The sequence below is a fragment of the Melanostigma gelatinosum genome (assembly GCF_949748355.1).
Source record: "Melanostigma gelatinosum genome assembly, chromosome: 22".
NCBI classification, from domain to species: Eukaryota; Metazoa; Chordata; class Actinopteri; order Perciformes; family Zoarcidae; genus Melanostigma; species Melanostigma gelatinosum.
Window position 1 is genome coordinate 13538905 of NC_136655.1, and position 55986 is coordinate 13594890.

Here is a 55986-nt window from a genome sequence, read left to right on the forward strand (position 1 = left end):
ATATTTAGATTTGACCCTCTGACCTTATAAACCGACAACAAGTTTTGGGATAACTAAGCAGGAAATTGGAATGAAAAAAAAACATCAACGGCTCTAAAAAAAAGGAATAGTTTTGCAGGTTGGACAGCAGAATGTTGATACAAATCAATAGAAGTGCATACAAAATGTCAATAGAAGTTCATACAAAATGCCAACTCAAGGCTGGTGAAACAACTGAAACTGTCTCAAGGACGGACCTCATGTTCCCAACCTGGAATGCGAACATGACGACCTGCACAAAGCTACACCTTTCCTCATGGGCTGCTGCATGTGTGTGCGTGTGTCGAGGCGGGTTGTCTTTACAGTCATACAGTGATGATAGCACGATGTATGACGTGCCTAGCCCCTTTCACCTCCTACAGTTGTCACTGCAAGTGCACGTCTGTCAACACGGCGGCAAAGGAAAATTATCCCCGATGGGAAGGGCCACACACACACACACGCACACACACACACTATAGAGTGGTCTCACCGACGTCACGATCTCCTTAGATACGAGGTCTGTCCGCCATGTTGGAGTACATACAGATCCTACATGGCGGCGAGTAAACAAGGAAGTGCGGCGAAAATACCATACTTTGAATCACTGGATAGTGCATCAAAGGTTCGCTACCTGGCCAAATTGAAGGTTATTGGTAACTTGGATCCCTATACGATGAGTGCAGATCGTTTCAGTGCCGATCCTACTTATCTTCCATCGGTAAACTACGCCAACATCTACGCGTATCTCGTGAACACCCCCAGTCCTTACACAAAAGACGAGTTGGAGTGCTACAAAGGGCTCGACGCTTATAATCAGTTTGTCAGTGGATGGGTCCGAGACGTCAAAGCAACGGTCGTCGAGAATTCTCATCTCGTCATTGGGAGGGTAAATATATACAGATCTGGTCAGATATTTAGCAATATTCAATGTTTACTCAGTGCAAACAGACACGTGTGTTTGTGTACATTGTACATGCATGTCATTGTGTGCGTGTATGTCGGAATTAACTTTCAACTAACCCCTAACTTCATCCCCCCCCCCACACACATATATATATATATATATATATATATATATATATATATATATGATCTGACGTTAAACTCATATCAAGCAATGCTGAGGCTGCATCTCTGTGTTTCGCCTGTTGTACAAGCTCGACACGTCTCTGGTACCGACTGCTGTCACGGGCCGATGAAGCTTCGGTAACCTTCTCATGTCCAAGTGTAATTTATATTTCCTTTATTAAATACTGTTCACAAACGAATTAGTAAATAAAATCACTGACCACTTATAAAGTGATCCGCACATACTCTAGTGTACGCCAAATTCCATTCCTTTATATCTCGAGAGATGCATGCCAGTGGCTTTGTGTGTACTCCAACATGGCCGACAGCTAAAACTGTGACGTCACACGAGACCACTCTATACTTCCCCTTTAACAGCACGTCGCGGACAACGTGGCCGGGCGGAATGTAAACAAAGGATCCCCAGTCAGTAAACGGGCACACTATATAAGCAAACCTCTTTTTCCTTTTTTTTCATCTGAAACGTCACGCAAACAACCCCCCCCCCCCCACCCCCCACCCCCACCGGGGCCCCCGCCTCTGTGCATGTGCGCGACGATTATTATATCTCAAAATACAGTTTGACATTAACTCAAAAATCGTCATTTTGAAATCAATAAGACGTTTTCCCCGACTTGTAAGTGTATTGCCAAATGGGTACTACTTGGGGAGGGAGGGGAGGTACACGAGAGAGTAAGGAGCCCCCCCCCCCCCCCCCATCCCCCCGTCAGTGTTTGGCGGTGTAACACGACGCTCCAGGAGTTGCCATCATCACATGGCAGATGGAAATTTCCACTCAGTCTCTTCGCTTGTTAAATGGGAAGGGTCTCCAACTCTTGTCTCCACTAGTCCGCCGCCTCCTCTCCTCCGCCCGCTACAGCTGTCCGCCGCACCAAGACGTTAGGTAAGACCCTCCTCCTCCTCCCCCTCCCCCCCCCCCCCCAGCATTTAAACAGCTAATCCTTTACTTTTTATTTATTTACATCCTAACCCTGCATATCTGCGGGTTGATTGTGACCAACACCTTTTTCATGTTTTGCTTATTATTAGTATCGGATACCTCCGCTGAACTACCGCATGTTCAGAGAGACAGCAGCTCCGCGTGGAGCGCTTCCTGCAGGGTGTTGCCTGAAGTCTCTATAAAGCTGCGCTACTCGCCAAACACGCGTCTTCGTTTACCGTGCGTGATATCGCGCGGTGGCCATTTAGTGTCCGATTTCGCTCCAAAGCAGCACGCTTTCCCCGATTGGGTCCACCAGTTGAACCGTGCATGCTGCGGGGTGAAACTCCGCTGTGTTGTGCACGCTTGCTGCGCTGCTGTCCGCCTTTTTGTTTATGACAGAAAACACACAAAGGCGGACTGGTATTGTTGCCACTTTGAGTCACTTCTGCCGCTGCTTTGTGCTCCCGGCGTGTTTGCAAATCACATATTTCACAGATACGAAGTTTCCCCACCCCGAAGGAATCAACGTGGGACGGGGTATCGATATATGATATCGGTGTTAGTGATAGATCCTCCCGCTGCAGGCCGAGTGTGGCCTGCAGCGCTCACTGAAGGCGAATGAATGTGTTATGAACTGTTTGGCTTTCTTTTATGTCATCACTTATCGCATTCGTTTTTGCGTCATGTCTTCTGCTGCTTGGTAATAACTCGGAGGAAGAATTGGGTAAGACAGAGATGTAGGGCTTCAGGAGGATTTGTTTTGTTGTCACTTTGATACTTCATGTTCATCCTCCTATAAGCATTTTGAAGCAACTCGCCTTAATCCCAGCCACCAGCAGCAGAGCGGCTGCTCGTGGCTACAAACAAAGACTAGATCGAGCCGAGAGAATGCCTCAGTGAAGGCATGTGTTTCAGTGGTGAGTTCAGATTCTATCGTTACCCTTCTGACTGCTAAAAATACCCGGTTGCCACACAGTGACGGTCCACTTTCACTGCTCTGTTCTCGATGTGCACCGTACTTCCACGACAGGAAGAACTGGTCTGGTAAGGTCTTCTCTTTATGAAGCTCCACTTACATCTTTGTCAGATAGCTTTTACAAATACCTCCAGTGGTAATAATGCCCCAGTGGGTGTGTTTTATTGCCACCTTAAAGCTTTGAGGAGCCGCTGTAGTAAAAAGGCTGCATGCACACACGCACATTTGCAGAAGAAACCATCATTGCTCGACTGCAACCACAATTGAGCACGGAGTAAATAAAGTGTAATTAAGTTGATTCAAGTTTAAATGGTAGTCTGTAACATTACATTATTAATCCCTCTAGTTTAAAGGGTCACTCCGGCCATTTAGTATTGCACTTCCACAAAGATGGGGGCCATGCAAGAGACAAATTTAAACGAGAACGGTCAAAATTCAATGAGCAAAAGCTGAGAAATACTGACCATAAGTCTGTAGTATGGATCCTACATTTCCCTTAATGCACCTGGATGGTGTCTTTTATTAGACGCTCCCTGACCGGTAAACATCTACATCTTTAATACGTTTGTAACGCCGGCTTTCTGATAAAAAAAAAAAAAAAGCTCAAAAAGTCTTGAGACGAAGCTGAGGTGACCCCGGTGACATCACTATGACATCATTAGGGTTATTTTCTCAAACTTAAAAAAGGTCCTTCCAAAGCCACGGTAGATAATATACAGCTGTAGTCACAGGATGAATGGAAGTCCTTATGACAAATGAACCAAACTTCATGTGTAAAAATGGTGGTGACTCTGGAAAAGCTGCAGGTGAGGGGAAATGCCAGAACAGGTTTGAACACCTGGCAGCAGTGCAGAGCTTGGGTGGGGATTCTCGCTCCTCATTGGCTGTTTTGGGAGAGCTGAATGACACTTGCAAGGCCGGACCCCGGTTGAAGCGCCGCTGGTACTGGCTGATGTAACTTAGAGCGAGCGCGGATGAACAAATGAGCCGGAGGAGCCAGATGCCACGTCAGTTATCAAAATATGTACAAAATATGTGGCTATCACTCACACAAAGACGCAGGGAGGCAGTGCCACGTAGAACAGAAACATTTGGCAGTTTCCCAAAACACTTTCCACACATACAATTGAAATCTGAGAAGGTGGTACACGGTGTGGAGCTGTCTATTTTTAAACTGCTTGATTGCGTAAGTCAATGGAATGGAATGAGCATTAAGCACACTTGTGACGTTCACAAAGCAACGGCATGCGTCAAAGCTTTTTTAAAATGTATTTAAAATGTCAGACGTTGATCCTTGCAGGGAAAGTCCCTTATTTTCTAAAAATCCACATGGTGGTCAGGGGGGTCAGAGGTCAGCTACGGGGGTTCAGTGTCTTGCTGAAGATCTTATAAACATGAAGGGGCGTTCGCACACACAGCTGCTTGAGTTTCCAACTATCATATAGTGTGTCTAGTAAAGGTAAAAACCTGTTGCCAACATTCAACTTGTGCACATTTATACACTTTATCTACATCTTAACGAAAGAGAATCATAGAATCCAGCAGCCCAAACTGACTGGAGGTAAGGCTTGCCTTTGCTTTCAACATCTCTGACCGCTCTCTGCTCAGAATCTGAAGCGGGATCCAACATGAATCGGCACTGATGAGTAGAATTGCAATCAATACAGTCGTACCCAATCATAGGGAGGGATCAGGAAGTGGGAGGTGATGTCATTACTTTCTTTCAACACGTCAGCACTAACGTCCAACACCACGGGGCCTCTGAATGATCAGAGCATGGTCCACCAGGTTCATGGTCACTGATGCAACAGAACATGAGTTTTTGACACAGTGAAGCGCTCCACACTGTCCTGTAAACGGACACGCAGGAGGATGACATCTGTCAGAGAACAGTGTTTTCTTATTATGCATTTTGGATGACCAAATTGAGGCTTCGCTAAACCCCCGGCCCTTTGCAACATGCCAAGCTGTCAGAGCTACAATGGAGCCCACACTGTCACTAACTGCACACCCTGAAGCAATGTTGTCTAATATTTGGGGAAAATGGAAAAGCACAGAAGGATCTACAATATGCGTTTGAAGGATATATCCAGGATGTCAAACTGATTCAGCAGCGAAAACAGCTTAAACAGATGAAAGATAGAAGCTAAAGCTACAAATCACAGTGTTAAAGTGAACCACCACATCACCTGGAGATCGAGACATAAAACAAATAAATGAAGGGGCAACACTGTTCCTGTAAAGCCGGGTAGGTCTCTATTCACTGTTACAATCATTCAAAAGCTGAAGCAGCATGTGTTTACACTCAGTAGACCTTCAGTGGCTGGCGTAGCATAGACATGCTAACGATGTGCTAACGTGCTCTGCTAATGTTAGGTCCACAGGTTTTTCTTTCAACCTTTCAGGGTAACGAGTATCACTTTTACACGTTTGACCGTGACTTGCTCCAAAACCACACAACCAGGTTGAAGGGTCAGTTGACCTGCATTATGTATTCGCACTTGCGTAATGTCAACAAACATGCCATTCAGCTTCTGCTACACTTAATTTGACCTGCTAGTAGAGATTGCCGGTTGAATTGATGAGACGAATTCTGAATTTTGTAACCCACAAAATGTCAATATTAGTCTTTTTTTTATAGGCAGACACAATATGTTGGATATAGAAACGACAACTAGGGTGGGGACAGGACACGGTGACAGTCTTATATATAATATTTTAGTTATTGTGGATTTCTTTTTTACTGAGTTAATATTCCTTACTGATTTATTGCTTATTTACTTGTTTTGATCTTGTTTTTTACTACGTCTCTTGTTTGCACCATACTATATGCTGCCGTAATCCTGTAAATGTCCCCGCTGCGCAATGTTCTGTGCCGAGTGTTTGTCATGCTCTGTTTAAGTTGGCCAGCGTTCATCGTGGTGCAAAGGATTCTGTGACTGTCCCAGGTGCTCGGTGGACAGTGACGTCTCAGTGCAGGTGACTCAGATGTTTAGATAAAAGCAGCGGCTGTGTGCTCTCGAATTACACTGACGGTGGTGTTTTGCTTGTGGACACATGCCGGAAAAACACGGACGGAACTTTCCTTCAGTCAAACAGAAACTGAGGTCATCTAAACAGGTGCTTTTTAAATAACGGACAAAATGACCGTAGGGACATTTTAGTGTCCACCTCCTTAAGGGCTGCACACGAATCGGCCCTCACAATAGGGCCTACCACAATTTTGAAATGGCAGGAGGCACAATCATTTTTTCTGAATCGTCTGTTCAGCCCGTGAAGTCGAGGTTGAAATCTTGAGCTTGAAAAGTATTGAAGGATTGAAAAAATATTGTCACAAAGCAGGATGCCGTGACCGGGCAGATCAATTCTGACTGATAAGATGAACGGAGCGCAAGTCCGCACGAACGGGTTGACACACAAGGTCACGACACCAGGCTCATGTACAAAAGGCCAATATAGTGTTTACCAATGGCCCGCTGTTCACTGAAGTCTGGGTTTTTGACAATGTGTTTGGTTTGTCTTTGGCTCAGATCGCAGTGGGATTTGTTTCACGAAATTCTGCATAGAAACCCCTGATTCAGTCAAACACGAATGTTCTTCGCTCGTGAATTTCTTTTTTCTGCTTTCAACAGATTTTAAACATACAAAACCCTGTTAATTGAAGTTTTCCTCATTGGATCAGTCGGTGATAAGAAACTGTGTGAGCTTTTGTGCTGTACTTTATTGGATTTCAGTGAACCAGCCTGCACTGCAGCTCCCGTGGATTTATGGCCCTTAGTTGTCGATATGCCAAGAATGACAGTCGTGAATGCTTGGAACAGTTAGATGTCCATTCTCGTTCCAGGCCAGATATATAATACCCAGGTCCCGAGATAGAAGTGACCGGCATCCACCGCACCTCTTCAAATACTGCATTTGTGCGAGCTTGAAGATGTTGTCAAGAAGACAGAAAAGTGGTCCTACAATCTCAGCGATTCCTCGAGGGAGTACCGCAGTCGTATTCTGCTCATGTATCGTTCATCCATAACTTGTAGCTGTCAAAGCTCAGCAGAAAGGCATGTGCTACAACGCTTAGCTCCTATTGTGTGAAGAGGATACAACACTTGACATGGGCTCAGCTTTTTGGGACATGGTCGCACACTTGAGGGTTTTTAGCCATGCTAGCGGTGCAGCGCTTTAGTCCGGACTGAAATATCACAGCAACCGTTGGATGGAATGATATTTTGAATTTGGCGTCGCTTTCTGCCAATTCGTGCGGGCTCTTTAGTGTTTCGTTGGAGAGTCAGAAATATGCCGCTGATCATAAGTCAGTGGCCAGACATCAGAGTTCTCGGAGTACTTTATGACTATTGGCATCTCCTGATGTATCTTTTCTGACCTAAATCACTGTCAGTTATTTCTTTTGTGTTTCTGTTCATTCACTGGTTTTTATTTTATTATAGTTTGTTTTTTTAACTATGTTTTAACTGTGTTTTAACTATGCTTTTTACTATGTGTTTACTATGTACTGGCTCTGTGGAACTCTGAGATTGTTTTAAAATGAAAAGTGCGTTACAAATAAAATGCATTATTATTATTATTATCAGATTTCATAAGTTCCTGCATGGGAGGAACGTAGAGTCAAGCAAAACATAATGATTTCAAATGGAAATCTACAAGATATGTTATTGTTTTCCGACTTAAAACCTGAATAAAAAAAAAATGAGCACTTGATTTCTTGGAACCAGATGTCAATGGTGAACAATGGCATGGTCCACATCTGTCCAACAGGGGAGACGTGTGGAAAGGCTACAGAAAGACGAGGGAGTTGTCTCAGCTTGCCACAGATAACAAATTCCTCCCAAGTGAAAGCACTGACTGGCTCTTGTAGTTCAACACAGATGTGTGTGGTTCTCACTTCTAGTTTGATTTGGTTGTGTTTCTGCTGCTTCACCGTTTGTTGACCCCGGGACTCAAGTGTTGCATAATAACTAATGACTAAGCACAGCAGCCTCCTAAATTGCTTCACTTCACATAACTAACAGCTGTTAATCCGTCCTGCCGTACATGCGATGCTTCCGCAGTAGCGATGGTTGCTTTGGGTGGGCTTAAACATATTGGCCGATACAGATCGCTTTTGTTGTTTTGCTTTGTTGTAATAGCTGGTATGCGGAGCACTTTTTTTCCTCTCTTAGAAAGGGATGCAGGGTTTGAAGGGTCAGGACATCAAAGAGAAAGTGTGATTTTGAGCAACTCATCCCATTGACAGCACCATGATATTGGGGATATTTTACTGAGTTTAGTTTGCTAGTGGTGCTCATCCAACGTGAGCCAATTCAGCAATTAAGTTGTGTACTGTTTTGAATGTCAGTTTTCTTTTTTAATTGCTTTTATAAATGAGTTTAGCAGTTGGTGTCGTTTTTTTAAACAAACTCAGTGCGTCTTAATGTGTGTGTACCCCGAGGCTGCTCTTTACTGGAGGACAAAACAAGCGTTCGACACATTTCTACAAATAATCATGAGTAAATGTCATATGATGCAGATGCCTACTCTCAAACATTTGCATACTGCTGATAGATTCTACAAGCAGGGGACAAAAATACCTGTTGCCTTAATTAAACCTGTGAAATTCCTGAAGAGTCCACCTTTGTCCATAAAACTAAGATTTAAATATTATATTTGAATAAACACACGTTTTTACCTTTCCCCACTTCTTAACCTTTTTAGATATTCCAAGGTATGTTTGTGTTATATTTTATACTTGAGCAGATTTTGGTTGTCATCTGGCCGATGACTCACCGGCAAACTGTGTTGTATTTGCAGCCAATCACATGGGCCATAAGCTTAATTTAGCTTCAGCTCATAATGAAATCTAAGAGAGTCGTCGGGGCGGTCGGCTGCACAACAAAGATACAGGTTGATGTACTTTCAGATGTAAGTGTGTGTGGGGGACATTCATCCGTTCAAACAAGCAGAGGGTACAAGTTCTAGTCCCAAGTTGTCACGTCAGAGATGTTTTGGTCCCAAAAGTGGAGGTTAATAACCCCTGGATCCATGACGGAAACATCCCCGTTGGCCTTAGGTTGACCAGCTGACGTCAATACTTCTTGTTATGGTCCTGCTACAGAAATGACCAGACAAGTCAGGAAAACAGATAAAATGTTGATTAGCCAAAGAGCGGAACAGGCAAATAATGTTACCTCATCTCATATTGGAGCGATCACTTTAACAAGTCCTGCCCCAAAACCTATAAGCACTGTTCTTTGGAAAGTTAACTGAGCAATAAGTGAACTTTAAGTGAGCTGCAGTGGGTGGGACACTTTCTGCAAGATGACAAAGTAGGTTGGGTGAAAATTCATCAACATTTGCTGGAAAGCATCAGAAAGAAACTGAAAGAGGAGGAGACCTTAGAAACTCGTCCAAGTTGGACCGGAATGTTCAGATCGGTCTGTAAATGAGAGACGTTTTCAGGGTGCGTTCTGTTAAATACGACATACTTATTTACCTGGAAGACACAGCTGCATTAAGGTTGACAATTCATCGTGTCCCAATTCAACCAAACTAAACCTATTCATTTCAAAGAGCCAAAAGCCAATCAAGCTCATAAAATACTCAGTGATGCTCATTCTTGCATAAGATATTCCTGTCTTAAATATACAACTAACTAATCTGGCAATTATTCTGTCAAACTCTTTGTTTTCAGCTCTACATCTGATGCTACACAAAAATAACATGAACCAATATTTACATTGTAGACTATGAAATAGTGTTATCGAGGGAAATACAATTTTGCAAGTTGTACACACAAAAGATAGTCATTTGCACCCAAACAGGCAATTCAGTGTCCCCGTCTGGTAAATGCCCCCACTTTGTATCACAGACAAGTTTGAAGTCTCATTCCCAAACACAATGTAATAGTGACGTATCGTCGGGGCTTTGCTAAGTTTCCAACACAGCGACAAAATACTTCGATCAAGAGTTTTCCCCTCTGTGATTGTTTGCATAATAAGTTTGACCTCAAACACTGAGCTCAGTCACTTCTATAGGTAGCTTCAAGTGTGAAGCCCCACACACACTTGAAGAACTGTGTGCCATTTAAGGAATGTCCCTGCAGCTGCGGTGAGGACAGTGGCAAGTTCACTATTTTCTGGGAATTTGACTTTCACGGCCATTCACTCAGCTGTGTTGTTTTCCATAGTGATAACTGTATCAAGAAAGTGTCACCTTTCTTATGCCTTCACCTTTTCTCTTGATATACCAATACCCACATTACTAGACTGCTAGCTGCATTTCTTTTTTTGTTGTGCGGGTTTAAAGTCAGTTGAAAATCAGAAACGTAAACAGACTCCTTGTTTATTTTGGTTCAAACATTCTCTACGAGCAAGTTATTCTTTGGTTGGTTTGATTATTTGTTTAGGACTTTGTAGCTTAAATAGCTCTTACAAATGGAAAGTTGAATTCACGAACAAGAAAAGACACCTTTTCTCAGTTCGGTACACTCTGGAGCTTTTCAGCTACAGCCTTACTTGAGCCCCTTTCCCACTGGACAAGAAACCTACTCACACCCACTAACATCTGGCTTTTGTCTTTAGTGGGAAAGGCGACAATCGTCATTCATTCCAGGGACATATATAACTCTGCAGTAGTCTCAGGTATTTATCTGCTCCGGCTCTGATCAGCAGCGATGGAAACATGACACCTGGGTGGACATGCTTTTCGCCCCTCCCCCGGTGCGATGCAATGTGACGCGCGTTGAAGTGATTATGTAATGAATACAGTCAACAGGGATTTGGACAATTTATTATAAAACATAAAATGAATATGCTCTTGTAATGACACCTCGCTGGTCGTCGTGAAACACACTTCATTTAAATTCGACAGAAACAAAATATAATTCAACAAAACAGTCTTTGCTAGTCTTTTCACTGCTTCACAGTACAGTCACATATCAAATATTGTCTTAAATTTTTGTTCATGATGACGACAATGAAAGTTTTCACTCAATCGATATAGAGGTTTCTAAGCGCAACAAACTGTAATTCCTCCTGTTGAAGGGCATTACAAAGTGGACAGAGATAAAACCTCATCCCTGACATGAACATGACCTTGGGCATGGCGACATCCCCAACGCTGTCCCCCGATTGGTCGGCGGGTGGCACAGCCTACCCAGTCTGCGCAGCTGCGTGTGCAAATAGTTGTGTGTAGCGCTTTTTTTTGTGGGGAGGCAACATGTTGAGACAGTGACGACAAAATCAGTTGTTTCAAGCGGTGGGGTGTGTGTGTGTGTGTGTGTGTGTGTGTGTGTGTGTGTGTGTGTGTGTGTGTGTGTGTGTGTGTGTGTGTGTGTGTGTGTGTGTGTGTGTGTGTGTGATCAGTTCACCAGTTCATCTCTGGTCAGCCAGCAGCTCTCTGTGACCATGGCCTTGTCACTCCACTAGTCTGGGTCGTCATGTGGCGTGTCATGTGATCACGTCTTGAAACAACGTGGGTATCGCTGGTGCACTCTGTCTGTTTGTCAGTCTATCTATCAATAAGTGCAAATGCTCATTTCGGTTAAGGCAGACAAACGTATGTGTATGTGTGTACTTGTACAGCTATCTTCATGGGGACCGCTTAAAGTTTTAGTCCCTCAGATTGAGGATATATTTGGAAAGTGAGGATATTTTGTCCAGTCCTTCGTGGAAGTCACCTCTAAAGGCCAGTTTAAGGGTTCATAATTGGATTCAAGGTTCAGGGTAGGTTTAGGTTGGGGTTAGGGAATGCATTATGTCAGTAAGTGTCCTCACAAAGATAGAAGCACACGGTTGTGTGTTTGTGTGTGTATGGGGGAGTTATGAGGGTGCACGAAGGAGGGGCCTGGGTGAACTGGGTGTCCTCATTGGTCAACACAGGCCCTCCCTCCTCCGTTTTAAAAGCCTGCTTTCTCACCTGAGATACAAAAAAGCTCCAGCTCCTCGCCCATTCACTTTTCTGTCAACTCTCTTGAGAATAAATCGATTAAAAAAGAGAATAAAAGAAACAATCCAGGAACCTCTTTACGGAATTTTTTTTATTAAGTGAGTATGCCTGCTCTGCTTGAAAAATGTGATTCATACTGTGCATGAAAATAAGGTCACCGACCTTACAGAAATAGCAATACGCTTGTTGTTAAGGAAAATAAATCTTCTCCAAGCTATTCTTTTTGGAGCAAAAGCCTTTTCTTGACTTCTCTAGGCTGCAGCAGGGTGTGTTTGAGTAACACACATTGGCTCAGGCCGTTACAAGTGAAGTAGACCACAGTTACTGCAGTGTGCAACGCTGGAAGGAATGTTTCTCTCAGGTGGCCGCTGATGCAAGAGTTTGTTTGGGTGGAGGATGTGTAAGATAGCGGGAGTGTTTTCAAAGGGAAGACATGAGGTTTAGAAAAACTCTTTGTTGGAGGAAGTGATCTCATATTTCTTCTTAAAGAAATAAGTTTATTTTATTTTGAAGCAATGGACAGGCAAACCAGTGTTTTTCTGTTTTCACCGACAGTTTGGTCCTATCGCACAGAAACTACAGGATGAGCTTCTTTTCTAAACATGTTGACTCGTTCAGTTGTTTTCTGCTGTCCTTTTATTTTTAAAGATCACTTGGTGAAGCTGCTGACAACAGGAAGTGCGGTTACTGGTGGTTTTGGTTGATTTGCTTGTGATTTCCTGTTTTCTAATTTCACAAGTCACCAGCCGCGTACTAGCATGTTTGCTTCTGCTTTACAATCAGTGACAGCAGTTTGACCAACTGAAAAACTGTTTTTTTTAATACAGATTATAATATTCATGATATTCTACTGCAAGGCAATTGAAGATATATATTCTGCAATTGTGAAATAGCTGCAGAATTTGAGTTGTGCGTGTGTGTTGGCCAGTGTATGGCAGCTGTAAGCACAAGTGCGGAGGCATCCCACTTTCAGAGTTGGTCAGTGTGCTTCTGGATACAGTAACAGCATATGTATCTCTCTTCTCTGCACTCTCATTTGTCACGTTGCTCTCCAGCTGTTTCATTCGCATTTTTGTGGATTTGTGTCCAGCATACAAATTAGCCAAAAACAGTCTTATTTTACAGCTGTGTGGCAAATGTGCGCCCTCTGTTTTTGGAGGGTTCAATTCAATGTAAAAGTGCCCCACTCCAGATGTAATTAACACACTACTTGTAGGTGTGAACTGCAGTCAGTTTCAGCTCCACAGATCTCACACCGTGTCGGGGGGGGGGGGGGGGGGGGGGGTTGGGGCCTCCGTGGCATGCTGCCAAACGTGTGCTTTTGTAATGTTATGATTGTAACAACGGCGGCATTAAACTCCGGAACGCGTGATGCTTACCAAGTCGGACAGGTTAATCCTCCTGGCAATGGACCTAGTCCCCGCATCTCTGCGGGGAGAGAGCGACAGTGAGATATTAGGTGTACTGGCCTGTGTGATGTGGTTTGTTAACGGTAATGTAGCCGCTTGATCTCTGTCGGCTTAAAGCGGCCCGAATTCTGAGGATCTCTAGCTGCACCAGCCAGGTTGGAGAGTTCTAACACCTCCGTCATTGTTTGCAGCTGATCACCTTGTTGTACAGTGGAAAGCTCTCTGTGGATGCATGGTTGCATGTTGACTGAAAACACATTGTGATCGAAAGATACTGCCGGGAAAACCCGAAGCATAGACACAAGAACACAACCTCTTGTGCACAGTTTAGAGGTACTTGTACTACTTCATAGCAACACGTCACTACATCTTCTGAGGGGAATATTGAACTTTTGATTTACAGACGAAACCAATGATAGGTTCACAAAATATGTCGAAGCTTATCATATTCATATCTAAAAGATGAAGGTCAAACAACCCGACATGTATCTAAAGTTGTCCCACCACGACCAGCTACAATATTAACATTCTGCTTACACGTTAAAAAATAACAATGTATTAGTATAGCAAAATACTGTCGATACTTTTTATGTATCTTTCAGCTTTTTGCTTTGGCTTTCCGCTCAATAACGGTCCTGTCTTGGTTCACGTTCACCACTTTCATAGTGTCGTTTTTGTAGCTTTTTTTTGCTGAGAGAACCGACTGGTCACTACTTTTTAAGCACCAAACAGCAGACAGACAAAGTTTACGATTAGCTGTTGAACACAGAGACACATTTAGCCCATTAACTGTCTGAAATAGATAAGTGGACGTAGTCACCGGGAGGTCACCCATTCTTTAGTTTGACAACAGTTTTGTAGGCCTCAGTTTAGCATTTTGGTCACCACCAGCACCTTTGTTTTTGTCTGTCGCCATCTTGGCTTTAAGTACAACCAAATGCTAAATAAGACATTTTTAGGCTTTCGTGAACTGAAAGCACCCTGTGAAAGGGTTGTAAACAGAAGCACGGACAACTCCCAGACCGGACAACAAGGTAGCCACGCCCTAAAGCTTCCCCTGTTTTTACTCTAAAAGGGGCCATCATTCATTAAATACACGAGTTGTTTTGAATAAGACTTGAAACTAGCGATTGAGACCATAAACTCATGTTTCCAATGTTTACAAATCGCGCGAGAAGTACGTTCATTTTCTCATAGACTCCTATGCAATCAGACTTCCTCTGCCAGATATTTGCACTAAAACTTGAAACTGTCCCAGTGGCATTCCACTGGGATCGACGCCACACAATCGCTGCCGTAAATACTTCTCAACAAAGAAGAATTTCGCAGCGCCACTTTTCTCGCGTGACACCTCCGTTGTTGTGGTTGTGTTCTTGTTGCTATGGTTTGTGCTTTCCCTGGGTTCCATGTCGTTGAGTAGCACTTGGGATCTTTCCCTCTACCCAATCAAAGAGCTCTTTGTGTGAGTGACCAACAGCACTGTAAATAATTTGGCTTGTTAGGAGCATGAAGAAATCATACAGGCTTTGTTGTCTGTCTTTTTTCTGTCCTTACATAACTCAATGAATGCGACTGATGGAAAATGTGTGTTATCCTGTGCGGTGCTGTTGGCTTTTTTTTCTTTAATGGTAGTGAGTGAGGCTGAGTGAACCAGCACGCACATGAACACGCTTTCTGTTGATGGTGGCGGTCAGGCGGCCTCTTGAACTTATTGCATCCATGACCGTGTTCCAGGGTTTGTTGACTTAGCTCCAGCCGGTACGCTCTACGTACGTCAGCATTGTAACGTCTTCCTAAAGACAGAAGAGATTTTTATTTTATTACTTGTACAGTCACTGTAAACAAAATATATGCCCCAAATCAAGCTGGTGTAAAATGGAAAGAACCATAAAGCTGGCAGGACTTCAGCTGGTGTTGGTGGAGCTGCATGAGTCGCCAAGCTTGCATCATGTCCCAGCTTTCCTCTCCACGCTAACGTAACAAACAGTCCCTCAGTTCCAGGAAACGAGATGGACTGATTTGCAAGGTAGCGGGCCCCATTTCACTCAAAAGTGTTCTTCATTCAAGGCCAAACGGCCCCACGTTGAGGATGATGAAGCCATGAATACCTGCATCCGCATGCCCGTTATCAGCTGAAAGTGGCCACTCCTGCGGTGAACTTAAGTGCCAGTGATTGTTCAAGACTTGTGCCAGTAGCCACTGTTGTTGTGAACAGAAACTTTTAAACCTGTCTTAGTCACTATCCTCTAATGTTTCCTGTTGTTCCGTTTTTTCTCTGTGATTTTTTTTCCGTCTAGCAGAGGTTGAGAAAGAAGCACATCGCCGCCTTGTGAACTGTAAAACCTGAAATCCGAAAAAAGAAAACTGCTGTTCTCCGCCTCTCGCCACCGCTGCGCGCCACTATGCCGGGATCAGTGGATCGCATGGAGCTGAGGAAAGTCTCCACCGAGGGTGATGACGACAGCACCGGCAGCCTGGACGACCAATACACGGAGCCCATCGACTCTGAGAAGGGCACCACCGACAGGTCAGCAACCATGATGTCCAACGAGCAGTGATTTGACCGTGCAGCTCTGTTACTGACTTTGTTACTCCAGGCATATTTCTGTCAATGTATGCCCTCTTTGCAATTTGGGTGTGACATTTATTCTGAAACATTGTGTAAACTAGAAACTAGAAACTCTGCTTCTGTGGCTGACATGAGGGGTTGAGAGAAACCCAATGAAACCAGCATGGTTTCTGCAGTAAAAGCCTGATTTCTGCACAGTTTGTATGACTGAAACCAGTTTACTGCTTCAAATGTGCTCACAATCTCCAAATTCCTGCTTTAACCGGACATCTCCCAGGAACCTTTTCAATCATGTGCATGTAAACTGAAACACGAATCATATCTGGCATTAGCAGGGGAATTATTTGTAATAATTGTGTAGGTCACATTCTTCTGATTTAGGTTTAGTTTTTGTAGGTTTTTTGCAAGGTCTCTCTGCCTCTTTACTCAAATGCTCTGTCAAAAAGAAAAAAAACTTTCATTGGAAAAGAGTAGGAAACAGCTGGGATTTTTAAAATCGAGTGAACTTTTGCCAGTTGCTTTAATGTTACCTACCCAAGCTGTAATTAAGTTATTCGAGCGGCGTTTACGGCAGCGGCTCAGAGTGACCTAACAGTGTTGATTGACAAGGTGTGAGGTGGCAAGGTTTTCATTTTTACACTCCCAAAGTAGATCAAGCATTAACACACCAAGCTTTAAAACCAGCTCTGACATGAGGTCAACTGATCAAAACAGTTCTTCTGTTTGCTCTTGAACACAACACACAGTCTGCAGGATTTGTACATGACATAATAAAACATACTGTGTATGCATGTGTTCATTTCTTTCCTTCGTCTTGCTTTTATTGGTCCCTGCAGTCAGTTTATGGACGACAATGAGGACGGAGAAAGCCAGAAGTTCCTGTCAAATGGGCTAATGAAGAAGAAGAAATATGAGGAGTACCATGAAGAATATGTAAGTCGTTCATTGAAAGGCAGATCCTGCCACACGATGGAGCTTGTTAGTCACTGTGTGAGCAGCCATGAAGGTCACTAGAAGCTGGGATGACAGTATGTTAGCAAACCACAAATATGTGCTCTGCAACCACTCACGCTCTTACATTACAATTTAGATTTTGATGAGAGCGCACTGGACATAAAAGGCATTCTGGGGAAATGTTGGCAGTTACGAGTTGAGGGAGAATGGGTCCAGTCAATGAAAGTGAATAACTCGCACTGAGGAACTGGTAGCAACAGCGTAGAAGAACGAGAGGGTGTGTGTTTGTCCTCGTGCGTTAAAAGGTATTTACTGCGACATTTTATTTTCAAAGGCAGACTTTTCTCCGCTGTTAATTGTGTTGTCCTCACACACATATCTCTGTCTTTCTTCCCTCCTTCTCTTTCTCGTCTCTCCGAGCAGCATCCCGGCCACACCTCCTTCGGGATGTCCGTGTTCAACTTGAGCAACGCCATCATGGGCAGTGGCATCCTGGGCCTGTCCTACGCCATGGCAAACACCGGCATCGTGCTCTTTTTGTGAGTACCGCATTCCGACGCTTTCCCGTCTTTTTTTGACACGTCGTTCCTTACGCCTCACAATTGTTGACACCGTCTTCTTAAAATGAAAGCCCTGAAACAATCTACAGGCGGCGTAGTTAATTAACACTGGTTTCAGTTGCACAGCCATCCTTAATTATAAAATTGCAGACTTTGTCGGGCTATGCTCGGGCTAGGCCTTAAAGACAGCGAGCCAGGGCCAGGACTGGAGCTTTTGTTAAATGCAGGGCTCTACTGGGAACCACACTTTTCAGACAAAACTGTGTAATTTATAGAAAGGGTTCCCAGCCGTGTGTGGCATAAGGGTCACTTCTGATCGTTAAAAAAGGACCACCGTCCCAAATAAATGAACTTGGCTGAAAAGATGTGTGTTGGATGTTAGATTGAGCAGCCCCCCTCTGTTCGTCAGCTGTAATGACTCAATTCAATATTTGGCTTACCCTCACCCATCACTGCCTGTCATTGAATGAATCCAAATTGAATGCGTTTAAATTTAAAGGCCATATTTCCTCAACACACACGTTGGAGCTTTTCCTGGCGCAGGGTCTGGAGCTAGCTGAAGCAAAACACATGTCAATTGAAATCACCACCTAAAACACAGAGCAGCTCTGCAAACGTTTGAACTCCTGCACCATGTGCCTTCAGTTCCTCTGCCAGCTCCGCCTGCCCCGTGCACATGCGTTATTAGCACACATTGGTGCCCTCCAACATCCGACACCCCGCTGTCACTCTACACCCCTCAATCCCACCCATACAGCCCCCCTCTGTTCGTTATCCATGCCCCTGCTGCCTGGCCGCCTCATGAGCTGAAGCCGTGGAGAAATATTGCCATAGCTGCTGAGAAATGATAGAAAAGGGAATTATAATGAACTCCTGCCATCTTCTGTCAGTAGAGTAAACACATTTATTTTCCGCACCACCAGCACAGAGACCGTCTCCACCCTGTGGACTTTTTCTCTTCCTTCAAGATACCAAAGCTGACTTCATGCACGGGTTGTTTAAATGTTTCAATTTTTGCACGAATGGCAGACATTTGCTTTCCCTCTCTGTGCAGAATCCTCCTCGTCGGTGTGGCCGTCCTCTCCTTATATTCTGTGCATCTGCTCCTTATGACAGCTAAAGAAGGAGGTGTGTACTTTAAGTCAGCTTCAGATTGATCACCAAATCCTGCTGCACAAAATCATCTTCATTCTTCAGACTTTTCTCTGATCTTTGCTGCTTTTTTTTTGTAAATGACTGTTAATGTCCAATGCTTTCACCTCTACGGGCCTCTAAAAGTTATTCAAATGGAACAATGTCTTTGACTGAACTGAGTAAGAACAGCAGAAGTGACAGCATACAATACACCTGATCTGTACTTCCTGCTACTCCCATTGTCTCTGCTTCTGTGGCGATGCCTGAAGTGTTCTCCATGACCAATCAAACTTCTCCGTCATGACAGGATCCCTCATCTATGAGAAGCTGGGAGAGAGAGCATTCGGTTGGCCTGGGAAAATCGCAGCGTTCGGATCCATAATCATGCAGAATATTGGAGGTATAGGCAGTGAAGTTTGTCTCGGCTTGATTTGCGAAAGCTATGTGCGAGTGTACTGTTTGAAATCCTAAGCGCTCTCCGTCATGTCCTGCAGCCATGTCCAGCTACCTCTTCATTGTGAAGTACGAGCTGCCCGAAGTGATACGCGCCTTTCTGGGTTTGGAGGAAATCTCTGGGTGAGTGTGTGTGTGTGTGTGTGTGTGCTTTTGGAGATTCAATGTGTGCAGTGTGTACAGTCGAGACCCTGAGCTCCTTTTAACCTCATGTGCTGTGCTTGCAGTGAGTGGTACCTGAACGGGAACTACCTGGTGGTGTTCGTGTCGATAGGAATCATCCTGCCCTTGTCTCTGCTCAAAAATCTGGGTAAGGACTCACTTTGCACCATTGAATTGTATGTTCAACTATTTTGCCACGTGCTCTGTAATTCAGATACTTTTAATCCTGCCACTGACTTCTAAAAGGCGGGATCTATGTTCCTGCAGCTGTCTGTAACCGCCCAGTAATGCAACACTAGTGGAGCCCTTAGTCAGCACTCGCAGTCGGAGTTACAGTAACGCAACACTGCCATGAAGCCTGCAGTCAGCTCCGCCACCCAGATCTGATTTATGAACGCGAGGATCAGATCCGCCTCAACTGGCTCAGCTCCAGGATTCTGCACACTAAGCCCAATACACAGGTTATGTAATTAAAACAGTTAGACATAAAGACGCAAAAAGCATTAAAGCCATGTGTCGAAGGTTTAATGAACAAATGCCGAAAGAAATTAGGATTCCGGGGTGTGCATCCGTTAGATTTGCATTCCTGGGTCTTAGGGTTTGGTCACCGTTCCGTCTGAACCCTAAAGGCTTCACTCACATCCGAACTGCCGCTCGTATCAGAATATCGATGTTATTTGAGGACGTGGGTCACAACTTACAACGGGATGTGACCCACGTCTGAGAATTGGTGTTAGAGCAGGACAGGTGAGAGGTGGCAGCGTACGAATAGCAAACTGTTGCACAGTATTACATGAGTAACTGGTGCCGTCGTCTCCCCGATGCTTTCTGCTCTACAGGCTACCTGGGCTACACCAGCGGCTTCTCGCTCTGCTGCATGATCTTCTTCCTGTGTGTGGTAAGTCCAACACAGCACATGTGTGCATCTTTAACGTTCTTGTTCGGAGTTCATGGATACCAAATACTTTGGTTTGATTGTGCTCCTTGTATAATCCTCCTACAATATAATAAAATATATTGATAAAACAGTCCTTCCATGTGCCCCAAGTTGAGCTTCGGAATATCTGTTACTGCACTAGAATTACTTTAGTAGTCTTTAGCTTGCAACACAGTTTTTATATACAGTATATTTAGTTTTTACAGTGGAAATCCAGTTTTTTTTTAAGCTGGCTTGGGCCCAAAACTGCTGCCGTGGTCCGGGCTCGGGTCAGGCTTGCACAGAACTATGTGGCTTCATATAAGGTCAGGTCTATTTGTTGGCCCCTATCATAGCTGTGGCCCAATGACTAAATATAGTATGATAAGAAAACTTTCTTCTCAGCCAAACGGTTCGACCGGTTTTGAAAATGTCATCAGATTTGTGCTTAGGCCCAGAAAACACTTTGAAATTGAATTTGCGAGCACAAATGGGTTAGCTACTCTTAAAGGCACACCAGGCATTTGTCCACAGCACATCTGCTAATAAGATGTATTAAAGCTGCTCTTTTTGTGATTTTAAGAATGGATAAAATGACTACGTGTATGTGAAAGAGGTTGCTGTTGTGTGTTCACAGCTTGTTTCTGCTTTCCCCCCAAATTGCCCCAAAAAAGAAAATCAGTAAATGCAGTTTCAACGACAAAGCAGAAGAAGATTGTTAGCGTGCTAACTAGCTGTCATTTGACCCAGTCCAATATGGCCACCACAGGGTGTGGTACACTGTCTGAGTGACTGTAAATGTAGAGCTCGCAAATACGCTACCGCCACAAAGCTAACTCCTGTGAAGTGTCATTGTATTTTGTTTTAAGTGCACCAGTCGTGACTTCATATTGTTCTTTCCCAGGTGATCTACAAGAAGACCCAGCTGCCCTGCCCTCTTCCCTTCTTTTACCACCACTCGGCCAACCTCAGCATGAACGCCTCGGACATGCCGGGGCTGAACCGCACGGCGCAAATGGATTTCTCCCGCTCTGACGTCTCCCCGGCGGTGCTCGGCAGCCACGACGCTCACTCCTCCACCGGCGTCCACGTGGAGCCCCACCCGGACGACGAGGAGATGTGCACGCCCAAATACTTTGTCTTCAACTCACAGGTGAGGCCGGCGGTAGCCCACAGGTTAGCTTGTAGCGCTAGCAGAGAAACCTTTGTCCAACTTGCAGTGTTGTGTGTACGTGAGCTCTTCTTAAATCTCAACGGCAGAAGGTTAAAAGGGTGCGACTCGTGAAGTGTTTGGTGAAGGTGTGTCAATTTACGCAATGGCTCCTTCGTTTACCATTTGAATCAGTGAATGGCAGGATTAAGTCTCCTTTTCTAAGGTGAACTGTTCAATGGGGAGAAGGTTGTTCATTGTTCATCCACATGAATACTCTACGTTTGTCTAAAACTATTCGAGACATTTGGGCTTACACACATCCTACAACCAAGTCCAACAGAAGCAGAACGCTGGCAAAGTTGGGGTTTTTTTAGGGTGTGTTTTGTCATTTTTGTGTGTGTGTGTTTAGGGATTTGTGTCTGCGCTCAATTGATCATAAATCAGCATCGGAATATGACATGTAGCATTATGTTCTCATGAAGTTAGCTGCGTGACTCAGAGGTTTTGATTTTCACAGCGTTTAGCAGGGGAAGCTGTAGTTGTACCGTCTTTGACGAGATGACGAACAAAGCAGGTACTCATCTTGTTGTGTGCTATTTTTGGGGGCTTTTAATCACATGCCAGCTGTAGCTTTAGGAGTTCAGGCAAAGGATAAAGGTTTTATTAAGGGTTTTAAAGGGAACAGTGTCCTCTGCGCTGTGAAAAAACAGCACTATCCATTGTTAGGCGTTTCTTTCCAACAGCTACGTTCTGGAAGAATGACATCACATAAAACATTTTTCTGCTTATTTTTTTTTCTCCCAAGACGGCATACACGGTGCCCATCCTGGCCTTCGCCTTTGTCTGCCACCCTGAGGTCCTGCCCATCTACAGTGAGCTTAAAGAGTACGTGAGAGCCGTCTTTTATTTTGAAGTTGAGAAGAAGCTCAATCTGCATGTCATTTTCCAAGATTCTCTGTACTGCAAGTCTCGACCCGATAGCTTTTAGACGCGATGTGACCCGTCTGAATGCCTGTGTTGTTTCCACAGTCGCAGCCGTAAGAAGATGCAGAACGTCTCCAACCTGTCCATCCTGACGATGCTCATCATGTACATGCTGTCGGCACTGTTTGGCTACCTCACCTTCTACGGTAAGGGCAACCAAACACAAAAGCAGCAGTGTACTTTGGGTGTTAGGCTGCAAAGTACACTGCAGTCAGTTATTCTGTGCAAAAGGCACGAACAGACCGATAGTTAAATGATACCAGTGCTTTATTCTAGACCAGGTGTTATGATGTGGGGTGTTTCACGGACCCAAATGCAGACTCAGACAGCAAAGTTCAAATTCAAAACCAAGGTTCGTTTATTTCTCTCAGTCAAGGGAAAAAATAGGAAATGGACAAAGTCAATAGGAGGCGTCTCCACGCCTCTGCCCGGTTCCAAGCCGGAGAGGGACTAATCCTGTGGAGCGGCAGACGAAGCCAACAGGCAAACTGTCAAACGTCACTACGGAGGCGCGTCCTCACGCTCCGCTCGAATCCTTAGCCGGGAAGAGTCCGGTCCGCGTCCGGCAGGCAGGCTGGATCGTCTGTGTGACACCCGAGGCTCGACACAGGAACGCCAAGACTAAACAGTTGATCTCCGAGGAACGAACTGGAAGGCTTCTACGTACAGGTGAAAACCCGAGGCTCGACACTGTACGGCAGGCAGGTTGAAGAAACGAGAGACAACGTTAGTAACGGGTCTTCAGAGAGTGAACAGCGGGACTACTCACGGGTCGGAATACCAGGTAGGTAAACCGACGGACTGACAACTGGGATGAGAGTGACAGGAGTATTTATGTCAGCTGGAGGCGATCACCGGAGATGAGGCACAGCTGTGCCTACGGAGAGAGGCGCGGCAGTGGGCGGGACTCCTAGGAGGACACTACTGAGGGAAATACAGCAGAGTTAGACACAAATCCTCACAGATCCTCACAGTACCCCCCCTCAACGGGAGCCTCCCGGCGAACCGCCAGGCTTATCGGGGTGCAGGCGATGGTATGTGCGGATTAGCTCTGGATCCATAATCCGGGAGCGAGGAACCCAGCATCGTTCCTCCACACCATACCCCACCCAATCCACGAGGTATTGGTAACCCCTACCTCGTCGGCGGACATCCAGGAGACGGTTGACCGTGTAAACCGGACCGCCTTCGATGAGTCGGGGGGGTGGAGGGGGTTCGGCCGGAGGGTTCAGAGGACTGGAGTGAACGGGTTTGAGCAGAGACACATGGAAAACAGGGTGGATCCTCATGGATTGCGGGAGCTTGAGCTTGACCGGGTTGATAACGGAGACAATGGGGAACGGGCCAATGAATCTGGGAGAGGGCTTCCTGGATTCAGTGCGTAGGGGTATGTCCTTGGTGGAAAGCCAGACCTGTTGGCCGGGAAGATAGGTGGGGGCGGGTGTGCGGCGGCGATCAGCCAGACGCTTGTTCTGTTCGGAAGAACGAAGTAGCGCGGCACGAGTCTCTCTCCAGACTCTTCTGCATCGGCGCTGGTTGATCTGGACAGACGGGACGGAGATCTCGACCTCTTGGCTGGGTAGAAGGGGAGGTTGGTAGCCAATGGAGGCCTCGAAGGGGGAGACACCTGTTGCCGTGGAGGTATGGCTGTTGTGTGCGTACTCTATCCAGGCCAAGTGACGACTCCAGGACGATGGATTTGCCGCCGCTACACATCGGAGCATGGCTTCTAGCTCCTGGTTAAGCCTCTCGGTCTGCCCATTGGTCTGGGGGTGAAAGCCGGAGGAGAGGCTAGCAGTGGCACCGAGGCTGCGGCAGAACGCCTTCCAAACTTGGGAGGAGAACTGAGGACCCCGATCAGAAACAATATCCATAGGGATGCCGTAGAGTCTAAAGACATGTTGAACTAACATGTCTGCGGTCTCGCGGGCCGACGGGAGCTTGGGAAGGGGAATAAAGTGAGCCGCCTTGGAAAACCGGTCCACGATGGTCAGGATGACCGTGTTGCTCTCGTGGGGGGAAATCCGGTGACAAAGTCCAATGCCATATACGACTAAGGCCTGTGGGGAACCGGCAGAGGTCGTAATAGTCCGACAGGGGGTCTGTGCGAGGCCTTGTTGCGCGCACAGGTGGTACAGGCTAAGACGTAAGCTCGGGTGTCATTGTCCAAAGATGGCCACCAGAAGGTGCGCCGGAGCCAGTTGATCGTACGTCTTATCCCAGGGTGGCCGGAGAGACGGGAGTCATGAGCCCATTGTAGGACCCGGGAACGGACGGAAAGGGGAACGAACAGACGCCCTGGAGGACCACCTCCTGGGTCTGGCTGGGTCTGCTGAGCCTCCCGCACTGCAGACTCTATCGCCCAGGTGAGGACCCCTAGGACACAGGCGGGTGGAACAATTGTGTCTAGCGCTGGGTTAGCCTCGTCTGGGGAAAACTGACGAGAGAGGGTGTCGGGCTTGATGTTCTTACTCCCTGGGCGGTAGGTGATGGTGAAGTGGAAACGGGCAAAGAACAGAGCCCAGCGGGCTTGGCGGGAGTTCAGTCGCCGGGCAGAATGGATGTATTCCAGATTTCGGTGGTCGGCCCACACAATGAACGGGTGGACTGACCCCTCCAACCAATGTCTCCATTCCTCCAGAGCCAGCTTGACGGCCAGTAACTCCCGGTTGCCCACATCATAGTTCCGCTCGGCTAGGGGTGTCAAACAAAGGTCAGAACCAGGTGACTTAATAAAGTATGAAAATTGCAGAGAAGTCATTATTTCAAATGTTTCAATAAAATGCACTGCTGTTCCTTGTTGTCCACTGGGGGCTGTGCTGTCATTATCAGAGTGGCAAGAGAAAAGTGGACGCAAAGATAATTATTTAGCTTGCTTTAGTTGTAATGGAATAGATTCTGGAGATTTGACATTGACACGAATATTTGAACTTTTGCTTTTCCACTCGCTTCTGTCTCCTTTTGTTCACCAAGTGTTCACATTTTTCCTTTGTCTCTCCTCCAACACAGAAAACGTGGAGGCGGAGTTGCTCCACACCTTCACCAAGGTGTATAAGTTTGACACCATGTTGCTGCTGGTGCGTTTGGCTGTCCTCACCGCCGTCACGCTGACTGTCCCCATCGTGTTGTTCCCTGTGAGTAACATCTCACACAAACACACACTCTTGTTGTCTCTTAAAGAACCGTATAAGTTTGTGTAGCCGGTTTTCTCGGAGGAGAAGCGGGGGGGGGTAGTTAGGTCAGGAAAGCAAAAGAATTGGCCTCTTTCATCTCTCTCAGCATTGTTGAATCGAACAGCTGTTATATTTAGATTCACGTCAGAGCGCAAGAACATGCTGTGCCGACACACACAAACATACACCACCCTAGTAATTACGTATCTGGCCGCCACGGCCCAACCGACGCCAACCAGCTTCTTGTTAAACCATTTATTCAGGAGCACTTTACTGCCACTTTGGGTCATTCTGCACACAGACTGTGTTTTGTGTTCGCTTTTTTGCAGTTGTTTTCTGGTACGTAGCTGGGGGTTTTTTTTCCTAGCAGTTCGGTAAGAAAATAAAAAAAAGAACACGCTGTTCGGTTTGGCACTCGACCTGTGTCGTCATCTCAGATCCCAGAGCACGCAGGCTGAGGTCGAAAAAGGCCACGCCTCTCACTTACACCGAGGCACACGTAGAGATCTCAACAGTAAAGCCTCTTTTACCTTTTGTTTTTTAGGTTTTTTTTGTCTGTTTCCCCATTTTCTCTCAAGCTGGGGTCAAAGGTCACCGACTTGTCCTCCCAGTCACATTCATTGACACATACGTATGCACACTCCTCTTCTTTCTCGCCCCATATATGTGCACGGGCTAATTTTAGCTTGGCCCTTGTCTGACTTAAGGAGCACAAAAATGGCCGCTGGCCAGAGGAAATTTGCATGCCCTGTTTTAGCTTCCATTCACACACACACGCACACACACACACACACACACACACAAACAGATTTATGTCAAGACATACTAATTTGTCAATCATTTCTGAAGTGGCTGCAGGCGCAGAAGGTGGCCACCGGGGGGCAGCAAAGTAATTGACATTCAGTCACAAGAAAGTGCTGACAGAGAATGATGCAGCAATGACTGCATGTTATGGCTGGACACAGCACACACACACATTGATAGTTACAGATTATAAATATGCACACTTATCTGAGCGCCTTTATATTCACTGTCTTGTATCTAAAACACACACATTCTGTTCGATTTAGCCATATAGCTGATGCTCCCGCCCCCCATATCCCCCCAACTAACACACACACACACTCGCCGCAGATACTGCTGTCATTTCAGTATTGTGGTGGGGGGGGTGAGTGAGGTTCGCCCTCTCTCCGCAGTGGAAGTTTACAGGCTCAGAGTGGACAGTGGAAAAACCCTCACTCTTCAGGGAGATAGAGAGGCGGAGCCACTGAGACAGGGGCTGAGCCGGCATCACAAACCACAGCCGGGGCTGCACAAGCCTATAAATACAAATAGCACTGATAGAAGTCTGCATGTGGATGTGACTCACAGATAGTGAGGAGCAATCTAGTGTCTGATGGTGGCTGTGGAAGAATGCCTCAATTCCATCCAGGAATATTAGAGACTTGCACAAGGATGAATTTTGCAAGATGTGTCCCTTTTTAATTTTGTACATATGGAAATCTATCAAAATTGTACAAGATTTTCATACGTGGCATGTTTGTAAATGTGGTTACAATTTCACAGTGTGTTCAAGAGTTCTAAACATTTACGTGAAATAGGCCACACCTCTATGAATTTAACAGCAATATGGTATGAAAGTTAAAAAATCTTTCAAAACAGAACTAATATTTGGGCCTTCTTGATATTCTCCCACGTGATACTTTCTCAGGAAAAAACAAAAAGGCAAACCCATAGTTAGTCTGGTTAACTGCAAACATGCAATTACATGCATGTGTCTGTCTGTTCCTTTTGGTGCGGTGCATGTCGATTGGCGAACGACAAAGGCAGAAACACAGCCAGGGTGAGGCGTTCCTGTCTCCCCTTCCTCGGCGTTCCTGTCCCCCTCAATTTACCGACCGTCGCTACCCTTGCAGTGAATTAAACGGCGTTGCTGTAACGTGGTCGGAAAAATTGGCGACCTCGGACGTGCGTGAGGCCTCGGATCAAAAGAAGTACTCGATCGCACCCTTTGCCAACTTTCCGTTTGACATTTGAGAATCTCGCCTTGAATCCTACTGACCTTCATTTCGCAATGGAAATGCTGCCTACCTTCAGCGAGAGAGATTAACATTCGCTTTGTCTGCTGCTGTCCTTGGCTCCAGTGGGGAAGTGTTCTGTGAGAGAGGGGAGACTTGGTGTGTGTGTGTAAGTTTGGAGATATATGTTGAGGTGTGTGTGTGTGTGTGTGTGTGTGTGTGTGTGTGTGTGTGTGTGTGTGTGTGTGTGTGTGTGTGTGTGTGTGTGTGTGTGTGTGTGTGTGTGTGTAGTCACGTGAAGGATAGATGCTAACAGAGGCCAGATCGCACAGGGCTTTGCCAGGATCCAGTACATAATGAAAGGGCTTTATGTGGAGTCAAACATGCCCCAGTTCTCAGGCTCCAGCTGGCGATTGAAACCATGGGAGACGGCTGCAAACGAGCCGATTAAACGAGCCGATTAACAGCACCACCATCACCTTTGTGTCGCACCACCACGTAGTAACATTTCAGTCTCAGCGCTTGCCTCTGAAGTTAGCTGGTTTCTCCCTACTTACTTTTTACTTTTTAGTCTTGAATAGTTGCGGTTAGCTAATCTTGCTAAACCTTTGCTGTCTGGTCGGTAGACATTTTTTATTTTACTTTTATTTTATTTTATCTTAAATTTAAAAAAAGTGGAACTATCTTTGGTTTTCACGCACATAACAATAACGCAGTAAGGACATCACCATTTCATACACTGCGATAAAAGTATGGCTTGTTAATTAGCTAGTAACAACTTGCTAGTAACAACTAGCTAGCGTGCTATTAGCAGCATTACTCAACCCACCGTTTGCTGTGTTTATCCCTGCGTCAGCTTAAATTTGTGACAATATTTGGACAATTCAACTTTTAATCAGTGTGCTGATATCATCTTTCTGTTGCCTTCCAAGGACGCTGTTAAAAGCTTCTTTTGACATTTCGGTCCCTCTTTAAAGTAACGCACCCTTTATAAAGGGTTTGTAGAGTGTAACAAGACTTTAGTAACCTTTAGTTGTAATACTAATGCTTTGCAGATCAGTTATAATCATTAGCCATATCTGCTGGCGTCTGCAGGATTATAAACATGGATTATGACACTTTTTGGGTTGCCAGGTTTTTACTGTTGTTTCTCCTCCTCGTCAATAGAGATGGATTGTGGATTGGTCTAACTTTAATTATCATCAATGCACTGCAGCTCTTTTATTCAAAGTTAGAGGCAATTATAGCTCATGCATGTAGTTTCATTTCCCGCCCAGCATGAAATATGTTATATTTAACCGCTGTCACACAGCTGCTTTTGCTTTGAAAATACTAGAGCACTTACATACATGCACGAATCTCGACTTAACCTAACCTGTGTTTGCAGCACATGGTTTGTTGTTATCCGCGTCTTTTCGCAGAACAAGCTTAAATAGCGATGATCTAAGTCCCGGGTTTGTCGCTAACTGGCTGAACCCAGTTGTCGCTGGCTCAATCTGGCTGCCTACAACTAGTCCGTCCACTTACTGTGTGTGCAGGCCTCTGACAGGTAAAGAGTCAGGAGCTAGAAAAGTGTCCAAACATCACACGGTAAACTCCAAAGGCTTTGCACCAGGTAACAGTTGGGTGCTGAATAGTTTGGGGCCTTGGAGAGAAATGCCGCGTCCAGGCTCTAGGTTTCCAAGCCGGGCCTGATTAGGCAACAGCTGGTGGGAGGAGGGGGCACAGTTGTAGAATATGAGGAGAGATGCAGTTTAATCATTGTCTATATCTCCCATACGAAATTAATTAATAAATTTTGGCTCGAAGTGGAGACACTTTTTTGGGGGGAGCGAACAGTGAAGCGCAGAGGCCATCCCGATGCCTCCTCACAGTCATGATGGAGGTCACCTGGTTCAATCTGACAGCGCAGAAACTCCAGTTAAAGTGATGTATTGTTTCCCACTGTGCCATGCTAACTGGATGTAAATCTTGTGCTCAAGTCAGACTTGAAAGGTTACAAAGACGGCATGTGGTGTTCCACCAGCAGCGGCTCTGGAATGCACATGCTTCATCCTGTTCAGGTTAACTCGATGCAAAAGTTACTTTCACTTAAACTCCATTTGCGTCTCTTATTTCATTCTCATATACAAAGTGTCGGCCAGAGCTGTAATTAAATGTGGTGTCATGGCGACTGGTGAGCACTGATCTCCCTTGATATGGGCGTAGTAAGTTAAAAGAGGAAACAAGATAGAAAAAGAAAAAAAGTGTGAAGACACACCTCCCCCCCTGCAGGCGATCCCGCCCTCCTCTCACTGCCGGCTGATGCAATCCCGCGCTGCCATTACGCCGTGGGAGATAATCACCCGTGGCTTTTTCAATGGGCGCCGTAAGCACCGCCCCTTGTTACCTTCCCCCTCTGTGGCCTGCGAGCCGAAGGAGCCTCAGGTTTCACCTGATACCCGCGACCTTTCACCAACTGGAGGCTTGAACAAAGCTCCATGTGGCTCAGCAGCGCCGGGCGTCTTAGCTGGGATCTCTCCTGGTTCTCTGTGTTACACAGACACACACACACACACTCACACACACCTACACACACGATCACACACACTTGCCTCATAGCACTTGACACACTTCAGTCAGTGGCCAAGTTTGGGAATCAGCCTTCGAGCACAGGCCAGCAGACGTGCAGACTGTTGTTTGTACGCAGAAAAGTAAAAATGCTGAGTTTAGTGGTGGACTGATACCTTTGAAGTTACACGTTCCCCCGATCTCAGTCAGTTGTTGGTGAACTTAATACAACTTTGTTGTGATATAAATGAACCACTTTGTCTGAATCCATATGATGAAGATAGAGACTTCAATATCAATACTATGTGGTTTCTCTCCCCCCCAGATCCGCTCCTCGATCACCACGCTGCTGTTCAGCGGGCGAGAGTTCAGCTGGATTCGCCACATGCTGATCGCCGCCGCCATCCTGGCGTTCAACAACTTGTTGGTCATCTTCGTCCCCACCATCAGGGACATCTTCGGCTTCATCGGTGAGTCTTTGACGCACACGACAGGATCTGTGTAACAAATTATATCATAATATGATGAGGAGGATTTGGTTTACAGACAATACAACCACATATCTATATATATGTATATATATATATATATATATGACGAATGACAACATTGAGTCAGGCCGTTCCGGGCCCGACTTCAGGTCAGGGGTCGTTTTATTAAGTAAAGATGTTGGAAGTACAGAAGCTTGAAGTGTCGGGTCATGTCAGCTTGAGTCCTTTGTGACTACTGGATCTAAACACTCACATTCTCGCTGCCAAAACTCGGAAACACAGGAACTTACAAATAACGTTAAGCGGCAGCGTTTTCCCACATCAACGTCGCATAGCTAAAAATACCAGTTCTCCATGGTGTATAACTATTCATTTAGAATTACTTATGGCGGGGATTTACATGCATTGTTTTCCTGTCCACTTAAAAGTTGCAAACCAATTGTCTGAAAACTACAATTCGCTCTTTTTTTGCAGGTTCCTCTGCAGCCACGATGCTCATCTTCATCCTACCTGCTGCCTTTTACATCCGCCTGGTAAAATCAGTGCCGTTCCGCTCCCCGCAGAAGATCGGAGTAAGTGTGATGACACACACACACACACACACACACACACACACACACACACACATACATACCACATATCATTTTTCTCACTCTTTCCCCCGAGGGGCAGATAACACTTTCAAAACGTGACTCGTCAGAAAAAACAGCCCCCTCCGCTGTGCGTGATCACACATTTAATCTGTCTTCATGTCTCTCTCCCCTCAGGCGACCGTCTTCCTCATCGTGGGAGTCATCTTCATGTGTGTCAGCCTGTCGCTCATCGTCCTCGACTGGGTCCACAACCCCCCAGGCTCAAGCGACGGTCACTAAGCCCCCTCTCCCCTCCTCAGATTCACATTTAACAGTGCGCCCCGTTCCCCACCCAGCCTCAGCTGGTCCAACATCTGGGAACGGGGTTCATCAGTGGTTCCCTTCCCTTCTCCAAATCACAAACGTCAATCATAAACAAATAGACATAATGTGCTGCACCGGGTTAAGACATCTACAGTGTACTCCCCCAGAGAATATCTGGGGGATATCAGTTCTTTTAGTGGTTTTGTTTTTTTTATTGTTGTTGCTGTAGAGTTGTGGATTAGACAGCACAAACCCGAGAATCAAAATCCAGAGGGTGGGGGGGGGAACAGGACTCTGGTTTAATGTGCCACCAACAGTGTGAAATCAATCACACATACTGTACAGCCCTCACCGGAAGCAGATCTGTGAACTGCGGTTTTTTGCAGGGCTGGAAAGACAATGCGAGTCCCTCAGTCCTCTGTGTACTTGAAGGAGACAATCGGAGGTGGAGTGTGTCGTCCTCCATGAAAGAAGGAGCACTTCTAGCATTACGTTTCACTTTGTGTGTAGAGCTAGCACACATACGCACACATACAGGCTTGGTGGAAACACATCTACAACCGTATTTTCGGCTCATCTCAAAATGGTAAAAAGGTAAATTGGAAATGCAATTAACTCGTGTACAATCGTGTACTTTTATTCAGGAAAGTTGTTTTGCTGCTCTGCCACACGTTAACAATCAGAAGCGTTGCCAAAGTCTACATGCACATACTAAAGTCGATCTGGCTCATACACACTCAGTATTACCGTCACCGAGGGATCTGAACCTCCAAGATGTACATCATTTAGTTTGTCTTCTTAAAAAAGGGTTGTACTAAATATCATACGTATACGGCTCTTTTCCATCCAGGTGTTATGAAGCTAAGTGATCATTTCCAACATTTATTCGGCCTTTCATCTAGGGCTATACGTTTTTTTTTAAATATGCAGATTACATAATTTCAATTGGACAATTCAATAATGAATTACATTCAACTGAAAGCCAAATGTGAAAGAGCCAACTCAAAATCTAGCTGAGATTGTCATGAAATATTTTGAACTCGTGCCATACAATCCTCATGCCTTCTGACAGAAAAGCCTGACTCTCTCCAAATGTAATGTAGCAGACACCTTATTTCTTTGTAATATTTTGCTGTGAGTTAGACGAGAAAGATTAATACCACTCATGTCCGTACGCTAATTATGAAGCTAACGTTACAGCTAGCAGGCAATTAGCTTGGCACGAAGACCGCTTGCTAACTTTTCGTTTTTATACGATGGTTTTCATACAAATTCAACTAATGCGACATAACGTTTGCTAAAGCTTTAGAGGTGCTGCTTAGTGGATTTTCACTTTGGGCCCCCCCCCCCCCGGGCTAGCTGTTTTCTCACACTTCCAGGCCTTTTTGCGAGGCTTAGCTAACGGTCTCCGGGTGACAGGTTCATCTTTAGCATACTGACATGAGAGTCGTGTCAATCTCTGCAGCAATTGAATAAGCTTCTTTTTTTTCCAATGTCATGAACAATATCACACACACACTCATGATGCAACAGGGCTAGCTTAAGTATTGATACACGCAGAGGATGCGAGTCATTTTTAAAGTGCAAGACTGTAAAACCAGCTCAGAATCCAATTTTTTTAGTAAAATCCTAACATTAACTTTAAAGATGATTTCTAAAACAACATTTTGATGGATAACGTTTAATTTAGTTCTTCAAGAAAATTCAGACAGTGTTTTTTTAGCTGTAAATTCACTTATCTGTTTTGCTAGCAAAGCCAAGGCCACATTATTGATCTCAGTGGACCGATTATCACGTAGTAACATCATTTCAGTTTTCACTCCGTTGTACACATAATCAAGAATCAGATCAAATTTTTAACAATGATTGATTGTTATTTTAAAATTGTGCCTTTGCATTGTTCTCAAAAAATCTCAAAAAATCATTCACAACAACACCGAAACCTCATTTCACCTCCTCTCTCAAAAGCCGTTACCTGTCGCCAACACATCCAGCCAAAGTGGATAACTATTATAGATCCTTTGCAGATCTATGAACATGAAACAAATTGATATTTCAAATGAAATAGTGTATTATGTGCATGTTTTTGGATTACAAACATGGTCTTTTTGGACAATTGTATATGCTCTGTAAATAATCTTTATTATATGGTACACTGACACTCATTGTGAGTGGGTTGTTGGGGGATTCTGCCTTACACGTCTTCTGCAATCCAGTTTGTTTTAGTATATAAATATATATAACGTGTATTCGATTTTTTTTTTTTTTTTTCTCTTGCTGTGTAACAGTAGTTTTGTTTTCTTTATTTGAAGCTTGTATATTTGTCGAAAATCTGGTCTATATATCCATTTTCATGTTTTATTGTTAACTCCTCATATCAGGATAAATTAATCAGTTGCCTACTTCATAACACGCTTTTCCCAGAAGTCTCAGAAACTGTTGCTGATTGGCTCCTGCTGACCAACACTGAGTTGAAATCACAGCCATTGTTGAGCAGTATTGCTGTTTTGTTCGAAAAACAATTTCTTGCATTATCACTTAATTAACAGAAGCAAGACGAGATTATCCAAAGTATTTCGTGAGCACACTACAGGAAGGTTTTTGAAAGAGCTCGTGGCTCTCCTGCTATTCATTCTGTGTTTGTACAGCTCTAGAGCTCTATCTGGACACTCGTACACAGTAGTTCATACATAGTGGCTTATCATAGTGTGGTTTATGGTGTATATCACCGCTATCAGAGAAAAACCTTTTCAGCCCCACTTTTGCTGCGGTTTTATATCTGTGACATTACTTGAACTGGAGATTTCCACCGGCCTTAAAGTCAGCAAGCTTCATGACTGAAAGGGTCCACGCAGCCCCTTCGGGACCCCCTATGAATGTTCAACAATGGATTGTTCCCAGTTTGAAAATCTGGTTCCCTCGCTTTTATATTCTTCATGAATGTCGGCGGTCAACAGCTTCATCTCTTCCTCAGGTTGGGTTTCGTCTTTTTTAAAGTGCTCATTTTAGAAAAGACGAGACGCGACAAGTTTTTACTAAAACAATCCCAGCACCACACCTCTACCACCCCCCCACCTTTAGTATCTCAGGTATTCGGTCTGGATGAATGTTTCTTCTCACTTTTGGACAAATCTCTTCACCTCTTTTTGCATGATTGAGCCGAGCTGTACAATGTTGCCGTATTTTGTGCTGGCGTAGATGAGAAGTCGTCTTGTGGATCTATTGAAGCAGACAAGTCCCCAGCTAACTTTGACAGTGTTCAGAAAGGAGTTGTACAGAACCACCTGCCCTATTTTTAAATGGACCTCTATCCGTGGAGAAGCACTGGCTCGATGTTTCTGCTTGTGTTCACAGTGTCTCTGCTTCCTGTGGATCCGGCCGAACAGAGTTGTAATTTTACCCAAATAAAAGGGGATGTTTTTTTTGTATCAGTGATGCTGTATCATTATGATGAACAATAAAAATGTGAAATGAAAAACTTTGTGTTTTTCTATTTTTCTTGACTTTGGAAGAGATTGTACTTCACAATAAAGCTATATTGATTTTAAGCAAGATAACACATTGTTGAAATGCATTGATGGTATGGGCGTAACATTATAAAAGTCTCATTTCGAATGTGTGTATAACTTTCTACATTAAGCTTTTTTCTCACACCAGGGTTTACATAACAAGTCTCTGTACAGATTGGCGTCTCGGGATTTAACCAAAGCCATATTTATGGCGTACTGATCAGATGATGTTAGGCCTCTAGAAATAAAATAGATTATCCTGCTTCAGTGGGGTAAATTCCAGGAGTACGGCTACCGTTAATAACCTACTATCTGTGTGGGAAAAAGCCTTGGCAGCAGCAATCTGCAGAGATTTTGAGCCAAAGCAGCCAGCCGTGGGTCGCATAGTATTCACTGGAAAACTCTTAAAGAGCGCTTGGATTAGAGAACCAAAACAGACTTTAGCAATTTGGCAATTGTGAGGAATAAAATGGAAAGCCGATTATAAAAAGTTCCCAGTGCATCCGGCCAACAAATAGTCCGGCACCCTGTAGAACAACAACGAGACGTTGTTACGCTTATGAGACAACGCGTCCCTCAGTGAGCTTTATGGTCCGATTTTTGTTACCTCCAGACAGAGCCAGGTATAGCCGTTTCCTCTCGTCTTTTATGCTAAGCTAAGCTAACTAGCTTCATATTTACCATGATACATGGGAGAGGTATCAATCTTCTGCATCTAACTCCCGTATTCCACAAAATGTCAAGTTATTCCTTTAACGGGAAAGCAACAAATAGCGCCTTCTGTATTCTATCATCTAAAATAATGGCCACTCTGACCTTTTCCATCCGTCAAGAAAAACACAAATGGGCCCTTTAGATGTTTTTTCTTTCCTTTCTTTTCATACAGACAGAAATTGGATGTAATCTGCTGCACCCAAAATAATGCTCAAAGCTAAAAGATGCCATTGCAGTGAATGCTGTGCACGTGCAAATCATAACAGTGTGGGTGATAATCCCGTCACGGTGAAGAAGATGAAGGACTCTGGTTAACATGCTGTTATATAACACAGAATGAATTTCCATAACAGCTCAGTGGAGCTCTCGCTGGATGAGAGCATCAGCTGAATGCTCAGAAATGTCATCACAGCTGAACAACTTTGCTAAATAATATGGATTAACACCAGGAAATGGTTTTTAGTGCGTGTGTGTGTGTGTGTGTTTGTTGTTGGACTGGTGTTATGTCTGTGGGATGTGTCTGGTTCGACATTATTCTGCTCAGTCTGCTGGTTCAAGCTGATGGCCTCATCCTGCATCTGTCAAAGGGGCACACATGGCAGATCACCTGAACACAACAACACACACACGCACACACACACGCACACACACTTAGCAAAACACACACTCATAAAACACGTATTGTTCAGACAGCAAACAGGTTTCAATGTGTCAATAAGCATAGGGTGTTTCTTATAGTCATGGGATTTTCCAGGATCCTATCAGCTTTCAGTGTACAACACACACCCCCACACAGACACAGCAGTTTAATGTCACACCCCAAGGCCTCAAGGAAGGAGGATGTAAATAATGGGAAGAAAACACTGCGGTGACGGTTACAACCGACAATACGTTTTTTTAAAGCTGTTTAAATTACTTTAAAAATGTCACATTTTAAGGAATAATGGGTCCTTGCCAACCTCCGATGTTACAAATAAATGATGTCCTTCATTCCCAGAACCCGCAGTATTAAAAAGATACATTCTTTTAAAGTGTATAACATCTATTTTTCTGTCTATTACAGTGTAACCAGTCTGTCTGTATACTTTCACAAACATTTCAGTTTTTCTTTGTTGTACTATATATTCAGTGTGGGGTAGGGTTCAGGCCACCTCCTGCCGGGTACATGGCAGCTCCTCTGGCTCTCAAGAGTGTCAGAGATCAGAGCCGGCTGTTTCATTTGGTGTGTCTTACTGGAAGGCGTTGTGTGGCAAGGTGGCAAAGATGGCAACACGGTGATAAAAAACACGTTCTGGTGTGAGAGGGCAGCCGTCCCAGCCAAAGCCACACAACCCAACACAGAGGGGTGGTCTTGATTCTGACCACTCAGGACGGTTTGGGACACCTTGGTGATAACGTCAAGAGTGTAACAGTGCAGCAGGTCATGGGTGTGCCAAAACAGCTCAAATACAAATCTCCCTACCTTCCTCAAAGGTAACACGTCTATCTCAGTAAAAAACAAAGCTCTGACCGACCAGGACCTTCTCTTCTTTCATCAGCTCTGTGCTCGTCTCCCGTTGTGTTGGAAAATAAAGCAAAGTTGTTGAAACCAAGTTTTTATAAATCATTGCCTCTCATCTAATCGCTCCAGTTGTTTAGTTTCCCAATCTGAGCATATCACACCCTTTTCCAAGAATATGCAGAACGTTTGCTGTGTTTGCAAACACTGAGCTCCAACTCTGCAGTTTCATATTTCCGTGTGAAACAAACTGATATTATGTACAGCATGGTCCTGATTGAGCACATCCCATTCCTCTGCGTGTTCACGGAGTGGCATTCGTCATTTACCCTCAATTGTCTTGAAGATAAAAAGTATTGAATTGGCTAATGTAAAACGTGACCTTTAATAGAGAGTTGAAGTTCTCTTTCTGTGGACCACCACGGGACCTTCATTCGGATTGAAAAAATGTACCGCAGTCAACGGCAAGAGAACCATCATTTTTGGATAATTTTCCAAGTCAGGAAAGTTGTTTTGTCGAGAAACTGATGTAAAATACAAGGCTTTTTGTGCTTGAAACATGGCTAAGTTACATGCCCTGCTAGCAAGCCACGGTAACGGCCATGTTGATAGCTTAATTTTTTCACCAAGAAAACTTAGGTGCGGTGTACCTCAAGGGTCAATACTGGGCCCTCTTTTATCCATTTCTAATTAGTAGATTGTGATGTGATGTTAGCATGCTGACATGAGCATGTAGCTCAAAGCACCTTTTAGGCTACTTAGCACAAAGCTACACAGAGCTGCTAGCATAGCTAAAAGAAACTCTTGAACTGATTGACCTACTAAGCCAATATGTACTATTACTTTTATTTAATTATTTCATACAATTCTGTTAATTGTTTTTCTCTCATCTACTTTGTGACTATGTTAAGAAAAGTGCTCCACTAATTACGTGTAATATTGCTGTATTATTTGGTCTTTGGTCAGTTCTTGTCATAAGGATATTGTACAGCAACTAGGCCGGCCAGTACTGAAATAACCCCTTGATGATTGAACAAAGCCCTCTGTCCAGCACTGTTTTATCTTTACTGGTTTATTCTAATCACCACTTTATGGAGCTCACTTCGAGCATTTTACAACTTTAACTGACTGTTGTCTTAATGTTAACAGTTAAAGTGATGGCATCCTTGTGATCACTTCCTGAAGATAAGATAAAATCCCACGCTGTCAAAACACTTGTTTTTAGTCATCGTGTTTTTTTTCCATAGAACATTTAATAAATCCCAGTGACATGCCAAACAAATGAGACATCTTGTGCTGGAAATTATCCCTGTTTTCTGAACAGATTGTACAGTTCAAAGGTCCCTGCTGGAGGAATTAGGAAACGCTGTGATTCCCAGCATGAATGTGCAAAAATATAACCTGATTCAGCAACAATCATTTTTTGAAAGATGTTTGATGTTGTTTTCTTCATTGGACTGTTGTTTTGTCCGAGAGTTTCTACATGCTGATGAATTTATTTCCCAAGAATTGAGATGTTCCCAATCACCAGGGCTGCAGTCCATCGACATGTAAAGACACAAAACACCAGTTGAAGAGGCAAATAAAGAAGAACGCACGTGGGAAAATAGTATCTTAACCAGGATCTGTGTTACCAGTAGACTGCGTTGCTGCTGTTAATGCAGTTTTCCTTCATTTAAAAAGCTGAATCTACAGCTGATTAAGGATTGTACTTCAGTAAGAGTTGTACTTGAGTATTTCCATACTCCGGACAAATTCACTTCCAGTTAAGTCATTACGTTTTTGCTAAATCAAACACGATCAGTATCCTGTCTCTTAATGCGACACATACCAATGAAGTAATCAGAAATATTTAACATCAGCGCTTTTCTGGATCTTTTCAGTTGTATCACGCACGTCCTCAGCAGATAAAAAAGGCAACATTTTAATTCCCAAGATTTAAGAGTTTAGATTTGATGCATTCTTTTGGAAAACTGTATTTGATTTGATATTTATGTAGTGATCTAAATATGTCAATTACACATCTGCTCTCTCTGTCAATTTTACTTATGAAGATGTTCCCATCTTCAAGAATGTTGAGTTCTTGAGACTTTTTGTTCTTATGAAGCTTCTCCAGACATTGTTGGATATTTTAGAGATGTTTGGCGACAGAGACCATATTAAATAACCTTGAGGCGAAGACAATATCTTTGAACATTCCATGAAGGGACACGGATTTGGTAGAATGTACAGTTGTCATTTAAAAAGGCTTAGTCTTGTTATTTTTATGAAAGAGACGTTCACAGCCAGAAGGAAATATGTAAGTTAATGTACAAGCTGGGTCAAGAGACTCAGACAGGGTCAGTATGGCATTCATAATGTAAATCCACAGAGCGACAGCGCCTCGGACGGCACTTTATTGAAACAAAATCCTTCAGGTGATTCAGTGTTCTGATAACCATGACTCGGCACAATCTGCTGAGCTGATATGAAAAAAAAAAAGATAGTTGACGGTGGAGACCGGAGAACAATGGGCGCCAGTGTGTTCATGATTTGTGTTGATTTGTGTTGTGTTCAAAAGTCACAGACAAAAGAAGGGCTTTTATTTTGGTGACACATTAAGTGCTCTGTGCTGTAGCGTTTCTGCAGCATCTTCACAAGTATCCCATAATGCGCCGTGTGCCCCAGGGCACATGTGCACTTGAATATGGGGCGTGAAGATAGAAATATTTTTCACCCCCAGGTTGTGTGGAGTGAGATTCTCTAACTTGGCACTCCTGTGGCACACTGTATGTTACATAACTGTGCCACAGACTGCAGAGCAGCACCCGGTAACCCAGCTTTACATTCTCACTCCCCCAGAAACTCAAATCAGCACTTTGGCCCACTGCTGAAAATCCAGTAAAAGTTGAAATGACAAAAAAAAACATGGCAAAGCCAAGCTTATGGTATGAGGGAGTCTGGAATAGATCATCACTTTGTGCAACGGGGATCCGAACGTTAACTTTTTGTCTCTAACGTTATGGTAACAGCTGCTTGGTCTTATAGAAATTCATGAAATGACCCAACCTCTAACCCGTGCATCAAATTGCACAATGTGTCACTTTACACGTGTTTCTGTGATATAACACGCTGCTGATATGCCAGCTAACCTGACCTGGCATGCATGTTCTGTGAGATCTGCTGCAGGTGTTGATGCTTTTACACGTTCTTTTTTTCTCTTCCTTTCCATTGCAACATAACTGCAGGTAGACATGCTGTAACGGTCTGCACAGTCACGGGTGGATAGTGTTCTGTTCTGTGCCACGCGGGACAAAATGCTATCCGGCATTTGTCTGAGACACAGCAATCATTTACAGAGCTTTCCAGTCATAACTCAGGCATGATTTGGTTAATGTTTTTGGAAACAGGAAGCACCCGACCATGTGGGAGTCAGAAGATTTGAATGAACTGCTTGTTAGAAAATCATAAAAAGCTTGACTCAACATTAATCAGCATACCATATCATTAATATTTTAGTTATCAACGAGCAATAAGAGAACAGCGTTTGACTGCATATGAAGCAATTCGTCTTGTCTCCATCAGGATCTTTCTGCTTAAAAATGCTACTAGCTACCGTTCAAGAGCAGTTTTCTACCACATGGGTCACATGTGGCCTCTCAGTGTATTCACACCTGGCTGAAAATGAGGTCAGATGAGATTAGAAATGACCAACCAGCGATCAACCATCCATAGCAGTACTGTAACTTCATCATCAGCCATGTTAGCTATCGCCGCTCATGCAAACAAGTTCTTCCTCTCTTTGTTTGGGACTTAGTGATGTGGGGAGTTACATCGGGAAAATGTGTTCTCCTGTGCTTTACAGTTTCCATGATAAATAAAGAAAGCAAAACATGGACGGCAACATGAGAGTCTTTGTTAAGCTGCATAAATGCGCACCGGAGCTTGTAATTGCTAACGGATTTGAACAGAATCCATGCTGAGAATCAGATTTAGAAGTGCTTTCAGAAGCATGTGATCTCATAAAAGTAATGTTTTATACCTGGGCGGCCATCTTCATTTGATGCCACTAAATGAACTGGAAAAACACTCCACACCTTCCAAGTCTTTTTGTGGGAAATTCCGAATTTGGAATGCACTCGCTCTGTTTCTGAGCCTCAGATTCAAAACAGACCTTTATTAATATGTGTATGGAAGACATTACATGACATATTTACAGTGTACCTTTACGCTAACATGTTTGTCGTCACTCAACATAACAGTCCTGTCGATGGAGGAGCGCAGGTTAGCATACACACTACAAATCAATTAGTCATGTGTGCTGTGTCACACTGCTCGGCCAAATACCTGCACTCGTATTAGCACACACACACAACAAACTGTGTTGACTCGCCACAGTCAAAAAGTCATTTCCAAGAATAGCTCTGCTGCACCAAAATGATACAACTTATTCAGACGCCTGGGTCTACACAACCAAACAAGTGGCGTTACGTCTCAAGACGTCAATTATCTTTCTAACGTGTTTCATGTCGGCTTTTTTGCTGAAGTAAATACTTTTGTTTTCGTGTTACATTTCTCCGCTTAAATGCAAGTGTTTTTAAAAGGAGATACATGAATTAACCCTAATAAATAAATGAAAAAAGTGAGAGCTATAGGAGATGATTAGCTTAGCATTAGCTTAAGACTTGGGGAAGGAGGAAGCAGCTAGCCTGGCTCGGCTAAGACATGCGGTATTTACAACACATAACTCCTCGTTGTTTTTACACTTTTTGGTACAGTTTAAACTGACAAGATGTAACGTGCTAATTAATAAGCTTTATGCTGCATTCAAATGGATTCAGGTAGACAGACAATACCTTCATGGAAAGCACGGGAAAAACACAACATTTTTGTATTGTTTAAAAAGAATAAAAAATTGTCTATTTTTACGTAATTCTATAATTCCAGCCTAGGCAAGGCAAGGCAAGGCAAGTTTATTTGTATAGCACATTTCAACAACAAGGTAATTCAAAGTGCTTCACATAAAACCATTAAAAGCATCAAAACATAAGGCAAAAGAAAAGGAGATTTAAAAACAATTAAAGAAACAGTGTAAGAAATAAAATTCAGTCGTAAAAAGTAAAGGAGATTTAAAACATACATTGAAACAATAATTGATGTCTCCCTGAGACATTACGCTGCACGCAATCAACCATACACTGCCACAATTCTGCAATTACTCGCACACAAACCACGTCTGGAAAAGATCTCTGCCGATCTGCGTTTTATAGTGTACGCCTTGCACGAACTCGGTCCCGGAGGAAATGGCGACATATTGTACACTTTCTAAATTTGAATCGATGTCTCCCTGAGACATTGCGCTGCACGCAATCAACCATACACTGCCGCAATTCTGCAATTACTCGCACACAAACCACATCTGGAAAAGATCTCTGCCGATCTGCGTTTTATAGTGTACGCCTTGCACGAACTCGGTCCTGGAGGAAATGGCGACATATTGTACACTTTCTAAATTTGAATCGATGTCTCCCTGAGACATTGCGCTGCACGCAATCAACCATACACTGCCGCAATTCTGTAATTACTCGCACACAAACCACGTCTGGAAAAGATCTCTGCCGATCTGCGTTTTATAGTGTACGCCTTGCACGAACTCGGTCCCGGAGGAAATGGCGACATATTGTACACTTTCTAAATTTGAATCGATGTCTCCCTGAGACATTGCGCTGCACGCAATCAACCATACACTGCCGCAATTCTGTAATTACTTGCACACAAACCACGTCTGGAAAAGATCTCTGCCGATCTGCGTTTTATAGTGTACGCCTTGCACGAACTCGGTCCCGGAGGAAATGGCGATATATTGTGCAGTCCTTTTAAAACCATTAAAAGCATCAAAACATAAGGCGAAAAGGAGATTTAACAGCAATTAAGAACAGTGTAAGAAATAAAATGCAGTAGTAAAATGCAGAAATGCAGGAAATTGATTAATATATTAATTGAATGTGGTTCAATTAAAGGCAGCAGCAAACAGAAAAGTCTTCAATCTTGATTTAAATGAGCTGAGGGTCTCAGCAGACCTGCAGCTTTCTGGGACTTTGTTCCAGATATGTGGAGCAGAAAAACTGAACGCTGCTTCTCCATGTTTAGTTCTGACTCTGGGAACAGATAGTAGACCGGTCCCAGACGACCTGAGGGGTCGGGATGGTTCGTAAGGTAGCAGCAGATCAGAGATGTATTTTGGCCCTAAACCATTCAGTGCTTTGTAAACCAACAGTAGGATTTTAAAGTCAATTCTTTGTTGGACAGGAAGCCAGTGCAAAGACATCAGAACTGGGGTGATATGATCCACCCTCCTGGTCTTAGTGAGGACTCGAGCTGCAGCGTTCTGAATCAGCTGCAGCTTTCTGACGGACTTTTTACAGAGACCTGTAAACACACCATTACAGTAGTCCAGTCTGCTGAAGATAAATGCGTGGACAAGTTTTTCCAAATCCTGTTGAGACATAAATCCTCTAATCCTTGATATATTCTTCAGGTGATAGTAGGCTGATTTTGTAATTGTCTTGATATGGCTGTTCAGGTTGAGGTCTGAATCCATAACTACACCTAGATTTCTGGCTTGGTTTGTGGGTTTTAACATCAGTGACTGAAGCTGAGCGGTGATTTTCAATTGTTCATCCTTGGTACCAAAAACAATTACTTCTGTTTTATCTTTGTTTAATTGAAGAAAATTCTGGCACATCCAGATGTTTATTTGTTCAATGCAGTTACCCAGCCCTTGTATGGGATTATAGTCCCCTGGTGACATAGTTATGTAGATTTGTGTGTCGTCTGCATAATTATGATAACACACTTTGTTGCTTTCCATAATCTGAGCTAGTGGAAGCATGTAGATGTTGAACAGAAGAGGCCCCAGTATTGAACCTTGGGGAACACCACATGTCATTTTAGTCAGCTCTGATGTGTAATCAGCCACAGACACAAAGTATTCTCGGCCCTTCAAGTAGGATTCAAACCAGTTAAGTGCTGTGCCAGAGAGTCCCACCCAGATGTTTAGTCTTTCTAGGAGTATGGCATGGTCGACCGTGTCGAATGCAGCACTGAGATCCAGTAACACTAAGACTGAACTTCTGCCATTGTCTATGTTTAAGTGGATGTCGTTGAAAACCTTAACAAGAGCAGTTTCAGTGCTGTGGTGCTGTCGAAAGCCTGACTGGAAAACATCAAAGCAGTTATTTACGGCCAAGAAGTTGGTCAGCTGTTGGAAAACCGCTTTTTCAATTATTTTACTTAAAAATGGGAGGTTTGATATTGGCCTATAATTTTTCATCGTTGCGGAGTCTAAACTAGCCTTCTTTAGGAGCGGTTTAATAACTGCAGTTTTTAGGGCTTGTGGGAAGACACCTGAGAGAAGGGATGTGTTTACAATATGTAAGAGATCAGTGGTCATGCAGTTTGAAATATTTTTGAAAAAGTGTGTTGGTAGAATATCCAAGCAGCAGGAGGATGACTTCAGATGTTGTATAATGTCTTCTAGGCTTCTACGGTCGATTGAATGAAATTGTGTCATGATATTTGAATGGATGTTATTCAGAGATCGGGACAACACATATCCTGTGGTAGGTGTGGAGGCACTGACTGCTTGTCTAATTTTCTGAATTTTGTCAGTAAAAAAGGAGGCAAATTGATTGCATGCCCAGGTGGATTGGAGTTCAGCAGCTACCGACACTGGAGGGTTTGTTAGCCTGTCGACGGTAGCAAATAAGGCGCGTGTATTGTTCTTGTTTTTGGTTATGATGTCAGAGAAGAATGACTGCCTTGCATTTCTAAGTTCCAAATTATAATTGCGAAGTCTCTCTTTATAGATGTCACAGTGAACCTGGAGATTAGTTTTTCGCCACCTGCGCTCAGCTTTCCGACACTCTCGTTTCTCTATTTTGACCAGCGTAGCATTTCTCCAAGGAGATCTTTGCTTACCCGAGACAACCTTCACTTTAGTGGGTGCAATGGCATCAATAATATTTTTAACTTTAAAATTGAAGCCATCTACAAGCTCATTGACTGAGAGGCAAGAGAGGGCTGGTGTGGAGGAGAACTTCTGAATAAATAGTTCACTGGTGTTTTCAGAGATGTAACGCTTTGTCACAACCTTGGTTTGGACATTTGTGTGCAAGGAGATTGCACTCTCAAAGAAAACACAGAAATGATCAGAGAGTGCAACATCAGTCACAGCAACCTTGGAAATGTTTACACCTTTGGTGATGATTAGGTCCAGAGTGTGCCCCCTGTTGTGGGTGGGTCCTGTCACATGCTGAGTCAGATCATAGTTATCAAGGACACCACATAGTTCTATATAATCTCTGTCCTGGGGATTATCAACATGGATATTAAAATCACCAACAATAACAACACAGTCAAAATCAATACAGATTACAGACAGCAGTTCAGTAAACTCATCAAAGAAGGTTGCACAGTATTTAGGTGGTCTGTAAATGTTTAGGAATAAAGCTTGAGTGGAATTCAGAGCCACATATTCAAAAGAACCAAAATGACCAAAGGACATCTGCTTGCATTGAAGAGAATCATTAAATAAAATAGCAACTCCACCTCCTTTCTTATGCGCTCTTGTTTCGCTCATGAAACTGAAGTTGGGAGGTGTTGATTCAATAAGAACAGCTGCACTGTTATCTTGATTTAACCAAGTTTCAGTTAAAAACAAAATGTCCAGTTTGTGCCCAACAATAAAATCATTGATTAAAAATGTTTTTCCTGACAGAGACCTGACATTTAATAAAGCTAAGTTTAATGTGGTTAAAGCTTTCTTTGCCCAATTTATTTGGACAGGCTGACGAGGAATGTATGCTAAGTTTGATAAGTTTGCATGTTTACTATTGTTTCTTCGCAGCCTCACCTTTCTTTTTCTATAAACTTGCAGGACAGGAATTGAAGCGGCTAGCTGCATACAGGGCCCCGACTTTTCCTGGAGAGAGTCATTGGTGTCATTAGCCTTGTAGCCTGGACCCAGAAGATATCAATTATTTCCGTTATCATGTAGGGGAGACAGAAGATGGTTGTGGAACCGTCGAGGAATGTGGCGAGGAGTGTGTTTGGTCCCAGCAATGACCCGCTCTTTCATGTGGTCAGTGAACTCCAGGTGGGGGGAGGATGGGGAGAGTGTGAGAGAGGAAAGGGACCTGGATGGAATTTGGGCGGTGGAAGTAGGTGCTGGGGAGGGAGGTAACGACTCTTCGTCTGGGAAGGGTGTGGAAAGTGGGAGATCGGAGGCGAAGGCGGTCCCTGATGATGAGGTTGGAGACTCCTCCTTTTGACTGTCGTTAGGCGGGGGCATCCTTCCCGTAAGGTCTCCATGGCGATGCTGTGTGGTTATCTCTTGTTTAGACTCCTCTTGTATCTTGTCCTTGGCAGTAGGGACAGACGGGTGACGCAGGGAGAAAAATAGGTTAGAGGTAAACAGTTTTACCCCTGACTTGTTCAGGCAAATTCCATGCGCTGCAAAAAGATGTCTGCGCTCCCAGAAAAGGTAGAAATTGTTGATAAAATGTACTGAATGGTCAGCACATGCAGTTGACAGCCATCTGTTCAGTGCAAACAGCCTGCTGAATCCTTCATCTCCTCCTCTGACTGGTGGAAGAGGGCCACTGATAAACACCTCAGCCTTGACAGAGCTGACTGTGTTTAACAGATCAATAAAGTCTCGCTTTAGAACTTCAGACTGTTGTTTCACAATATCACAGCTTCCTGTATGCACGATGATGTTTTTCGCTGTGGGATAGTCAGCCACGATGTCCAGGAATTTGTCTCTCATGTCAGAGACCATATCTTTCGGAAAGCAGAGTATTTTGGTGTTAGCCTATAGCTGTTTCCCCTTGTTTCCAGTGTTTATGCTAAGTTAAGCTAACAGGCTGCTGGATCTAGTTTCATATTTACTGTACAAAATGTCAGTCAATCATCTTACTTGTCTTAATAACTTACTGTTTTTGATTTCCTCTGGAAAGGCTGTATGTATTTTAAGATGATGGGTGGGCAGAGGGAGTCAGGAGTTGAGGTGTTCATCACCCTCTGTTGAAATCCCTTCCTCTTTTTGCTAAATAAATACTTTTCAGATGATAGAAATCCAAAAAGAAAAACACTGTCTCAATGTAGGCCACACTTCACAGCACCGCCTCTTCCCGGCATCACGACGCCGTTTGCGTTCTCTTCACCACCTCGAGCTGCAGACAGGAAACTGTCACAATGAAGGCATTTCTTTACACTTCCTGTGTTACAGGAACATTACCATACTGAGACAAGCAGAGACACACAGACCGGCTAGGAACTCAGAGGTTATCATGTAGTGACCCGACTTTGTTCCTCATTCAGCAGCTATTTGAAAAATGTATCTCCAAACGTAGCATTTTTTGAAGGGGTGGGAAATTGGACACTTGAGTAATTTTGTAAAAGCATTTTGTCTCTCATTGTTCGACTTGAATCGGCATTTTTCAGAGTTTCATGACAAAACCTAAGCCATGATAAATAATGTGACAATATTACAAGCTCATCTCATTTGTTTTAGGAACTACAAAATCATTATTGAGGGAGTGTATTTCATATTTTCTTTCAATCTTCTTCTTGACTGAGACTGAAGTAATCAACACCCTATAAAACACTATATCATCTTAATATTACACCTCTACATGTCAGCATGTTAGAGCTCATGGCTGTAGACTCTCCCGTATGGACAAATACATAACCCTGCCCATTTTCTGACCCGCCAACCCAATCATTTTTCGAACAGTCCCTTACCTCAGTGAAAAGACATGGATAACATTTGTGTTGTTATTCTGGGTTGTCATGTCTGTCATCACTTTGGTACTCTAAGCATTGTGGAAGACCTAAACACAACAATGCAAAACAGTAACTTGATTATTATCAACGTGATCTCACAGAAATACGCGAAACAACCACGAACTTTTTAACAGCGCACTAGTTGTTGTGGCACTTAATGTGCGAATATCACGTGTCTGTTCCACAGAAACAATGTACTGCAGGTGAAGGCAAAACGAATGTTGGGTTTATGCAAATAAATTTAAAAAACACTTAGTTAGGTCCAGGAAAAAACGTCAGAAAAATAACTTCAAAATAACATCTCGAATACCAGTGACCTCCAGTCCCGCCCACCGTGTGTCCTTGTTTGATCCTACTCTGGTTAATACTACTCTGTTTAATACTACACTGTTTAATACTACACTGTTTAATACTACTCTGTTTAATACTACACTGTTTAATACTACTCTGGTTAATACTACTCTGTTTAATACTACACTGTTTAATACTACTCTGTTTAATACTACACTGTTTAATACTACTCTGTTTAATACTACTCTGTTTAATACTACACTGTTTAATACTACACTGTTTAATACTACACTGTTTAATACTACTCTGTTTAATACTACACTGTTTAATACTACACTGTTTAATACTACTCTGTTTAATACTACTCTGTTTAATACTACACTGTTTAATACTACATTGTTTAATACTACATTGTTTAATACTACTCTGTTTAATACTACTCTGTTTAATACTACACTGTTTAATACTACTCTGGTTAATACTACTCTGTTTAATACTACACTGTTTAATACTACTCTGTTTAATACTACACTGTTTAATACTACTCTGTTTAATACTACTCTGTTTAATACTACACTGTTTAATACTACTCTGTTTAATACTACTCTGGTTAATACTACACTGTTTAATACTACACTGTTTAATACTACTCTGTTTAATACTACACTGTTTAATACTACTCTGGTTAATACTACTCTGTTTAATACTACACTGTTTAATACTACTCTGGTTAATACTACTCTGTTTAATACTACTCTGTTTAATACTACTCTGCTTAACACTACACTGTTTAATACTACTCTGTTTAATACTACACTGTTTAATACTACACTGTTTAATACTACTCTGTTTAATACTACTCTGTTTAATACTACACTGTTTAATACTACTCTGTTTAATACTACTCTGTTTAATACTACACTGTTTAATACTACTCTGTTTAATACTACATTGTTTAATACTACTCTGTTTAATACTACTCTGTTTAATACTACTCTGTTTAATACTACTCTGTTTAATACTACTCTGTTTAATACTACATTGTTTAATACTACTCTGTTTAATACTACTCTGTTTAATACTACTCTGTTTAATACTACACTGTTTAATACTGCTCTGTTTAATACTACTCTGTTTAATACTACACTGTTTAATACTGCTCTGTTTAATACTACTCTGTTTAATACTACATTGTTTATTATGTTTGTTGCATAGTCACGGGGATTCGTTTCATTTGTGCGTCCACTATGAAAACGGACCGTCGTTGAATTTTTACGTGGGTTAAATCCTGACATAAATATGAGCAGTCGGCCAAAACATCACAAATGAGAAGACGTGCAAATTGAATGAAGGATAACGACAAATTCTTATACATAAAACACTGGAACAACCACGAAAACAGAACTCAACTACGGCATCCACCCCCCCGATGGATCCATCCAATAGATTTGAAATCCTCTTTTAATTATTATCTTTACAGCCCGAGTCTCTTCTCTCAAAATGTTCCTGTGGAAGGAAAGGCTTTTCAGAAACACACAGAAACTCTGGGGGAAAGCCGTGTACAGTGTGTGTGTGTGTGTGTGTGTGTGTGTGTGTGTGTGTGTGTGTGTGTGTGTGTCCTCCTAATCCTCTCAGTCACTGCAGCACCACTAATTCCTGTGCCACAGCGGTGCCCTGACCTTACCCTTCACTGTGAACCGAACTACCTCCCTCTGCCCTTATTTCACTTTTTTCCTCCCCGCTGGTGTGAGACGACTGGTTTCATGTTATAAGAGCTACACTATCACGCACAAATACACAAACGCACGAGTACTGCGCCACAAAGCCAAACAGCTGGAGCTGTGAGAGTAGTGAAACTGAGATAACTGTCTTCACAGACTAGCCAGGGGGTCAGGTATAATCTCAACACAAAACAATGTAAAAGGGGAGATTGGTGTCTTTGTCTCTTTTTTTAAATTAAAAGGCTGAAATATATGGTCAGCTTTCTGTGTAGGATTTTTTCCACACAACACACGGCTCCTTCTTATGTTACTAGCTACCACAAGCTAACAGTCAAGTGTGCTATAAGATAGTGAAGCGATAAGATCATTTTTATACACATCCCCAAGTTCAAAAATTGTCTTTAAAAAACATTTTGATGTTTACAAGGAGGAAAAGAGCAGACAGTGTTGTAACAGATGGCTTCAAAACAAGTTGTGTACCTTATTAACAACCATTCATAATGTAAAATGACATTATTTATGTCTGCAAAGTTGTGTAAATTGCATTTTTAGTAAAGAAATGTTTGGTTGTTGGCATTGCCGCGTGACCTCTGACACATTTCTTGTCCCTGCCTATCTGTCAAGTTTCATTCTCTCAGTGTAAAACATCCCACAGCGGTCCAGCGGAGACGAACAGGGAGTCAGCGGGTTCACGGGACTAACCGAGATCCATCCTGGATGGAAAGTTTTTGGAGAGCGAGACGAGTGGCCTCCCCTCCCCTCTGGCGCCCCTAAGGCTAACGTGATCCCCCCATTTGTGCTCCAATCATAAAGAATGCGCCCGCTAAACCACTTTCCCACCACTAAGAGGATTACGAAGGTAATGCTCCTGAATCAAGAGATGCTCTGGCACATCTAGACATTGGGAAGCTCAATTTTATAACTTGCGTCGTTTGCTGGAGTGAGATTTTACGCTGCTAGATGCTAGCTAGCTCGTCATCGAGGCAGGTTTTGACTCAAACGAGAGGGAAACATCTAAATTGGTGGTGATAACTGCCTTTGGAATGTTTGGAATTCAGTTGTGCTCTTTGTCTCTATTGTTGTCGTGGGAAGCGACTGGACAGCCATGTGCCTCCTGTGATACACATGGAGACACCAGCCACCAGGAACAAGGACATGATCCCCCACTGGCTTCCCGCCCGTCAACACCGCCAATTGTGTGCGCTGTACCAAACATTGGTGATGCAGAATCCCCTCAAGACTGTAGCCAAGCACTTCACGGTTCCTCAGATGATGTGGAAATTAAAACGGCAATGCATGAAACGGACATTCAGTTCCTTGTTTAATTCTGGTGCAGAAGTTGAAGGTTTATTGGCGTATTAAAAATACTAATGGCTGGCACCAGCTTATTTGTACGTTTATGAGCCGAGATGATGACGGAAATTTGTGCACAATGAAGAAACCGACTGGTATGGGAATCTGCCTGGGAAATTAAATGTTGTGACATTGAAGGCAAATCTGCTGGAGCTTAGTCCAAACTGTGCAGAGAATCCAGTGGTGGTTGTTAGACCTTGTTCGTTTTCCCACTGTGTCGGGAGGCCGTGTTTAGCTAAGGCGTGTTTACGTAGTGACCCTGATCCTGTTGCAGGCCTCACGTCCGATCAGGATCAACTATGCCTCTGTGTGTGTGTGTGTGTGTGTGTGTGTGTGTGTGTGTGGGTGTGTTTGTGAGCGACGAGACTTACTTCCTCTTTCGCGACTTGTTTGCTTTTCAGTCTGATGGCCACCAGCCTCCTTTGTGGCGTCAACATCATATGGCGGTTGCATTCACGTTCCCAATGCCCATCAAAAAAAGGACACACACACCGACAAAATATTTTTTTCCAATGCAAAATTTGTAAAATCCCGACTGAAAGGGACCAAAACGTTCCCCGGTGGCTCATCGTGAACCAGAACACCAGTGTCTCCATCTCTGCTTAAACGTTCTCTCGTAGTGGAAAAAACCCAGTTACCCCTGACACGTTTGACCCCCACAGATCCTCACATCGACTTTTTGTTCACACCTAACCAGTGGAGAACAAACCCAACAACCATTATTTTCCTAATGAAGAAAGGGCGATCATGAGATCTCCTCCTTGGAAAAGGAAAAGAAAGTTGTCCGTCTATATTGCAATGAAGATCCTCCTTAGAGGTCGACTGTTCCAAGAACGCTCACAGTGGGGACGGGGTGAGCAAGGTTGAGGAGCAGAAAAAATCCCCACTCTAAAGACAGGGAAAATGAAAAGTTAATAAGTATAGGCTGTGGGGAGAGGGGCAGGCGGGGGGCGGCGGTGTTAGCGATCTGGTCCGGACGCAGTAGGGGAGGCTTGGTGGGAGACTGGCACAGGTACATATGATGTACTTAGAGGTATTCACTTGGTCAGTGGGCAATGGATTTACGTGAGAAAATGGACGGCTGCCGAGTAGGTGATTAGCTTTGGGGTCGGGGTGTTAAGTTACAGTCATTGTAGGCGAATGTCACATCCAATGAGAAAAGATTTATCGATGTAAACCCATACAAGCGTGGCATCCACCAGATGTTAGACAGTTGGAAATTCTGGCTTTTAAAGTTAAGTTATGGCTAAGGCTGACGTTAGCCGTGGAATGCTCCACTATGTTCAACAGGTTGAGGAGGCGAGGAGCCCAGAAACCATTGCCTGGTATTCTCTGCTGGGCTACGATGGCCTTATGGAAATTCTTCATGGGCTGAAGTATACATACAGTCCACTTTATTTGAAAATATAACGTCAAAATTAAGGAAATGTTGCTTCGTTATATAACAAGACAGATGTTTTCACCTCTAGATGATTAGACCTCTGCAGAAAGTGGGTGGAGCTGTGCTGGGACTTATTTTACCAAACTCCATGTACGAATTAAAAACATCAATGAAGAGCGTAGTCCCGCCTTTACAGGTGAGCTGCTGAAAGCTAAATTGGGCGTTGTGGTTTATTTGTAATCGAGTTTTAAGACGGCTAATATGGAGGAAGATGTGTGGGCAATGATTGTAACATAAAGAAAACAGACACACGCAGGAACCACAACAAACCAGGATCTACAAACAAGTTCAACGAACCTGAGGACACAAACGTTGTTGACCCTGTTCAGGGAGGCACTGGAACTGTCCCTGTAGCCGTCGGTATGTAAATGTTCGGACCACATGCAAGCAAATATCTATAGGGCGTCTATCCACCCCTCCCAGTTGTTTACAGGCTCCCACAGTTGCACTGTAACCAGCGCCCATTGCTTTATTTGGTTCAAAACATGAGGAAAAAGGTTACATGGACAGGGTTTCTCTATGTTTTTCAATTGTTATTTAAGCGAACACATGAATAGCTAAAAAAATACTTTCTTCATACACTTAGGTCTGTCCTCTATAAATGGCTATAGAGCCAGCATACGTTTAGCTTAGCATACAGACTGGAAGCAGGGGGAAACAATTAGCTAAAAACAATCGGCCTCTAAAGCTCACTGATTAACATATCTTATTGGTTTAATCCGTGCACACTAAACATTGTTAGCTAGCTAGCTCGTTGTTAGCAAGTTAGCCATCTGTTTCCTGGTTCCAGTCTTTATGCAAGGCTGAGCTAATCGTCCCCCATCTCTTGATCCATGTTTATCGTACGACATGAAAGTGGTATCAATCATCTCTCATTCTCGTAAAGGAACCAACCAAGTTCCCAATCTGTCAAACTCTTTCCTCAGAAAAACAAGAGTCACAAGCACTCACAACTAACTCATTGTGTGATCAGAGGTAAGTAACCTGATATCTCCCCGAGCTAAATATACCTTCATCCGTTTCTGTCCGTTTAGTGAGCATCATTGCGTTAAAGCATGAGGAACTGGCTATTCATTACACACTGTATCGTCTGCTTCTTCATCATGACCACGCTTTTTGTGCTTGGTGTTGTTTACTGGAGGGATGACCTTTTCATTTCTTCTGACAGGGCCAGCAGACTCGTTTTTCCAGTAGAATTTGTGGGTGCAGACGTCAGAGTTTTTTATGTTGTCACCTGAGCACAAAGTTCAAACAAACTGCTCCAAACTCAGATCAGAGCTTGTGTCTCCCTAACTATCAAGTGTGACAATGATATTACCATGAATAAAAGCAAAAGCCTTCTCTTTCCATTCATGCTCATATTCTCTGTGGTTCCTCTTGTAACAGGACGTGTCTTATTCGCCACAAATGAAACAAACAGACATGACAAAATGGCCTTTACATCACAACACGTACCATCCTTTCCTGCGAATGGGTGTGCAAACACATTTTTCACTTGGGTTTGTTTTCAGCCAAGCCTCAACGCGCACACACCCATGCACACACCCATACGTGTTAAGTGGGTGCCATTGTTGTGGGCTCGCAGACAGAGGCAGCTCACTTATGCTACAGTGCAGAGCCTCAGTGCAGACGGCGTTACAGTGGCAGCCTTGTAAACTTCTCAGAATCGCCTCCCAATGTACTTGTGAGGCACCATGTGACAAAGTCAGCGCTATGTGTAGCGGCAGCAGATGAAGTAGTAAGTATTGGTCCAATAGAAACAGCAGAGTTGTTGTAGTGGAAGTGCTAAAAGGACTAGAAGTGTAGTGGCGCCAGCGGGCAGAGTAGTTTTAGTGCTAGCCTGCTCATTTCACCTTCCATTCACTTTGTTTTTCCCTTTGCACCCGCTCTTGTTGACCCATGTGACCCCGCCATCTCTCCCTGTCTGACCATGTTCCCGAAACCACATGGCCTCAAATGCTGCGTATGTGTGTATTCTTCTGCCTGTGGATGGGGGTAACAGGGCAAGTGTGCCGAGCAAGTTCCCTACCGCACCCTTTGCCCCCGCTCCAGTTTCCTGATCCGTCTTAGATCTGCTGGGTCGAGCTAAAGCCCCAAACAAAGGCTCGCACAGAGAGAGAGAGAGAGACCCGCACAAACGGACTCATGTGTGACTGAGGGCAGAGGAATGCACAATGTGTGTGTTTGTGTGTGTGCGACAGTGAGACTATGAGGAACAGCAAGCGAGAGAATCAACAGAAGTGTCCTTTCTCTCATGGATGAGTCGCCTTTTGAATTATTCATTTCTTTACGCCAAGTGTGTGGATAGCTCTGTGTGTGTGTGTACTTGTACAGCTATCTTTAGAATAAAGAGCTCTGTGCACAACATATGTGACAATTGCTGCATAAAATGGTTCTCCACCAACAACCGAAACCAGCCTTTCTGGTTTTGATTGTTATCTTCCTGAAAAATAAAAAGGTACTTTGCTGCTGGCTACAATCACAAAGCCAGAGTGACTGTGAGTGTTAATAATAGCAATTATACCCTGTCGCTTTAAGATAAGTATTACTTTGAACAGTTGGAGCGATAACCTGACGAGCCTGCTAACCCGGCTACAACATGCAAAACCCAAACGATTAATCAAGTTTTTCATTTACCGTAAGTCAATTGTCTCTTACACAAACATCAGAATGAAATACAGAATTAAACACAAAATATCCACGAAATCAAATAAACCACATCACTGAGTCCAGATATGCAAATCAAATGTCCACTGAGTGATCTAAAAGTAAATGAGGACTCCAGGTAAATGTCAATTGATTATGTTCACTTGATGTGGTGTGAGTGGGCATGCGTGTGTGTGTGTGTGCGTGTGTGTGTGTGTGTGTGTGTGTGTGGGGTTAGTCTAGTTTAGTATACTTCCACTATTTCTTAGTGAGAGCGTAACATGTCCAGAAACTGAATAATACTTTCAGTAGCTCCATTAGCCACTCTCACTCCTCTCTCTGTTCTCCTCCATGCAGCTGCTGTTACTTGATGGTTTCCCCCCCCCCCCTTGTAGTAGTACAAGTACTAGAAGTAGTATGAGTAAAGGAAGAAGTAGTGGTAGTAGTAGTAGTAGTAGTGCAAGTACTAGAAGTAGTGCATTACTAAAAGTATTGCATGTAGTGTCGCAACTTGTAGTAGTAATAGCAGTAGTAGTAGTAGTGGCAGTCGTAATAGTACAAGTACTAGAACGAGGGATAACGAGTAAAGGTAGTAGTAGTAAAAGTACTAGAGGGAGTA

General features: G+C 43.7%; 1 protein-coding gene across 1 annotated transcript; it reads left to right on the plus strand.

The window, feature by feature from the left end:
• Positions 1–1899: 1899 nt before the first annotated feature.
• On the plus strand, positions 1900–34839 carry slc38a4 (solute carrier family 38 member 4). Its single transcript, XM_079294579.1, has 16 exons — positions 1900–1993; positions 15655–15881; positions 16760–16856; positions 17301–17416; positions 18492–18565; positions 18879–18971; positions 19066–19147; positions 19252–19334; positions 20026–20084; positions 21007–21255; positions 22061–22140; positions 22285–22385; positions 25249–25373; positions 30306–30450; positions 30946–31043; positions 31239–34839. Exons 2-16 carry the CDS (start codon positions 15757–15759, stop codon positions 31341–31343), a joined length of 1632 nt encoding a protein of 543 aa, XP_079150705.1. The 5' UTR covers positions 1900–1993; positions 15655–15756; the 3' UTR covers positions 31344–34839.
• The last annotated feature ends 21147 nt before the right edge of the window (positions 34840–55986 follow it).

What these genes read in the sequence shown, in the direction of transcription:
- slc38a4 (XM_079294579.1), top strand. Translation starts at nt 15,757, where the DNA reads ATGCCGGGATCAGTGGATCGCATGGAGCTGAGGAAAGTCTCCACCGAG. An exon ending in ACCGGCATCGTGCTCTTTTT is followed by an intron (nt 17,417 to 18,491) that starts GTGAGTACCGCA and finishes CTCTCTGTGCAG; the next exon opens with AATCCTCCTCGTCGGTGTGG. An exon ending in GTCTCTGCTCAAAAATCTGG is followed by an intron (nt 19,335 to 20,025) that starts GTAAGGACTCAC and finishes TCTGCTCTACAG; the next exon opens with GCTACCTGGGCTACACCAGC.